Source organism: Pseudophryne corroboree, chromosome 3 (genome assembly GCF_028390025.1).
Source record: "Pseudophryne corroboree isolate aPseCor3 chromosome 3, aPseCor3.hap2, whole genome shotgun sequence".
Taxonomy (NCBI): domain Eukaryota; kingdom Metazoa; phylum Chordata; class Amphibia; order Anura; family Myobatrachidae; genus Pseudophryne; species Pseudophryne corroboree.
The window spans coordinates 92516774-92581145 of NC_086446.1; the positions used below are offsets into that span (position 1 = coordinate 92516774).

General features: G+C 48.6%; 2 protein-coding genes across 5 annotated transcripts; both read right to left on the reverse strand.

Annotated features, from left to right (window-relative positions):
• Positions 1-8965: 8965 nt before the first annotated feature.
• Positions 8966-28835, reverse strand: LOC135054844 (oocyte zinc finger protein XlCOF7.1-like). 2 transcript variants are annotated; one of them, XM_063958240.1, is made up of 5 exons: positions 28555-28834; positions 26150-26307; positions 25534-25725; positions 24904-24976; positions 8966-12420 (listed from the first exon to the last, which is right to left on the reverse strand). In XM_063958240.1, the coding sequence occupies exons 2-5, from the start codon at positions 26222-26224 to the stop codon at positions 11240-11242; spliced, it is 1521 nt and encodes a 506-aa protein (XP_063814310.1). In that variant the 5' UTR covers positions 26225-26307; positions 28555-28834; the 3' UTR covers positions 8966-11239. The 2 variants fall into 2 exon arrangements, with proteins under 2 accessions (XP_063814310.1, XP_063814311.1); XM_063958241.1 differs by lacking the exon at positions 26150-26307 and having other exon boundaries at positions 28555-28835.
• A 21096-nt stretch (positions 28836-49931) lies between these two features.
• Positions 49932-58325, reverse strand: LOC135054850 (oocyte zinc finger protein XlCOF7.1-like). Of its 3 annotated transcripts, none has more exons than XM_063958251.1 (5): positions 58025-58325; positions 56615-56783; positions 56283-56474; positions 55355-55478; positions 49932-52573 (listed from the first exon to the last, which is right to left on the reverse strand). In XM_063958251.1, the coding sequence occupies exons 2-5, from the start codon at positions 56690-56692 to the stop codon at positions 50820-50822; spliced, it is 2148 nt and encodes a 715-aa protein (XP_063814321.1). In that variant the 5' UTR covers positions 56693-56783; positions 58025-58325; the 3' UTR covers positions 49932-50819. The 3 variants fall into 3 exon arrangements, with proteins under 3 accessions (XP_063814321.1, XP_063814322.1, XP_063814323.1); XM_063958252.1 differs by lacking the exon at positions 58025-58325 and adding an exon at positions 57915-58010; XM_063958253.1 differs by lacking the exon at positions 49932-52573 and adding an exon at positions 52614-53086.
• Positions 58326-64372: the final 6047 nt, after the last annotated feature.

Consider the following 64372-nt stretch of genomic DNA (forward strand, 5'->3'; position numbering starts at 1 on the left):
CGAGGCTGTCCCCCCCATCCAAGGGCTGCGGATGGGGGGCTGATAGCCTTTTTGTCAAAAAATGAATATTGTTTTTAGTAGCAGTACTACAAGTCCCAGCAAGCCTCCCCCGCAAGCTGGTACTTGGAGAACCACAAGTACCAGCATGCGGAGGAAAACCGGGCCCGCTGGTACCTGTAGTACTACTACTAAAAAAATACCCCAATAAAAACAGAAGACACACACCTTGAAAGTAAAAGTTTAATACATACATCCACACCTCCATACACACATACCTATGTTCACACGAGGGTCGGTCCTCTTCTCCATGTAGAATCCATGGGGTACCTGTTGGAAAAATTATACTCACATAATCCAGTGTAGATCGGTCCTCTTCTTTTCTATTTGTAATCCACGTACTTTGCAAAATAAAAAAACGGAAACACGACCACGCACTGAAAGGGGCCCCATGTTTTCACATGGGACCCCTTTCCCTGACTGCCAGGAACCCCCCCTGACTTCTGTCTAAGAGGGTTCCATCAGCCAATCAGGGAGCGCCACGTTGTGGCACCCTCCTGATTGGCTGTGTGCTCCTGTAGTGTATGTCAGACAGCACACGACAGTGTTACAATGTAGCGCCTATGCGCTCCATTGTAACCAATGGTGGGAACTTTGTGGTCAGCGGTTGACCGAAAGTAACCTCACCGCTGACCACAAAGTTCCCACCATTGGTTACAATGGAGCGCATAGGCAACACTGCCGTGTGCTGTCTGACATACACTACAGGAGCACACAGCCAATCAGGAGGGTGCCACAACGTGGCGCTCCCTGATTGGCTGATGGAACCCTCTTAGACAGAAGTCAGGGGGGTTCCTGGCAGTCGGGGAAAGGGGTCCCATGTGAAAACATGGGGCCCCTTTCAGTGCGTGGTCGTGTATCCGTTTTTTTATTTTGCAAAGTACGTGGATTACAAATAGAAAAGAAGAGGACCGATCTACACTGGATTATGTGAGTATAATTTTTCCAACAGGTACCCCATGGATTCTACATGGAGAAGAGGACCGACCCTCGTGTGAACATAGGTAAGTATGTGTGTATGGAGGTGTGGATGTATGTATTAAACTTTTACTTTCAAGGTGTGTGTCTTCTGTTTTTATTGGGGTATTTTTTTTAGTAGTAGTACTACAGGTACCAGCGGACCTGGTTTTCCTCCGCATGCTGGTACTTGTGGTTCTCCAAGGACCAGCTTGCGGGGGAGGCTTGCTGGGACTTGTAGTACTGCTACTAAAAACAATATTCATTTTTTGACAAAAAGGCTATCAGCCCCCCATCCGCAGCCCTTGGATGGGGGGGAGGACAACCTCGGGCTTCACCCCTGGCCCTTGGGTGGCTGGAGGGGGGGACCCCTTGATTGAAGGGGTCCCCACTCCTCCAGGGTACCCCGGCCAGGGGTGACTAGTTGGGTATGTAATGCCAGGGCCGCAGGGACCAATATAAAAGTGTCCCCCGGCTGTGGCATTATGTATCTGGCTAGTGGAGCCCAGTGCTGGTTTCAGAAATACGGGGGACCCCTACGCTTTTTGTCCCCCGTATTTTTGGAACCAGGACCAGGCGCAGAGCCCGGTGCGGGTTGTTTAAATATGGGGGAACCCCTGTCACTTTTTTCTCCATATTTTTTCAACCAGGGCCGGCTCAAAGAGCCCGAGGCTGGTTTTGCTTAGGAGGGGGGACCCCACGCATTTTTTTTTGGAAAAATTAACACTTTCCCACCCCTTCCCACTGAAAAACATGCACGGATCTCATGGATCCGTGCATGCCTATCCGAACACGGTAAAAAAAAAGCAGGTCTGGTTTTTTTTAGCACTTTTTCACGATTTGTATTTTATCACGGCAGTGTTTGGCTATTGTCGGCAGTGTTTGTGATTTGCACTTTTTAGTAAATTACCGATTTCTACCAAATTCCAGGCGTATTTGACCGATGGTGTATTGATTCGTAATTTTTTCCTAGGACTTCCAAAAAAATACGAATGCCCTCATAACTGCCGTGATTTGAGTTTAGTAAATTCCCGAGATGACACTTTGAAGAAAAAACACCATCTCGGTCAAAATCGGGACCTTAGTAAATATACCCCACTGTTTCCATTAATGTGTAATTGGGTGCACATTTATGTACATTTTGTAGCAGCATTTTAGATTTATTGCGCACTGTTTTCTGGAGTTCTTTCTGTTCTCATTGTTCCCTCCATCGATGGCAAGGCATAACCAATTTTTTATTTTTATTTTTTTTACGTTAACTCCGAACACCCATGAAGATCCACCCCATGATCTGATTGGCCCACAGCCAGTCAGTGAAAGAATAGGGATGACCATCAGTTGTGGAGACCATCGAAGGTTATCCACAGCATAGTTGGCAGCCATCAATGCTTACTTGTCACATCACCATCGATGGTAACCATCTATGGCAACCACACCGATGGCCATCCCTAGGTCTGTGCCAGGGGATGAAGCATATGTGTGTGGAGAGGGTGTGTCTCAGAAAAGCATGGATTCATTTCAATACAATGTTGCTGCTTATTGGGTCTGATTCAGATGTGGCTGGAGGTGCCATCACTGCTGCTTCCTTGGATAACGCCGTTGGGAACGCAGCAGGAGGTGTCTATTACAAGCAGACTCCTCCTGCTGCAGTAGTGATCTGACCTGCGTCCTGGGACACATATCGGATCTCTTGCTCACCCATTGGGCAGCTTGTGGCACCAATGAGGACGCACAAGCCGCCCGTCGCCGCAGAGGCCAGAAAATCTCTGTACAACCACGGAGATCCTCGGCCTCTTCCCTCCCCCTAAACAGCGGCGACACACTTCCGATTGGAGAAAAGGAGGAGGCCTTCGCCGCCCCCTCCCACAAACGGCATCAGACGGTCAATCACTGACTGTCTGATGCCAGACTGCGTGCTACGTTGCAGGACCGGTTTGCGCATCCCGTTGCACCTCCAACCACATTGTGCGATTGTGTCACGATTTTAATTAAGACTCAACACCACTGTGCATGAAAACACCACTGATATCAAATACAATTCATGCTATTTTATGCACAATCTAGCCTCACTGCTTCCAATATAAAATAAGAATTTACTCACCGGTAATTCTATTTCTCGTAGTCCGTAGTGGATGCTGGGAACTCCGTAAGGACCATGGGGAATAGACGGGCTCCGCAGGAGACTGGGCACTCTAAAAGAAAGATTAGGTACTATCTGGTGTGCACTGGCTCCTCCCTCTATGCCCCTCCTCCAGACCTTAGTTAAGGAAACTGTGCCCGGAAGAGCTGACACAACAAGGAAAGGATTTGGAATCCAGGGTAAGACTCATACCAGCCACACCAATCACACCGTACAACTTGTGATAACCATACCCAGTTAACAGTATGAACAACAACTGAGCCTCAGTAAGAGATGGCTCATAACAATAACCCTTTAGTTAAGCAATAACTATATACATGTATTGCAGAGAGTCCGCACTTGGGACGGGCGCCCAGCATCCACTACGGACTACGAGAAATAGAATTACCGGTGAGTACATTCTTATTTTCTCTGACGTCCTAGTGGATGCTGGGAACTCCGTAAGGACCATGGGGATTATACCAAAGCTCCCAAACGGGCGGGAGAGTGCGGATGACTCTGCAGCACCGCATGAGCAAACTCAAGTTCCTCCTCAGCCGGGGTATCAAACTTGTAGAACTTAGCAAACTTGTTTGACCCCGACCAAGTAGCAGCTCGGCAAAGCTGTAAAGCCGAGACCCCTCGGGCAGCCGTCCAAGAAGAGCCCACCTTCCTTGTGGAATGGGCTTTCACCATTTTGGATGCGGCAATCCAGCCGCAGAGTGAACCAGCTGAATCGTGCTATAGATCCAGCGAACAATAGTCTGCTTCGAAGCAGGAGCGCCAACCTTGTTGGCTGCATACAGAATAAACAGCGAGTCAGACTTTCTGACTCCCGCCGTTCTGGAAACATAAATTTTCAAAGCCCGGACTACGTCCAGCAACTTGGAATCCTCCAAGTCCCTAGTAGCCGCAGGCACCACAATAGGCTGGTTCAAATGAAACGATGATACCACCCTAGGAAGAAATTGGGGACGAGTCCTCAATTCTGCCCTGTCCATATGGAAGATCAGATAAGGGTTTTTACATGACAAAACCGCCAATACTGACACACGCCTAGCCGAAGCTAAGGCCAATAGCATGACCACTTTCCACGTGAGATATTTTAGCTCCATGGTCTTAAGTGGCTCAAACCAGTGGGATTTCAGGAAATCCAACACAACGGTAAGATCCCAAGGTGCCACCGGTGGCACAAAAGGAGGCTGAATATGCAGCACCCCCGGAACAACGTCTGAACTTCAGGCAGTGAAGCCAGTTCATTTTTAGAGAAAATGTATAGGGCCGAAATCTTGACCTTTATGGATCCTAATTTTAGGCCCATAGTCACTCCTGACTGTAGGGAGTGCAGGAATCGACCCCGCTGGAATTCCTCTGTAGGGCCTTCCCGGCCTCACACCAAGCAACCTATTTTCGCCATATACAGTGAAAAAGTCTTGCTGTCACGTCTTTCCTAGCCTTTATCAGCGTAGGAATAACTGCATCCGGAATGCCCTTTTCCGCTAGGATCTGGCGTTCAACCGACATGCCGTCAAATGCAGCCGCGGTAAATTTTGGAACAGACAGGGCCCCTGTTGCAACATGTCCTGTCTGAGAGGCAGAAGCCCTGAGTCCTCAGAGCATTTCCTGCAGCTCCGGGTACCGAGTCCTTCTTGGCCAATTCGGAGCAACGAATATTGTTTTCACTCCTCCTTTTATTACAAATCTCAGCCCTTGGGTATGAGAGGAAGAGGAGGGAATACAGAGACCTACTGGAACACCCACGGTGTTACTAGTGCGACCACAGCTATCACCTGAGGGTCCCTTGACCCGGCGTAAAACCTTTTTTAGCTTTTTATTGAGGTGGGACGCCATCTAGTCCACCGTAGGCAGTTCCCATCAATTTGCAAACTGCGTGAAGACTTCCTGATGAAGTCCCCACTTTCCCGGGTGGAGGTCGTGCCTGCTGAGGAAGTCTGCTTCCCAGATGTCCACTCCCGGAACGAACACTGCTGACAGTGCGCTTACTTGATTCTCCGCCCAGCGAAGAATTCTGGTGGCTTCTACCCTCGCCACCCTGCTCCTTGTGCCGCCTTGGCGGTTTTCATGAACCCCTGCGGTCTGACTGGATCAGAACCGGTTGGTCGCGAAGCAGGATCTCCGCTTGACTTAGGGCGTTGTATATGGCCATTAGTTCCAGGATATTGATGTGAAGGCAAGTCCGTTGACTTGACCACAGACCTTGGAAATTTCTTCCCTGTGTAACTGCCCCCCACCCTCGGAGGCTTGCATCCGTGGTCACCAGGATCCAGTCCTGAATGCCGAATCTGCGGCCCTCGAGAAGGTGAGCACTCTGCAGCCACCACAGGAGAGACACCCTGGCCCTGGGGGATAGGGTGATTAACCGATGCATCTGAAAAGGTGATCCGGACCACTTGTCCAGTAAGTCCCATTGGAAGGTCCTCGCATGGAACCTGCCTAAGGGGATGGCCTCGTATGATGCCACCATCCTTCCCAGGACTCGAGTGCAGTGATGCACTGACATCTGTTTTGGTTTTAATAGATTCCTGACCAGTGTCATGAGCTCCTGAGCTCTCTCTATCGGGAGATAAACCCTTTTCTGGTCTGTGTCTAGGATCGTGCCTAGGAGAGGCAGATGAGTTGTAGGAACCAACTGCGACTTTGGAATATATAGAATCCAGCCGTGTTACCGTTACACTTCCAGAGAAAGTGATACGCTGTTCAGCAACTGCTCTCTTGATCTCGCTTTTATGAGGAGATCGTCCAAGTACGTGATAATAGTGACACCTTGCTTCCGCAGGAGCACAATCATATCCGCCATTACCATGGTGAATATTCTCGGGGCCGTGGAGAGACCAAACGGCAACATCTGAAATTGGTAATGACAATCCCGTACCGCAATTCTGAGGTACGCCTAATGAGGTGGATAAATGGGGACCTGAAGGTATGCATCCCTTATGTCCCGATTCACAATAAAGTCTCCCCCTTTTTAGGCTTGCACTGACCGCTCTTAGCGATTCCATCTTGAACTTGAACCTTCTCAGGTATATGTTCAGGGATTTTTAATTCAATATGGGTCTGACCGAACCGTCTGGTTTCGGGATTACAACATGGTCTAATAATAACACCCTCTTGTTGAAGGAGGGGACCCTTGACCACCACCTGTTAAAGATACAATTTGTGAATTGCAGTTAACACTGGCTCTCTCTCTTGGGGGGAAGCCCGCAGGGCCGTCGGTGAGGGGGCATCTTCTCACAGTCCAGCTTGTATCCCTGAGACACAATATCTATTGCCCAGGGATCGAACAGGGAGTGAACCCACTTGTAGCTGAACTTACGAAGGCGTGTCCTCACCGGGCCTAGCTCCGCCTGTGGAGCCCCAGCGACATTGGTGGATTTTTGTAGGGGCCGGGGAGGACTTCTGTTCCTGGGAACTAGCTGCCCGGCTCTGACAAGAAAGGACGCACCTCAGACTTTCTGGGTTCTTTATTCGATAGGCTGCATTTAATAATGTCGTGCTTTCTTAGGCTGTGCAGGAATATAAGGCAAACTAGCAGAATTACCAGCTATAGCTGTGGAGACCAGGCCCGAGAACACTTCTCCACACAATCCTCAGCCTTCCATATGCCTCCTAAGTCGGCATCATCTGTCCAATGCATATTCTACAGGACACGTCAAGCAGAGATCGACATAGCTTTGACTCTAGGACCCAGTATACTCATGTCTCTTTGGGCATGCTTTATAACAATATATCTATCACTTAAGACAGCATCTTTAATATATTTATATTGCATACTAGGGTCTCATCTCTGCTGATAAGGTACCTGTCCACGCTGCCACAGCGCTATAAACCCATGCCGACACAATCGCCGGTCTGGGTAGTATACTAGAATGTGCACGCTATCTGCAGGATCCCTGAGAATAGCAAGTGCTACCGTCTGTGCAAACAGGACACCCTAGGGGAAGATTCTCAACACATCCTGGCCCTAGTGGGGAAAGGATACAGCCTGAGAATTCTCTTGTGGGAAGCTGCCGTCTCTTGTCTGGAGATTCCCGCTCTTTTTTCTCATGAGAGGAGGGAAATTTACCTCAGCATTCTTCCCCTTAAACATGTGTACTCTCGTGTCAGGGACAGATGAGTCATCAGTGATATGCAAATCATCTTTTATTTCAATAATCATATATTGAATACCTTCTAGCCATCATGGCTGTAACTTTGCATTATCGTAGTCGACAGTGGAGTTAAACTCCATGTCTATACCAGTGTTTGTTATTATGGATAGTGAGCATTGAGAGACTCTGAAAGTCTCTATGACATAGGGACAGACCTGGGTAGATTTCCTGTCTGTTCCCTAACCATTTGTGCAATAAATTCACCTTAGCACTTACACATATCCAAACAGATGTCGGCGTTGTCGACGGAGACACCCTCTCACACACATATCCGCTCTATCACCTCCTTAGAGGAGCCTTTTACCTCAGACATGTCGACACACGCGTACCGACACACCACACACACAGGGAATGCTCTATTTGAGGACAGTTCCCCCACAAGGCCCTTTGGAGAGACAGAGAGAGAGTATGCCAGCACACACCCCAGCGCTATATAACCCAGGGATTACACTACAACTCAGTGTTTACCCAGTAGCTGCTGTATATACAAATTTTGCGCCTAAATTTATGTGCCCCCCCTCTCTTTTCACCCTTTGTGTACCAGGATACTGCCAGGGGGAGCCTGGGGAGCTTCCTTCCAGCGGAGCTGTGAAGAGAAAATGGCGCTGGTGTGCTGAGGAAGAAGGCCCGGCCCCCTCAGCGGCGGGCTTCTGTCCTGTTTCTGACTAAAAATGGCGGGGGTTTTACACATATACAGTCACAGACTGTATTATGTGTATATAATGCCAAAAGGTATTCTTATTGCTGCCCAGGGCGCCCCCCAGCGCCCTGCACCCTACAGTGACCGGAGTGTGTGGTGTGCAGTGGGAGCAATGGCGCACAGCTGCAGTGCTGTGCGCTACCTTAATGAAGACCGGAGTCTTCTGCCGCCGATTTCATCTCCTTCTTCTGTTTTCTGGCTCTGCAAGGGGGACGGCAGCGCGGCTCCGGGAACGGAGGATCGAGGTCAGGCCCTGTGTTCGAACCCTCTGGAGCTAATGGTGTCCAGTAGCCTAAGAAGCACAAGCTAGCTGCACGCATGTAGGTTTGCTTCTCTCCCCTCAGTCCCACGTAGCAGTGAGTCTGTTGCCAGCAGATCTCACTGAAAATAAAAAACCTAACAAATACTTTCTTTCTAGCAAGCTCAGGAGAGCCCACTAGGAGCACCCAGCTCTGGCCGGGCACAGATTCTAACTGAGGTCTGGAGGAGGGGCATAGAGGGAGGAGCCAGTGCACACCAGATAGTACCTAATCTTTCTTTTAGAGTGCCCAGTCTCCTGCGGAGCCCATCTATTCCCCATGGTCCTTATGGAGTTCCCAGCATCCACTAGGACGTCAGAGAAATGTACAGTACAGTACTTCATTAGGCTAGCTGCAGTAAGCCACCAATGTGACCATATACTATAAACACATTGTATAGCTATCATTGTCACTCAGTAATTGCTTTTAGAGTTTTCAGTACAAATAACTCATACACTACAATTCCTATCTTCACTAACTACAACTCACAACATAAACCATGTACTCTCACATTGGGGCAGATGTATTAAGCCTGAAGAAGGGATAAAGAAGTGATAAAGCGGTGATAAGTGTAAGGTGATAACGCACCAGTCAATCAGCTCCAATATGTAAACAGTTATGAGCTGATTGACTGGTGCGTTATCACCTTGCACTTATCACCGCTTTTTCACTTCTTTCTTTTTTTTAAGAATTTGTTTATTAGTGGATCAGAACACAATACAGGAATATAACTGTCAAAATCTAAAGAAGCAAAGGCAAGTGCATAAAATTGGAAAAGACAATCTAGACAGCATTTTAAATATGATCCTTTTCAAGAATTTAAGTAGAAAGGAAAAAAGAGAGAAGGAAAGAAAAGAGAGAAGAAAAAGAAAGAGTGTAGAAGTTATAGCGAAGTAGTAGTTGAGAGGGGCATAGGCAAAGACCAATAGAAGAGGAACAAAAAAGGGGAAAAGATAGGAAGTATGGATCCTCGGTGAAAGCGCTTTATCATTTCTTTATGCCTTCTCCAGGCTTAATACATCTGCCCCAATTATCTCACTAATGCAACTGAATATTTGTACTGTAAATCTTATCATATGCAATGTATAATGTCTACATAGGTAACAATCACAATTATACTGGTTATCAGCATATATAACACCACTGCCTTGCATATCGCTTCTGCAAAACAACACACCAAGCACCCAAACAGCACCCACTGCAGCCGAGTAACTCCTTTGTAGCCTAACACTCTGTGCAGTATCTCACATAGATCAGGATCTATTATACTCCCCATTTAACTATGAACAGTAATGGGCCCTACACACTTGCCGAAGTGTGTGAGCGATATATGAACTATCTCGTTCAGTACTGAACGATAAATCGTTCATATCGCTCAGTGTGTATGCACCAAAGGTGAACGATGCGCTGCCCCGCGGTCGTTCTTCGTTGGTTTTCCCTCATTAAGCATAGAAAGCCAATTTGAACGATGGTCGTTAATCGTTGAAAATGAACATCGTCCAAATTGGAAATATCGCCAAGTGTGTAGGGCCCATAAAGCCCAAAATTTGGGATTACCACAGGTGTACGTGCTCCTGATACCCGTGAAATCCAATTTAAATTAAAAAAATGGTCATGAGATTTTGCAGAGGAGGATGCTGGCAAGGGGGAAGTGGCTGCTGGGAAATGTAGTTCTCCATGCTGCTGATGTGCCCCACTCATCCTACCCCTGGTTTACAATTTACCAAAAATGCAGATTTTCCAGCGATTTTGTCCACTGGATTTAAAGAATTGCCATGTGGGAATTGAGTTTTCAAAACTAGGTTCTGGATCAAAGGGGCCTATTTACTAAGCCTTGGATGGAGATAAAAGTGGACGGAGATAAAGTACCACCCAATCAGCTCCCAACTGCCATTTTTCAAACCCAGCCTGTGACATGGCAGTTGGGAGCCGATTGGCTGGTACTTTGGGGGTCATTCCGAGTAGATCGCTAGCTGCTTTTGGTCGCAGCGCGGCGATCAGGCAAAAATTCTGCATTTCTGCGCATGCGTATGGCCCGCAGTGCGCATGCGTGAAGTACTTTCACACAAAACTATGCAGTTTTACACAAGGTCTAGCGGTGCTTTTCAGTCGCACTGCTGATCGTTGAGTGATTGACCGGAAAGAGGCGTTTCTGGGAGGTAACTGGCCGTTTTCCGGGAGTGTGCTAAAAAACGCAGGCGTGCCAGATTAAAACACAGGCGTGCGTGGAGAAACGGGGGAGTGGCTGGCCAAATGCAGGGCGTGTTTGTGACGTCAAAGCAGGAACTAAACTGTCTGAAGTGATCGCAAGGTAGGAGTAGGTTTGGAGCTACTCAGAAACGGCATGAAAATATTTGACAGCAAAACTGCTAACCCTTCGGACGCACTTCTGCTAAGCTAAGATACACTCCCAGAGGGCGGCGGCTTAGCGTTTGCACTGCTGCTAAAAGCAGCTAGCGAGCGATCAACTCGGAATTAGGGCCATTATCTCCATCCACGGCTTAGTAAACTGACCATTTGCCATAGTCACATCTGTGACTTTATGCTAATGCTAGTAATAGCCCTTCTCCTGGTGTACAGCCACGCGTCTCACTGTGCAAGAACTGGGACACCCAATTTGTGCGTCTTTAGACGCTACCATCAGTTGCACCATTGAAACTTGCACTGTATAGCCTCCTATGTGAGCGATTGAGCAATCACTTGAGCAACGTACCCAAAACACAGCCATCTTTGTGCCTCCACATAGCCACCTCCCAGTATGCTAACACCATGGGACGTATGCACAGATGAAGAAACATCGACCACTTGCGTGAATATCGGCATAGCTCCCACGACTAATAACCAGGCCCTTCGTGTTCATTGATGGATAATTGAAACACTGGATAAAAACCATAAAGTCCATTTTCTGTGTGAACTCTACAAGGTTTTTCAACGCGGGTTACAAGATTATTTCCTTCATTCCAGAGTGACAGCCGAACCTCTGTCTCTTGTGCTCTCTCTTATGTCTAATAAACTCAGAGCTTCTGCCGAAACATTTGCCACATTCGTAGCAGGCGTATTGTTTATCCGGTTTATGTACTTTCTGATGTTTGACCAGATCGGAGCTACTGACGAACCGTTTCCAACAACTAGAGCAAGGGTAGGGTTTTTCCCCTGTGTGGATTCTCTCATGTATCACAAAATCGTGTTTCCTGATGAAGCACTTACCGCACTCGGCGCAGGAAAATGGTTTGTCCCCTGTGTGAATCCGCCTATGGGAAATAAGTTCCGCGTTGCCAATGAAACTTTTACCGCACTCAGGGCAGGAATACGGTTTAACTCCAGTGTGAATTCTCTTATGTTTCACAAGGTTGGCATTCCGTGTAAAACATTTCCCACATTCCGAGCAGGAAAACCGTTTCTCCACCATGTGACTCCTCTGATGACTACAGAGAGCTAAATTATTACTAAAACATTTTCCGCATTCAGAACAAGCATGTAATTTATCTTTAGAGTGAATTATTTGATGAATAACCAGCTCTGGGTTCTGTTGAAAGCATGTACCATGATCAGAATATTGATTGTCTCCTAATGGATATATTTGGTCTTGTATGAGGTGCTCCTCACGGTCATTAGATATCGGTGGTGTCTGTCCTGTGGGGGTATAAATGTAGGAAAGATTCCCTCCATCATTTGATTCTTCCTTAATATGAGTAGCTGTATACTGTGTATGATCTGTGGGTGTATACATGTCAGTGTGTGTGATGTCTCCTTCGTCACATGACACTGATCCCCCCTTACTATCAGTAGATGTATACTGTGTATGACCCGTGGGTGTAGACATGTCAGTGTGAGGGAGATTTCCTCTGTCACATGACATTGCTTCCTCCTTAATAGGAGTAGCCATATGTTGTGTATGATCTGTGGCTGTAGACGTATCATTAACAGTGAGGTTTCCTCCATCGCAGGAAGCTGGCTTTTCAGTAACATACTGCAGACTGTTTATCATGCTTTGGTCATCTGCTGATGGATATTTTGCAGTCCCGATATGTACACCAATACTGTGATCCTCCGTCACGCTATCCAGTGAAGGTATAGGAGTATTGGATCCACCGGATATTGTAGTACATTCTGTGAAATCTGGTGAAGAGAAAAATAAGATTTTACTTACCGATAAATCTATTTCTCATAGTCCGTAGTGGATGCTGGGGACTCCGTCAGGACCATGGGGAATAGCGGCTCCGCAGGAGACAGGGCACAAAAGCAAGCTTTTAGGATCACATGGTGTGTACTGGCTCCTCCCCCTATGACCCTCCTCCAAGCCTCAGTTAGGTACTGTGCCCGGACGAGCGTACACAATAAGGAAGGATCTTGAATCCCGGGTAAGACTCATACCAGCCACACCAATCACACCGTACAACTTGTGATTTGAACCCAGTTAACAGTATGATAACAATGAAGTAGCCTCTAAAAAAGATGGCTCACAACAGTAATAACCCGATTTTTTTGTAACAATAACTATGTACAAGTAATGCAGACAATCCGCACTTGGGATGGGCGCCCAGCATCCACTACGGACTATGAGAAATAGATTTATCGGTAAGTAAAATCTTATTTTCTCTAACGTCCTAGTGGATGCTGGGGACTCCGTCAGGACCATGGGGATTATACCAAAGCTCCCAAACGGGCGGGAGAGTGCAGATGACTCTGCAGCACCGAATGAGAGAACTCCAGGTCCTCCTCAGCCAGGGTATCAAATTTGTAGAATTTAGCAAACGTGTTTGCCCCTGACCAAGTAGCTGCTCGGCAAAGTTGTAAAGCCGAGACCCCTCGGGCAGCCGCCCAAGATGAGCCCACCTTCCTTGTGGAATGGGCATTTACATATTTTGGCTGTGGCAGGCCTGCCACAGAATGTGCAAGCTGAATTGTACTACAAATCCAACGAGCAATAGTCTGCTTAGAAGCAGGAGCACCCAGCTTTTTGGGTGCCTACAATATAAACAGCAAGTCAGACTTTCTGACTCCAGCCGTCCTGGAATTATATATATATATATATATATATATATATATATATATATATATATATATATATATATATATATATATATATTTTCAGGGCCCTGACAACGTCTAGCAACTTGGAGTCCTCCAAGTCCCTAGTAGCCGCAGGCACCACAATAGGTTGTTTCAGGTGAAACGCTGACACCACCTTAGGAAGAAACTGGGGACGAGTCCGCAGTTCTGCCCTGTCCGAATGGAAAATCAAATATGGGCTTTTGTAAGACAAAGCCGCCAATTTTGACAATCGCCTGGCCGAGGCCAGGGCCAACAGCATGGTCACTTTCCATGTGAGATATTTCAAATCCACAGATTTGAGTGGTTCAAACCAATATGATTTGAGGAATCCCAACACTACGTTGAGATCCCACGGTGCCACTGGAGGCACACAAGGGCTGTATATGCAATACTCCCTTGACAAACGTCTGGACTTCAGGAACTGAAGCCAATTCTTTTTGGAAGAAAATCTATAGGGCCGAAACTTGAACCTTAATGGACCCCAATTTGAGGCTCATAGACACTCCTGTTTGCAGGAAGTGCAGAAATCGACCTAGTTGAAATTTTTTCGTGGGGCCTTCCTGGCCTCACCCACGCAACATATTTTTACCACATGTGGTGATAACGTTGTGCGGTCACCTCCTTCCTGGCTTTGACCAGGGTAGGTATGACCTCTTCCGGAATGCCTTTTCCCTTAGGATCCGGCGTTCAAACCGCCATGCCGTCAAACGCAGTCGCGGTAAGTCTTGGAACAGACAAGGTCCCTGCTGGAGCAGGTCCTTTCTTAAAGGCCGATGCCACGGTTCCTCTTGGAACAGACATGGTACTTGCTGAAAGCAAATCCCTTCTTAGCTCCCGAGGCCATTAGTCCTCTGTGAGCATCTCTTGAAGTTCCGGTTACCAAGTCCCTCTTGGCCAATCCGGAGCCACGAGTATAGTTCTTACTCCTCTATGTCTTTTAATTCTCAATACCTTGGTTATGAGAAGCAGAGGAGGGAACACATACACCGACTGTTACACCCACGGTGTTACCAGGACGTCCACAGCTATCGCCTGAAGGTCTCGTGACCTGGCGCAATACCTGTCCCATTTTTTGTTCGGGCGGGACGCCATCATGTCCACCTTTGGTCTTTCCCAACGGTTCCCAATCATGCGGAAAACTTCCCGATGAAGTTCCCACTCTCCCGGGTGGAGGTCGTGCCTGCTGAGGAAGTCTGCTTCCCAGTCGTCCACTCCCGGAATGAACACTGCTGACAGTGCTATCACATGATTTTCCGCCTAGCGAAAAATCCTTGCAGTTTTGCCACTGCCCTCCTGCTTCTTGTGCCGCCCTTTCGGTTTACGTGGGCGACTGCCGTGATGTTATCCCACTGGATCAATACCGGCTGACCTTGAAGCAGAGGTCTTGCTAAGCTTAGAGCATTATAAATTTGCTCTTAGCTCCAGTATATTTATGTGGAGAGAATTCTCCAGACTTGATCACACTCCTTGTGTGACTGCTCCCCAGCCTCTCAGGCTGGCCTCCGTGGTCACGAGCATCCAATCCTGAATGCCGAATCTGCGGCCCTCTAGAAGATGAGCACTCTGTAATCACCACAGGAGAGACACCCTTGTCCTTGGATATAGGGTTATCCGCTGATGCATCTGAAGATGCGATCCGGACCATTTGTCCAGCAGATCCCACTGAAGAGTTCTTGCGTGAAATCTGCCGAATGGAAGCGCTTCGTAATAAGCCACCATTTTTTACCAGGACTCTTGTGCAATGATGCACTGACACTTTTCCTGGTTTTAGGAGGATCCCGATTAGCTCGGATAACTCCCTGGCTTTCTCCTCTGGGAGAAACACCTTTTCCTGGACTGTGTCCAAAATCATCCCTAGGACCAGCAGACGTGTCGTCGGAACAACTGCGGTTTTGGAATATTTAGAATCCACCCGTGCTGTCGTAGAACTACTTGAGATAGTGCTACTCCGACCTCCAACTGTTCTCTGGACCTTGTTCTTATCAGGAGGTCGTCCATTTTCTTTGAAGACGAATCCTCCTTTCGGTCATTACCTTGGTAAGGACCCCGGGGTGCCTTGGACAATCCAACGGCATCGTCTTGAAACTGATAGTGACAGTTCTGTACCACGAACTTGAGGTACCCTTGGTGAGAAAAGGCAAATTTTGGGACATGGAGGTAAGCATCCCTGATGTCCCGGGACACCATATAGTCCCCTTGTTCTTTGCTATCACTGCTCTGAGTGACTCTATCTGGATTTGAACCCTTGTAAGTGTTCAAATTTTTTAGATTTAGAATAGGTCTCACCTAGCCTTCAGTACCACCATATAGTGTGGAGTAATACCCCTTTCCTTGTTGTCGGAGGGGTAATTTTATTATCACCTGCTGGGAATACAGCTTGTGAATTGTTTTCAATACTGCCTCCCTGTCGGAGGGAGACATTGGTACAGCAGACTACAGGAACCTGCGAGGGGGGAAACCTCTCGACATTCCAATCTGTACCCCTTGGATACTACTTGTAGGATCCAGGGGTCCTGTACGGTCCCAGCGTCATGCTGAGAACTTGGTAGAAGCGGTGGAGGGCTTCTGTTCCTGGGAATGGGCTGCCTGCTGCAGTCTTCTTCCCTTTCCTCTATCCCTGGGCAGATATGACTCTTATAGGGACGAAAGGACTGAGGCTGAAAAGACGGTGTCTTTTTCTGCAGAGATGTGACTTAGGGTAAAAAACGGTGGATTTTCCAGCAGTTGCCCTGGCCACCAGGTCCCATGGACCGACCCCAAATAACTCCTCCCCTTTATACGGCAATACATCTTTGTGCCGTTTGGAATCTGCATCACCTGACCACTGTCGTGTCCATAAACATCTTCTTGCAGATATGGACATCGCATTTACTCTTGATGCCAGAGTGCAAATATCCCTCTGCGCATCTCGCATATATAGAAATGCATCCTTTAAATGCTCTATAGTCAATAAAATACTGTCCCTGTCAAAGGTATCAATATTTTTAATCAGGGAATCCGACCAAGCCACCTCAGCTCTGCACATCCAGGCTGAGGCGATCGCTGGTCGCAGTATAACACCAGCATGTGTGTGTATACTTTTTAGGATATTTTTCAGCTTCCTATCAGCTGGCTCCTTAAGTACGGCCCTATCCGTAGATGGTACCGCCACTTGTTCTGATAAGCGTGTGAGCGCCTTATCCACCCTGAGGGGTGTTTCCCACCGCGCCTTAACTTCTGGCGGGAAAGGGTATACCGCCAATAATTTTCTATCGGGGGAAACCCACGCATCATCACACACTTCATTTAATTTATCTGATTCAGGAAAAACTACAGGTAGTTTTTTCACCTCACACATAATACCCTTTTTTGTGGTACTTGGAGTATCAGAAATATGTAACACCTCCTTCATTGCCCTTAACGTGTGGCCCTAAAAGAAAATACGTTTGTTTCTTCACCGTCGACACTGAAATCAGTGTCCGTGTCTGGGTCTGTGTCGACCGACTGAGGTAAATGGGCATTTTACAGCCCCTGACGGTGTTTGAGACGCCTGGACAGATACTAATTTGTTCGCCGGCCCTCTCATGTCGTCAACCGGCTTGCAGCGTGTTGACATTGTCACGTAATTTCCATAAATAAGCCATCCATTCCGGTGTCGACTCCCTAGAGAGTGACATCACCATTACAGGCAATTTGCTCCGCCTCCTCACCAATATTTTCCTCATACATGTCGACACACACGTACCGACATACAGCACACACATAGGGAATGCTCTGATAGAGGACAGGACCCACTAGCCCTTTGGGGAGACAGAGGGAGAGTTTGCCAGCACACACCAAAAGCGCTATAAATGTATATAAACAACCCTAGAAGGTGTTGTTTACTATATATGCGCTCTTAATATATAAATATCGCCAATTTATGCCCCCCTTCTCTTTGTTACCCTGTTTCTGTAGTGCAGTGCAGGGGAGAGTCCTGGGAGCCTTCCTCACCAGCGTAGCTGAGCAGGAAAATGGCGCTGAGTGCTGAGGAGAATAAGCTCCGCCCCTTTTCCGGCGGGCTTCTTCTCCCGGTTTTTAATAAACTGGTCTGGGTTAAAATACATACATATAGCCTTAATGGCTATATGTGATGTATTTATTTTGCCACTAAAGGTAATTATATTGCTGCCCAGGGCGCCCCCAGCAGCGCCCTGCACCCTCCGTGACTGAGTCAGTGAGCCGTGTGACAACAATGGCGCACAGCTGCAGTGCTGTGCGCTACCTTCATGAAGACTGTGGAGTCTTCTGCCGCCTGTTTTCCGGACCTCCGTTCTGCCGTCTCTTCAGCGTCTGTAAGGGGGATCGGCGGCGCGGCTCCGGGACGAACCCCAGGCTGACCTGTGTTCCGACTCCCTCTGGAGCTAAGTGTCCAGTAGCCTAAGACTCCAATCCATCCTGCACGCAGGTGAGTTGGAAATCTCTCCCCTAAGTCCCTCGATGCAGTGATCCTGTTGCCAGCAGGAATCACTGAGATTGAAACCTAAAAAAAAACTTTTCTAAACAGCTCTTTAGGAGAGCCACCTAGATTGCACCCTCTCGGACGGGCACAAAAACCTAACTGAGGCTTGGAGGAGGGTCATAGGGGGAGGAGCCAGTACACACCATGTGATCCTAAAAGCTTGCTTTTGTGCCCTGTCTCCTGCGGAGCCGCTATTCCCCATGGTCCTGACGGAGTCCCCAGCATCCACTAGGACGTTAGAGAAAACACATTGCAGTTAGATTATATCAGCACCAGAATAATAAAGCGGAGGAAAGGCTCCTGCAAGAGACGTTCCTTCACAATGCAGGTTTTTTTTGTCTCTGGATCTAGAGGCTGCCTGCAATATACATGTCTTTGTCTAGAGGGGTATACGTTCAAGATGCCAGCAGTCAGAATCCTGACCAGGTCAACATCCCGATGCTGGAATCTCGGCAGCCGGGATACCGAAGGTAAGTTGGGGTTGGCGGGGATGTGTGTGTGTGTGTGTGTGTGTGTGTTATTGTGGTGGCCGGGGGTTGCTGTGAGGTGGGCAGTGAAAGGGGCAGTGGGTGCTGTGAGAGGGTCAGTGAGTGCTCTCAGTTGGACAGTGAGTGTTGTTAGGGAGGCAGTGAGGGGGGCAGTGTCTGCTGCGGGGGGCAGTGGGTGCTCTCAGTGGATTGTGAGTGTTAGGGAGGAAGTGAGGGGGTCAGTGAGCGCTGTGAGGTGGACAGCGAGTGTTGTTAGGGAGGTAGTGAGGGGGTTAGTGTGTGCCGTGAGAGGATCAGTGTGTGCTGTGGGGGGCAGTGAGCGCTGTGAGGTGGACAGTGAGTGTTAGGGAGGTAGTGAGGGGGGCAATGTGTGCTGTGAGAGGGTCAGTGAGCGCTCTGAAGTGGATAGTGAGTGTTGTAAGGAAGCCAGTGAGGGGATCAGTTTGTGTGCTGTGGGGGTCAGTGAGTGCTGTGAGGGGGTCAGTGAGTGCTCTGATGTGGCTAGTGAGTGTTATTATGGAGGTAGTGAGGGGGTCAGTGAGCGCTGTGAGGTGGACAATGAGTATTGTTAGGGAGGTAGTGAGGGGGGCAGTGTGTACTGTGGGGGGCAGTGAGTACTGTGAGGGGGACAGTGAGTGTTGTTAGGGAGGTAGTGAGGGGAGCAGTGGGTGCTGTGGGGGGCACTGAGTGCTGTGAGAGGGTCAGTGAGTGCTCTGAGGTGGATAGTGAGTGTTGGTACGTAGGTAGTGAGGGGGACACTGTGTACTATGGGGGGATAGTGAGTGCTGTGAGAGGGTCAGTGAGTGCTCTGAGGTGGATAGTGAGTGTTGTTAGGGAAGTAGTGAGGGGGGCAATGTGTGCTGTGGGTGGCAGTGAGTGCTCTGAGGTGGATAGTGAGTGTTGTTAGGGAGGTAGTGAGGGGGTCAGTGTGTACTGTGGGGGGCAGTGAGTACTGTGAGGGGGATAGTGAGTGTTGTTAGGGAAGTAGTGAGGGGGGCAATGTGTACTGTGGGTGGCAGTGAGTGCTCTGAGGTGGATAGTGAGTGTTGTTAGGGAGGTAGTGAGGGGGTCAGTGTGTACTGTGGGGGGGGCAGTGAGTACTGTGAGAGGGATAGTGAGTGTTGTTAGGGAGGTAGTGAGGGGGTCAGCGTGTACTGTGGGGGCAGTGAGTGCTCTGAGGTGGATAGTGAGTGTTGTTAGGGAGGTAGTGAGGGGGTCAGTGTGTACTGTGGGGGGCAGTGAGTACTGTGAGGGGGATAGTGAGTGTTGTTAGGGAGGTAGTGAGGGGGTCAGTGTGTACTGTGGGGGGCAGTGAGTGCTCTGAGGTGGATAGTGAGTGTTGTTAGGGAGGTAGTCAGTGTGTACTGTGGGGGGCAGTGAGTGCTCTGAGGTGGATAGTGAGTGTTGTTAGGGAGGTAGTCAGTGTGTACTGTGGGGGGCAGTGAGTACTGTGAGGGGGATAGTGAGTGTTGTTAGGGAGGTAGTGAGGGAGGCAGTGGGTGCTGTAGGGGGCACTGAGTGCTGTGAGAGGGTCAGTGAGTGCTCTGAGGTGGATAGTGAGTGTTGGTACGTAGGTAGTGAGGGGGACACTGTGTACTATGGGGGGATAGTGAGTGCTGTGAGGGGGTCAGTGAGTGCTGTGAGGTGGCTAAGGAGTGTTGTTAAGGAGGTAGTGAGGGGGTCAGTGTGTACTGTGGGGGGCAGTGAGTACTGTGAGGGGGACAGTGAGTGTTGTTAGGGAGGTAGTGAGGGGGTCAGTAAGTGCTGTGGGGGGCACTGAGTGCTGTGAGAGGGTCAGTGAGTGCTCTGAGGTGGATAGTGAGTGTTGGTACGTAGGTAGTGAGGGGGACATTGTGTACTATGGGGGGATAGTGAGTGCTGTGAGGGGGTCAGTGAGTGCTCTGAGGTGGATAAGGAGTGTTGTTAGGGAAGTAGTGAGGGGGGCAATGTGTGCTGTGGGTGGCAGTGAGTGCTGTGAGAGGGTCAGTGAGTGCTCTGAGGTGGATAGTGAGTGTTGTTAGGGAGGTAGTGAGGGGGTCAGTGTGTACTGTGGGGGACAGTGAGTACTGTGAGAGGGATAGTGAGTGTTGTTAGGGAGGTAGTGAGGGGGTCAGTGTGTACTGTGGGGGCAGTGAGTACTGTGAGGGGGATAGTGAGTGTTGTTAGGGAGGTAGTGAGGGGGTCAGTGTATACTGTGGGGGCAGTGAGTACTGTGAGGGGGATAGTGAGTGTTGTTAGGGAGGTAGTGAGGGGGTCAGCGTGTACTGTGGGGGTCAGTGAGTACTGTGAGGTGTATAAGGAGTGTTGTTAGGGAAGTAGTGAGGGGGTCAGTGTGTACTGTGGGGGACAGTGAGTACTGTGAGGGGGATAGTAAGTGTTGTTAGGGAGGTAGTGAGGGGGTCAGTGTGTACTGTGGGGGACAGTGAGTACTGTGAGGGGGATAGTGAGTGTTGTTAGGGAGGTAGTGAGGGGGTCAGTGTGTACTGTGGGGGCAGTGAGTACTGTGAGGGGGATAGTGAGTGTTGTTAGGGAGGTAGTGAGGGGGTCAGTGTGTACTGTGGGGGGCAGTGAGTACTGTGAGGGGGATAGTGAGTGTTGTTAGGGAGGTATTGAGGGGGTCAGTGTGTACTGTGGGGGCAGTGAGTACTGTGAGGGGGATAGTGAGTGTTGTTAGGGAGGTAGTGAGGGGGTCAGTGTGTACTGTGGGGGACAGTGAGTACTGTGAGGGGGATAGTGAGTGTTGTTAGGGAGGTAGTGAGGGGGTCAGTGTGTACTGTGGGGGACAGTGAGTACTGTGAGGGGGATAGTGAGTGTTGTTAGGGAGGTAGTGAGGGGGTCAGTGTGTACTGTGGGGGGGCAGTGAGTGTTGTTAGGGAGGTAGTGAGGGGGTCAGTGTGTACTGTGGGGGGGCAGTGAGTACTGTGAGGGGGATAGTGAGTGTTGTTAGGGAGGTAGTGAGGGGGTCAGCGTGTACTGTGGGGGTCAGTGAGTGCTGTGAGGTGTATAAGGAGTATTGTTAGGGAGGTAGTGAGGGGGTCAGCGTGTACTGTGGGGGGCAGTGAGTACTGTGAGGGGGATAGTGAGTGTTGTTAGGGAGGTAGTGAGGGGGTCAGCGTGTACTGTGGGGGTCAGTGAGTGCTGTGAGGTGTATAAGGAGTGTTGTTAGGGAAGTAGTGAGGGGGCAATGAGTGCTGTGGGTGGCAGTGAGTACTGTGAGGGGGATAGTGAGTGTTGTTAGGGAGGTAGTGAGGGGGTCAGCGTGTACTGTGGGGGTCAGTGAGTGCTGTGAGGTGTATAAGGAGTGTTGTTAGGGAGGTAGTGAGGGGGATAGTGAGTGCTGTGAGGGGGTCAGTGAGTGCTGTGAGGTGGATAAGGAGTGTTGTTAAGGAGGTAGTGAGGGGGTCAGTGTGTACTGTGGGGGGCAGTGAGTACTGTGAGGGGGATAGTGAGTGTTGTTAGGGAGGTAGTGAGGGGGTCAGTGTGTACTGTGGGGGACAGTGAGTACTGTGAGGGGGATAGTGAGTGTTGTTAGGGAGGTAGTGAGGGGGTCAGTGTGTACTGTGGGGGGGGCAGTGAGTGTTGTTAGGGAGGTAGTGAGGGGGTCAGTGTGTACTGTGGGGGGGCAGTGAGTACTGTGAGGGGGATAGTGAGTGTTGTTAGGGAGGTAGTGTGGGGGTCAGCGTGTACTGTGGGGGTCAGTGAGTGCTGTGAGGTGTATAAGGAGTATTGTTAGGGAGGTAGTGAGGGGGTCAGCGTGTACTGTGGGGGGCAGTGAGTACTGTGAGGGGGATAGTGAGTGTTGTTAGGGAGGTAGTGAGGGGGTCAGCGTGTACTGTGGGGGTCAGTGAGTGCTGTGAGGTGTATAAGGAGTGTTGTTAGGGAAGTAGTGAGGGGGCAATGAGTGCTGTGGGTGGCAGTGAGTACTGTGAGGGGGATAGTGAGTGTTGTTAGGGAGGTAGTGAGGGGGTCAGCGTGTACTGTGGGGGTCAGTGAGTGCTGTGAGGTGTATAAGGAGTGTTGTTAGGGAGGTAGTGAGGGGGTCAGTGTGTACTGTGGGGGGCAGTGAGTACTGTGAGGGGGACAGTGAGTGTTGTTAGGGAGGTAGTGAGGGGGTCAGTAAGTGCTGTGGGGGGCACTGAGTGCTGTGAGAGGGTCAGTGAGTGCTCTGAGGTGGATAGTGAGTGTTGGTACGTAGGTAGTGAGGGGGACATTGTGTACTATGGGGGGATAGTGAGTGCTGTGAGGGGGTCAGTGAGTGCTCTGAGGTGGATAAGGAGTGTTGTTAGGGAAGTAGTGAGGGGGGCAATGTGTGCTGTGGGTGGCAGTGAGTGCTGTGAGAGGGTCAGTGAGTGCTCTGAGGTGGATAGTGAGTGTTGTTAGGGAGGTAGTGAGGGGGTCAGTGTGTACTGTGGGGGACAGTGAGTACTGTGAGGGGGATAGTGAGTGTTGTTAGGGAAGTAGTGAGGGGGTCAGTGTGTACTGTGGGGGACAGTGAGTACTGTGAGGGGGATAGTGAGTGTTGTTAGGGAGGTAGTGAGGGGGTCAGTGTGTACTGTGGGGGCAGTGAGTACTGTGAGGGGGATAGTGAGTGTTGTTAGGGAGGTAGTGAGGGGGTCAGTGTGTACTGTGGGGGCAGTGAGTACTGTGAGGGGGATAGTGAGTGTTGTTAGGGAGGTAGTGAGGGGGTCAGCGTGTACTGTGGGGGTCAGTGAGTGCTGTGAGGTGTATAAGGAGTGTTGTTAGGGAAGTAGTGAGGGGGTCAGTGTGTACTGTGGGGGACAGTGAGTACTGTGAGGGGGATAGTAAGTGTTGTTAGGGAGGTAGTGAGGGGGTCAGTGTGTACTGTGGGGGACAGTGAGTACTGTGAGGGGGATAGTGAGTGTTGTTAGGGAGGTAGTGAGGGGGTCAGTGTGTACGGTGGGGGCAGTGAGTACTGTGAGGGGGATAGTGAGTGTTGTTAGGGAGGTAGTGAGGGGGTCAGTGTGTACTGTGGGGGGCAGTGAGTACTGTGAGGGGGATAGTGAGTGTTGTTAGGGAGGTATTGAGGGGGTCAGTGTGTACTGTGGGGGCAGTGAGTACTGTGAGGGGGATAGTGAGTGTTGTTAGGGAGGTAGTGAGGGGGTCAGTGTGTACTGTGGGGGACAGTGAGTACTGTGAGGGGGATAGTGAGTGTTGTTAGGGAGGTAGTGAGGGGGTCAGTGTGTACTGTGGGGGACAGTGAGTACTGTGAGGGGGATAGTGAGTGTTGTTAGGGAGGTAGTGAGGGGGTCAGTGTGTACTGTGGGGGGGCAGTGAGTGTTGTTAGGGAGGTAGTGAGGGGGTCAGTGTGTACTGTGGGGGGGCAGTGAGTACTGTGAGGGGGATAGTGAGTGTTGTTAGGGAGGTAGTGAGGGGGTCAGCGTGTACTGTGGGGGTCAGTGAGTGCTGTGAGGTGTATAAGGAGTGTTGTTAGGGAGGTAGTGAGGGGGTCAGTGTGTACTGTGGGGGGGCAGTGAGTACTGTGAGGGGGATAGTGAGTGTTGTTAGGGAGGTAGTGAGGGGGTCAGCGTGTACTGTGGGGGTCAGTGAGTGCTGTGAGGTGTATAAGGAGTATTGTTAGGGAGGTAGTGAGGGGGTCAGCGTGTACTGTGGGGGGCAGTGAGTACTGTGAGGGGGATAGTGAGTGTTGTTAGGGAGGTAGTGAGGGGGTCAGCGTGTACTGTGGGGGTCAGTGAGTGCTGTGAGGTGTATAAGGAGTGTTGTTAGGGAAGTAGTGAGGGGGCAATGAGTGCTGTGGGTGGCAGTGAGTACTGTGAGGGGGATAGTGAGTGTTGTTAGGGAGGTAGTGAGGGGGTCAGCGTGTACTGTGGGGGTCAGAGAGTGCTGTGAGGTGTATAAGGAGTGTTGTTAGGGAGGTAGTGAGGGGGTCAGTGTGTACTGTGGGGGGCAGTGAGTACTGTGAGGGGGATAGTGAGTGTTGTTAGGGAGGTAGTGAGGGGGTCAGCGTGTACTGTGGGGGTCAGTGAGTGCTGTGAGGTGTATAAGGAGTGTTGTTAGGGAAGTAGTGAGGGGGCAATGAGTGCTGTGGGTGGCAGTGAGTACTGTGAGGGGGATAGTGAGTGTTGTTAGGGAGGTAATGAGGGGGTCAGTGTGTACTGTGGGGGGCAGTGAGTACTGTGAGGTGGATAGTGAGTGTTAGGGAGGTAGTGAGGGGGTCAGTGTGTACTGTGGGGGACAGTGAGTACTGTGAGGGGGATAGTGAGTGTTGTTAGGGAGGTAGTGAGGGGGTCAGTGTGTACTGTGGGGGACAGTGAGTACTGTGAGGGGGATAGTGAGTGTTGTTAGGGAGGTAGTGAGGGGGTCAGTAAGTGCTGTTAGGGTACAGTAAGGGGGTCAATGTTTTATGTAAGGATATCCATTTACAGTGAGTAAAAGAGATAAACAGCTCTCACCAATGCAATACACATCCAATTTACAGGGCTAAACCCTTGTTTAAGAACATGTCACAAACTGTGGAAAGACAGCACAGTACAGTTCTCCTCTGGCCATACTATAATAAACCATTTACACAAACTGTATCATAGTTAAAACCTCTCTTACCCAGGGATGTGGTGGGCTGGCGACTCTCCATATTCATGTGCAGATCCTTGTGTCTTTTCAAATATTGCCAGACCTATAGTTGGAAACAAAGGGGCAAATGTATTAAAAGTCGTTACGGGTGGGAAGCGGTATCAACACATGTTATGTACACTAATACCACTCTCCCCCCCCCCCCCCCCCCACCCCCACCCCATGTATTAATGCAATAGTGTGTGCCCCTGTCATTATCACCCGATGTGCAAGGCAATGTAAGAACGGTCAGCTGCACTGAACGTCCGGCACCTATCGATTTCGACAGCTGCAGGTGTCCATGCCCAAAGTTGTCCCTGGCTGTGGCGGGTGCAGGATCCGGGGTGCGTATGCGGGATAATAGCAGGATCCCGCGCATGTACAGTGGAGCCGGCAGGGAGACACAGCGCATCAGCACTAAGACGATGCGCTGTGTGCTCAGATGGGAATCGCCGGGGGGATCTTGTCAATCTACATTCCTGCTTCGTCACGGTAACGAGGCAAAGCAGGAAAGGCTATGGCGACTCAATCCGTCACAATACATCTGCCCCAAAGAATAATAGTTATCACTCAGACACCTCCCCTGGTGTTACTGTATAATGGCCCTTTCCCAGTAGTCACCTCTCCAGTCAGCAGATGAACAATCTTGTTGCTGAGTTCTAGAATCTTGTGATCATTTCTGTTCTCATTTATCAAAGAATGAGGTGGAGGTTCCATTACGCTGATCTGGGTTCGACTCAGTCCCACTGACACACCAGGACTGCTGCTGGCTCTCACATGCTCATCAGATGTTTTCTTCACTACTGTATAATCCTGTGAATTGATAAAGACATCTATAGGATATAGTATATCTAGTCATATTCTACAGGTCAACCTTAAAGATATGATGCCACTATGACATTTCCACCATTCCCCAATTTTCCACTCAGACCCTTCACAGAATGACTCAATTCTCCAGTCAGGTCTCTGTTTTATTAATGAGAGAGAGGTCAGTACAACATTCCCAGAACATCTCACCTCCCTAGTCAGGTCCCTGGGTTAGTAATAGAGATAACAGTGATGTCACTATGACACTCCCCAGACTCCTTCACCTCCCCAGTCAGGCCCCTGTGTTAGTACTAGAGATAAGAGTGATGTCACTGTGACACTCCCAGACTCCCTCACCTCCTCAGTCAGGTACCAGTGTTAATAATAATGATACGAGTGATGTCACTGTGACACTCCCAGACTCCCTCACCTCTCCATTCAGCAGACAAATGAACTCCAGGGTGAGATTTAATATCCTCTCTGTCATATGTCGGTCATCATCCATTCTCAGACAGAATCTCTAGAGTTATTTCTACCTTACAGAGGGATTTCACCTTCACCAGGCCCACAGGTCAATCTAGAAATAGACTAATAGTAGCAATTAAGTTTAGTAAAAAAAAATCCTGTCCATAACAAACTAACAAAGATTCATATCCTACGAGGCACTTCTAGGAAAGTATTTGTAGTTTGTTAATAGATAGATAGATAGATATTGATTCAATTGCAGCGCGTGCCCCCTGCTGGGCGTCTGTGCGTCTATCAGAGCTATACAATTGTTGCTCCGATCAAAAGCCCATTAGCCGACAGCTCCAGGTTTAGCCACACAAAATGGTAAACTCGTCTAAAGTTCTCATAAGGGCATCTTAAAGTCTGGGTTTGGGCTCTTTGGGTGCCCAGACTACAGACTTTTCACACATTTTTTCTCACACCTCCAGGGTGCGAGATAAATTATGTGTGTCGCGGCTAATAGGCGCCTGATCGGAGCCACAATTGAAAAGCTCCAATAGACGACCATTCGTTTAGACTACTGATTCCCAAACTCAGTCCTCAAGGACCCCCAACAGTTGACGTTTTCCAGGTCTCCTCACAGAATCCCAATTGAAATAATTAGCTCCACCTGTGGATCTTTTAAACTGTGTCAGTGAGGAATGAGCACACCTGTGCACCTGCAGGGTGACCTGGAAAATGTGTCATTGAGGAATGAGTACACCTGTGCACCTGCTGGGTGACCTGGGAAATGTGTGAGTGAGTACCGAGTACACCTGTGCACCTGCTGGGTTACCTGGGAAATGTTTCAGTGAGGAATGAGCACACCTGTGTACCTGTTGGGTAACCTGGGAAATGTGTCCGTGAGGAATGAGTACACCTGTGCACCTGCTGGGTGACCTGGAAAACATGAACTGTTGGGGGGGCGGTCCTAGAGGACTGAGTTTGGGAACCACTGGTTTAGACAGCCAGCAGGGGACATGCGCCAAAATCGAACAGCCACCTTAGTGTTCATTTCTAAAGTGTTCCCAGACAGACTGAGAGGTGGCCGGGGTGTAACCAATACCTTATCACTATCTCTAACCAGCTGCCTGCCCCTGGCTATTATGCTGGAAAGAGGACTCGCTTCCCTAAGAGGTTCTTTAGAACACTCAGGTAACGCAGACAGAAACCATACAGTATGTATTTTATGTAACAGAGTTACACTCCGAATGTCTAAATCACACATTTATAAATGCCAGATGAGATACCTTGACTAAGGCCCCAGGTACCAAAGGCTAAGGTAGGGGGGCCCCAGGTACCAAAAGCTAATGTAGGGAGCCCCATGTACCAAAGGCTAACGTAGGGGGGCCCTAACAAGGTCTTAGGTCCAAGAATAGAAGCACGGATCTTCACAGTAATACAATACACAGCAGAGTAACTGACAGAGGGGTCTATTCATGAAGCAGTGAAAAGTGTGGAGAAGTTGCCCAATGGCAACCAATCAGCTGCTATGTACAATTTTAAAGAGTGGACTTTATAAATGTTACCTCAACACTGATTGGTTGCCATGGGCAACTTGTCCACTGGCTCACTTATCCACTCTTTTCACTGCTTTGTGAATAGACCCCAGAGTATCACCTCGGTCACTCCAGAACCTGATAATCCCCTGCTTGTCATCCATTTCCCAACCTGTTATTTTCATTTATGAGAGACCCTGCGATTTATGGGCAATATAGCTGCTAGATTTACACTAGCAACTAGTCTTAAGGCAAAAAGCAACCTGGCGGCTATCTCGCCAAAATCGCACCGGTGCCTGCGCATTATCGCGAGACATCAGTGCGTGTTCAGCAGGTCACAAAAATGCCAAACGGGATCACTGGAAACAGCAAAAATGACACTATTATTTGTCGATAACCAGGTGTCTGTCCGAAAAATTGTGACACCTCTGCTCATTTCCAGGCCACCTTTGCCCCTACATTAGTCTATATAACCCTTCCCACCCTACTGCTTGTGCTGATTGGTCCTCTTCCCTTTTCCTATTATATTTACTTGTCTCCCTCCATCTCTTGCCTTCATTCATTGCAGAACATTCTCTTATGGCCAAATTGCTGAGCAGATCATTCTGTTTTACAGATTTCGGTGTAAGCTATTGTTAAGCTGCTCTCCACGCAGACTTTTTTGTTACAGTATCTTTAATACACATTTGCAGAGAATTCATAAAACATACTGATACATAATGACACTGATACTATGTGGAATAAAAAAAACAACATAAGAGAAACACGTGCAGCATTTTAAAGCAAATGTATCAAGATATAAGTTATATATATATATATATATATATATATATATTAGTAGTAATGATACCTCTGTCCTCTGTCCTTCCCAGTTACATGGGCAGTAGCGATGTCTCCTCTCATGCGGTTTCTGAAGCCCACCTGAATGAGCCGGATGTTGATATCCGGAAAAGTAAATGTGACAAGATCAATTGTTACTACTTCTGGCGAACCAGGGAACCACCAAGGGCTTCGCTTGCGCTCATGTGAATGGAACTGCAGACGAATGATCCCAGGGAGATAATAGCTAGAACTCTATCCGGACTGTGGAACGCACAACGCGGAAGTTTGGTGGGACGCACAAAGCGGAAGTATGGTGGAACGCCCAACAGGGAAGTGAGTTTTCCTGTAATTAGTGCACTTAGTAGACAATAAGATGATTTATTTCCCCATTGACAGTGATGTCATGTAAATGATGTTGCCATAGCTTGGACACTTTATACAGGAGCTGATTCTGAATAAACATTATACAGAGGGATAGTAGATGCTGGATTTAAAGACAGGGGATCTGGGATCAATCAAATAATGGGTGTATTTGATACATTAGAATTGTGACGTTATCTGTGTATCGTCTTTTAGTTTTATGTTTTTTTAAATAAAAAAACTATAAACTATATGGTGGATGCCATTTGCTGAGGTGTCTTTTGCTTTAATAAAATCAAATTGATATCTGATCTGAATGTTTTCTTTAGCTGGTTAACTTATTTTATGAATTACTAGCTGAATACCCGTGTTTCTCTACGGGATGAGGATGGTAAATTAGAATTATAGTTGTTCATTAATTTACGTTGTTTGGAGATCTAGTATAAATATAGGCATATCTTGTTTCCCTGGGATGGCGGTCATTAGGTCGACATGAGTTAGGTCGACATACATTGGGTCGACCACGTTTGGACGACATGCATTATGTCGACATGATCACTATGTTGACATGGTAATTATGTTGACATGTACTAGGTCGACATGGAAAATGTTCAACATGAGATTTTCACAATTTTTTTCCATTTTTTTAACCTTTTTCATACTTAACGATCCACGTGGACTACAATGACCCACTTTTCTGTAGTGGCCGGACCCCTTTTTGGTCCCCCAAGGTATCCTGCTCTTCCCACTATACAGCTCTCAGTCTGTGGCTTCCTGCTGCCTCCATACCCCTCCTCACATGTCAGTGCCCCAGTGAAATTATTGATTTATTTAGTTTCTTATATAACGCAGCACATTATGCATCTCCTGATATACTCTGTGCTGCTGGGGGACCCTGCTACTTCCACTGTATAACTCTCAGTGTGTGGGTTCATGCAGTAGCGGATCTTGCCACGGGCAAGCAGGACTTTTGCTCGGGCCGCCGCCTTCCGGAGGGTGCCGGTGCCATCCAGAGGGCGCCGCATCATGGCAAGATCCGCCACTGTGCCCGCCCCCCCCCCCCCCCCTCCCAGCTGGTCCCCCGCTGTGAGGGAACCAGACGCTACGCGTCTAGTTTCCCTTTGTGGAGAGAACCTTTGCTGTGCTGTGCGCGATGACGTCATCACGCGCCGCACAGCATTGTGGCACAGACGCTAGGGGTCATAATTGACTTCTAGTGTCTATGCATCCGAGGAGAGGAGAGGAGCGGCGCCGGCGGAGGTCTGGAATCAGGAGCGGGATGTAAGTCTACTTTTTTTCCCCTTTTTTTTCAGCAGCGCTACAAATGGGGGCGTAACTGACCACGCCCCCATATTAAGCCATGCCCCTAACGTGGTTTTTTTTTGCCCGGGGCGCCACAAGGGCAAGAACCGGCCCTGGGTTCATGCTACCCACATTCCCCTCCGTACATCATCTCACTACCAACTTTACATGCAGCCCTATCGTCACTGACATATCATGCATGTCTTGATATAGTCCGTGCTGCTAGCCCACCCCTAGGGGTGCCAGTGGTGTGTTACCCCCACAGTTTTTGTTCCCAGAGTGTAAGTCATATGTGTACCAAGTTTGGTGTAAATTGTTCCAGGCATACCAGAGTTATGCTGTCTGCTGAAATACTCTGTGCTGCTGCCTCACCGCTAGGGGTGTATTACCTCCACAGTGTTTGTTCCCAGATTGTAAATCATATGTGTACCAAGTTTGGTGTAAATTGCTCCAGGCATTCCAGATTTATGCTCTATGCTGTAATGCTCTATGCTACTGCCTCACCACTAGGGGTGCTAGCATGGGCGTAGCTACCATAGGTGCAGGGAGTGCAGCTGCTATGGGGCCCAGAGCTGAGAGGGGCCACCTTCCCTGTCACAGTTACATGTTTTATATACAGGGCGTAGATGCAGGTAGTGCAGCTGCTATGGGGCTCAGAGCTGAGAGGGGCCACCTTCCCTGTCACAGTTACATGTGTTATATACAAGGGCGTAGCTACCATAGGTGCAGGGAGTGCAGCTGCTATGGGGCCCAGAGCTGAGAGGGGCCACCTTCCCTGTCACAGTTACATGTGTTATATACAGGGCGTAGCTACCATAGGTGCAGGGAGTGCAGCTGCTATGCGGCCCAGAGCTGAGAGGGGCCCACCTTTCCTGTCACAGTTACATGTGTTATATACAGGGCGTAGCTACCATAGGTGCAGGGAGTGCAGCTGCTATGGGGCTCAGAGCTGAGAGGGGCCCACCTTCCCTGTCACAGTTACATGTGTTATATACAGGGCGTAGCTACCATAGGTGCAGGGAGTGCAGCTGCTATGGGGCCCAGAGCTGAGAGGGGCCCACCTTGCCTGTCACTGTTACATGTGTTGTATACATTTCCACCTTTGGGTGGTACATAGGGGCACTTTCAAACCTTTGCCTTTCAGCCTACAATACAGATGGAGCCTCGCTCATCTAGCCTTCTCTGCTGCACCTAGGTGCACCAAGGCTTATTAGCATAAACCTTTCATCTATTGTTCTCAGCTGCAATACATTACAGAGAGAACAATACAGCAGGGGATTAAATCATTACAGCAGGGGATTAAGTCCGACAGCACTGGCTCACTTAATCCTATGAAAGGGATAGATGAGCAGGGCTTCATCTGTATATCTAGTTACACCCCTGGACCTGCTCATTGTACTGTGGTATAAAATGAACTGGAGTGCATTATAATGTTACAGTAATATGTATAATGTTACACACAGTAATATGAACTGGGCCACTGTAATGTGGCATAATATGGACTGGGGACACTATCTAGTAATGTGCATTAAGGCTGGGGTACTGTATTGCATAATGTGCGCTGGCAGCCCTACAATGTGACATACTCAGGGCCGGTTCAAGGGCGCAGAGCGCCCCGGGCAGGAAAGGGGCGTGGCCTAATACAGGGGGCGTGGTGAGTCACGCCCCCTGTACATTGAAAGCGCCGCTTGAATGCTGAGCGGTGCGCGATGACGTCATCGCGCACCGCACAGCAAAAGGTCCTCTCCACGAAGAGAAACTAGACGCTATGCGTCTAGTTCCCTTCGTGGAGAGGACCTTTGCTGTGCGGTGCGCGATGACGTCATCGCGCACCGCTCAGCAGTTACTCTCCACGAAGGGAAACTAGACGCATAGCGTCTAGTTCCCTTTACAGGAGGCGCCGGGGACGGCAGCGGGCAGCGGAGGCGGACGGGGGACACAGCGGGCAGCAGTGGCGGATCTTGCCACGGTGCGGCGCCCTCCGGATGGCGCCAGCGCCCTCCGGAAGGCGGCGCCCCGGGCAAAAGTCCTGCTTGCCCGTGGCAAGAACCGCCACTGGACATACTATGGTATATAAAAGAAACTAGGGCACTATTATGGGGCTTACAATGAAGAATTGCTGGAGAGAACTATCTCTCTAGAAGCATTGGGATAGGGACCATTCAAAATGTTGCTATGGGGCCCTCAAAGTTCTGGCTACGCCCCTGGGTGCTAGGGGTGTATTACCCCCACAGTTTTTGTTCCCAGATTGTAAATCATTTGTGTACTAAGTTTGGTGTAAACTGGGCCAGGCATTCCGGAGTTATGCTGCCTCCTGACATACCCTGTGCTGCTGTCCCACCCCTAGGGCATAGTTGCCTACCCTCCCTCATTCTGCATGAGTCTCCCTGAAATAGTAGCAATCTCCCTGACTCCCTCAATAGACCAGCAATCTCCCTGATTGCATCTTAACCCATTATATAGCTGTTACATTCTTGGGGGGGGGGGGGAATAAATCAGATATATACATTCAAATGGGGATCATCGGTGCCATTTTCCTGCATTGGGAATAAGAAACAATGATCCCTATGGCTACATGCATTTTAAATAAGGTTTCTCGTGGTCACTTACAGTATATGGAACCTCTTCAATACACAAACAAATCCTGCAAAATATCAGTGTATTTTCTTCAACAAGTAGATCTTACTAACTTTGGGGCTCATTTACATTTGGATGTAAGTCATTTTCATGACACGCCTCTCCGATGTAGCAGTACACGTCCGCGCTGATAGGTGTCACTGTCACAATCTCCCTGAAATGCTTTTTCAAAAGTAGGCAAGTATGCCCTAGGGGTGCTGGGGGTGTCTTACCCCCACAATGTTTGTTCCCAGATTGTAAATCATATGTGTACCAAGTTTGGTGTAAATTGGCATTCCGGAGTTATGCTGGAACATACATATACACATACATACATACATACATACATACTGTACATACACACACCCATTTTTTTGCGATTTCCATGGATGGACAGTGACATTTGTAAAACCAGTTCTTAGCAAGCACCTGGGACCTAAGGAGAAGTTACCTATCAAGTTTCAAAATTGTAGGCCTTGAGATTTCGTCATGAGTCAATCAGTCATTCTCCTTTTTTGCCTTTTCTATATATAGATGTGGAATCCTGGAGTTCAGTCTTCCATCTGAAACCTCACTATACATGGGCCTAATTCAGACCTGAGCCTTTGAGAGAGATAAAGTACCAACCAATCAGCTCCTAACTGTCATGTCACAGGCTGTGTTTGAAAAATGACACTTGGAGGAGCTGGTTGGTTGGTACTTTATCTCTTTCCAATGCTTAGCACTGCTGCCCCCCAAGTGTCTTAAACCATTTGCTAGAATAAAAGAGGGGAATGTGTACAACAATTCGAGCTTCAAGCAAATGTCATGCAGATTCCTCTCTGAAATTAATTCTGCCTCGCTTTATGCTAACTTGGCAGTTATCCATTGCAAACATCACCTCTCTTTCTCTGACGTCCTAGTGGATGCTGGGTACTCCGTAAGGACCATGGGGTATAGACGGGCTCCGCAGGAGACTGGGCACTCTTAAAAGAAAGATTAGGTACTATATCTGGTGTGCACTGGCTCCTCCCTCTATGCCCCTCCTCCAGACCTCAGTTAGTATCTGTGCCCGGCCTGAGCTGGATGCACACTAGGGGCTCTCCTGAGCTTCCTAGAAAAGAAAGTATTTGTTAGGTTTTTTATTTTCAGTGAGATCTGCTGGCAACAGACTCACTGCTACGTGGGACTGCGGGGAAAGAAGCGAACCTACCTGCTTGCAGCTAGCTTGGGCTTCTAATGCTACTGAACACCATTAGCTCCAGAGGGATCGAACACAGGCCCAGTCCTCGGTCGTCCGGTCCCGGAGCCGCGCCGCCGTCCCCCTTGCAGAGCCAGAAGAACGAAGAGAAGTTGAAAATCGGCGGCTGAAGACTCCGGTCTTCATTAAGGTAGCGCACAGCACTGCAGCTGTGCGCCATTGCTCCCTTAGCACACCACACACTCCGGTCACTGATGGGTGCAGGGCGCTAGGGGGGGGCGCCCTGGGCAGCAATTAGATTACCTTACTTGGCGAAAAGCACATAATACAGTCTGATAAACTGTGTATGTGCATTAACCCCCGCCATTAAAGTACATAAAAGGACAGAAGCCCGCCGCTGAGGGGGCCGGGCCTTCTTCCTCAGCACACCGGCGCCATTTTCTCTTCACAGCTCAGCTGGAAGGAAGCTCCCCAGGCTCTCCCCTGCAGGATCCTGGTACACAAAGGGTAAAAAAGAGAGGGGGGGCACATAAATTTAGGCGCAAAACTGTGTATATAAGCTGCTATAGGGGAAAAATCACTCAGTATAGTGTACATCCCTGTATTATATAGCGCTGTGGTGTGTGCTGGCATACTCTCTCTCTATCTCTCCAAAGGGCCTGGTGGGGGAACTGTCTTCAAATAGAGCATCCCCTGTGTGTGTGGTGTGTCGGTACGCGTGTGTCGACATGTCTGAGGTAAAAGCATACTTGCCTACCTGACCCTCTCCATGAGGGAGAAAATGCTCTGTTCCTGGACTTTCCTGGTAATGTATGATTGCCATCACCTGTGGTGAAACACCTTTCTTATCAATTAATAAGCTCACCACAGGTGATGGCAATCATACATTACCAGGAAAGTCCAGGAACAGAGCATTTTCTCCCTCATGGAGAGGGTCAGGTAGGCAAGTATGGGTAAAAGGCTCCTCTAAGGAGGTGATAGAGCGGATATGTGTGTGGGAGGGTGTCTCCGTCGACAACGCCGACACCTGTTTGGATATGTGTAAGTGCTGAGGTAAAATTATTGCACAAAAGGTTAGGGAACAGAAAGGAAATCTACCCTGGTCTGTCCCTATGTCACAGAGTCCTTCAGAGTCTCTCTATGTTCACTATCCAAAATAACAAAGTATCGACACGGAGTTTAACTCCACTGTCGACTACGATAATGCAAAGTTACAGCCAAGAGGGCTAAAAGATATTCAATATATGATTATTGGAATAAAAGATGATTTGCATATCACTGATGACTCATCTGTCCCTGACACGAGAGTACACATGTTAAGGGGAAGAATGCTGAGGTAAATTTCCCTCCTCTCATGAGGAAAAAGAGCGGGAATCTCCAGACAAGAGACGGCAGCTTCCCACAAGAGAATTCTCAGGCTGTATCCTTTCCCCACTAGGGCCAGGATGTGTTGAGAATCTTCCCCTTGGGTGTCCTGTTTGCACTAGCTATTCTCAGGGATCCTGCAGATAGTGTGCACATTCTAGTATACTACCCAGACCGGCGATTGTGCCGGCATGGGTTTATAGCGCTGTGGCAGCGTGGACAGGTACCTTATCAGCAGAGATTGAGACCCTAGTATGCATATAAATATTTTAAGATGCTGTCTTAAGTGATAGATATATAATTATAAAGCATGCCCAGAGGGACATGAGTATACTGGGTCCTAGAGACAAAAGCTATGTCGATTTCTGCTTGACGTGTCCTGTAGAATATACATTGGACAGATGATGCCGACTTAAGAGGCATTTGGAAGGCTGAGGATTGTGTGGAGAAAGGTTCTCGGGCCTGGTCTCCACAGCTATAGCTGGTAATTCTGATATTTTGCCTTATATTCCTGCACAGCCTAGGAAAGCACGACATTATTAAATGCAGCTTTTCGAATAAAGAAACAAGAAAGTCTGAGGTGCGTCCTTTCTTGTCAGAGCCGGGGGCAGAGGAAAGAAGCTGTACAACACAGCTAGTCCCCAGGAACAGAAGTCCTCCCCGGCCTCTACAAAAATCCACCGCATGTCGCTGGGGCTCCACAGGCGGAGCTAGGCCCGGTGGGGACACGCCTTCGTAAGTTCAGCCACAAGTGGGTTCACTCCCTGTTAGATCCCTGAGCAATAGAAATTGTATCGCAGGGATACAGGCTGGACTGTGAGAAGATGCCCCCTCACCGAGGACCCGGCGGGCTTCCCCCGAAGAGAGGGAGCCAGTGTTAACTGCAATTCGTAAATTGTATCTTCAACAGGTGGTGGTCAAGGGTCCCCTCCTTCAACAAGAGGGTGTTATTATTCGACCATGTTATAATCCCGAAACCAGACGGTTCGGTTAGACCCATATTGTATTAAAATCCCTGAACATATACCTGAAAAGGTTCAGGTTCAAGATGTTATCGCTAAGAGCGGTCATTGCAAGCCTGAAATTAATCGGGACAGAAGGGATGCATACCTTCGGGTCCCCATTTATTCACCTCATCAGGCGTACCTCAGAATTGCGGTACGGGATTGTCATTACCAATTTCACCAAGGTAATGGCGGATATGATGGTGCTCATGCGGAAGCAAGGTGTCACTATTATCACATACTTGGATGATCTCCTCATAAAAGCGAGATCAAGAGAGCAGTTGCTGGACAGCGTATCACCTTCTCTGGAAGTGAAACGGCAACACGACTGGATTCTATATATTCCGAAGTCGCAGTTGGTTCCTACAGCTCATCTGCCTCGCCTAGGCATGATCCTAGACACAGACCAGAAGAGGGTTTATCTCCCGATACAGAGAGCTCAGGAGCTCATGACACTGGTCAGGAATCCATTGAAAACCAAAACAGGTGTCAGTGCATCACTGCACTCGAGTCCTGGGAAGGATGATGGCATCATACGAGGCCATCCCCTTCGGCTGGTTCCATGCAAGGACAATGGAACTTACTGGACAAGTGGTCCGGATCACATCTTCAGATGCATCGGTTAATCACCCTATCCCCCAGGGCCAGGGTGTCTCTCCTGTGGTGGCTGCGGAGTGCTCACCTTCTCGAGGGCCGCAGATTCGGCATTCAGGACTGGGTCCTGGTGACCACGGATGCAAGCCTCCGAGGGTGGGGGGCAGTTACACAGGGAAGAAAATTCCAAGGTTTGTGGTCAAGCCAACAGACTTGCCTTCACATCAATATCCTGGAACTAAGGGCCATATACAACGCCCTAAGTCAAGCCGAGTTCCTGCTTCGCGACCAACCGGTTCTGATCCAGTCAGACCGCAGGGGCTCATGTAAACCGCCAGGGCGGCACAAGGAGCAGGGTGGCGAGGGTAGAAGCCACCAGAATTCTTCGCTGGGCGGAGAATCAAGTAAGCGCACTGTCAGCAGTGTTCATTCCGGGAGTGGACACGACCTCCACCCGGGAAAGTGGTGACTTTATCAGGAAGTCTTCACGCAGTTTTGCAAATTGATGGAAACTGCCTCAGGTGGACTACATGGCGTCCCACCTCAATAAAAAGATAAAAAAGGTTTTACGCTGGGTCAAGGGACTCTCAGGCGATAGCTGTGGTCGCACTAGTAACACCGTGGGTGTTCCAGTCGGTCTATATATTCCCTCCTCTTCCTCTCAGACCCAAGGGCTGAGAATTGTAATAAACGGAGGAGTGTGAACAATATTCTTTGCTCCGGATTGGCCAAGAAGGACTCGGTACCCGGAACTGCAAGAAATGCTCTCAGAGGACCCATGGCCTCTGCCTCTCAGTCAGGACATGTTGCAACAGGGACCCTGTCGGATCCAAGACTTACCGCGGCTGCGTTGGACGGCATGGCGGTTGAACGCCGGATCCTAGCGGAAAAGGGCATTCCGGATGCAGTTATTCCTACGCTGATAAAGGCTAGGAAAGACGTGACAGCAAGACTTTTTCACTGTATATGGCGAAAATAGGTTGCTTGGTGTGTGGCCGGGAAGGCCCTATAGAGGAATTCCAGGGGGGTCGATTCCTGCACTTCCTACAGTCAGGAGTGACTATGGGCCTGAAATTAGGATCCATAGAGGCCAAGATTTCGGCCCTATCCCTTTTTCTCTCAAAAAGAACTGGCTTCACTGCCTGAAGTTCGGACGTTGTTACAGGGGTGCTGCATATTCAGCCCCTTTTGTGCCTCCAGTGGCACCTTGGGATCTTAACGTGTGTTGGATTCCTAAAATCCCACTGGTTTGAGCCACTTAAGACCGTGGAGCTAAAATATCTCACGTGGAAAGTGGTCATGCTTTTGGCCTTAGCTTGGACTAGGCGTGTGTCAGAATTGGCGGCTTTGTCATGTAAAAGCCCATATCTGATCTTCCATATGGAAAGGGCAGAATGGAGGACTCGTCCCCAATTTCTCCCTAAGGTGGTATCATCGTTTCATTTGAACCAACCTATTGTGGTGCCTGCGGCTACTAGGGACTTGGAGGATTCCAAGTTGCTGGACGTAGTCCGGGCCCTGAAACTTTATGTTTCCAGGACGGCTAGAGTCAGAAAAACTGACTCGCTATTTATCCTGCATGCACCCAACAAGCTGGGTGCTCCTGCTTCAAAGCAGACTATTGCTCGCTGGATCTGTAGCACGATTCAGCTTGCACATTCTGCGGCTGGACTGCCGCATCCTAAATTAGTAAAAGCCCATTCCACGAGGAAGGTGGGCTCTTCTCGGGCGGCTGCCCGAGGGGTCTCGGCTTTACAACTTTGCCGAGCTGCTACTTGGTCGGGTTCAAACACTTTTGCAAAATTCTACAAGTTTGATACCCTGGCTGAGGAGGACTTTGAGTTTGCTCATTCGGTGCTGCAGAGTCATCCGCACTCTCCCGCCCGTTTGGGAGCTTTGGTATAATCCCCATGGTCCTTACGGAGTACCCAGCATCCACTAGGACGTCAGAGAAAATAAGAATTTACTCACCGGTAATTCTATTTCTCGTAGTCCGTAGTGGATGCTGGGAGCCCGTCCCAAGTGCGGACTCTCTGCAATACATGTATATAGTTATTGCTTAACTAAAGGGTTATTGTATCTGTTGAGAGAGGCTCAGTTATTGTTCATACTGTTAACTGGGTATAGTTATCACAAGTTGTACGGTGTGATTGGTGTGGCTGGTATGAGTCTTACCCTGGATTCCAAATCCTTTCCTAGTAATGTCAGCTCTTCCGGGCACAGTTTCCCTAACTGAGGTCTGGAGGAGGGGCATAGAGGGAGGAGCCAGTGCACACCAGATATAGTACCTAATCTTTCTTTTAAGAGTGCCCAGTCTCCTGCGGAGCCCGTCTATACCCCATGGTCCTTACGGAGTACCCAGCATCCACTACGGACTACGAGAAATAGAATTACCGGTGAGTAAATTCTTATTTTCTCATGGTACACGTAATGGGTAGGGACCAGGGGCGTTTCTACAGAGGAGGTGGCCCGTGTGCACCTCCGGGTGGCCCCCCTCCTCTGTACGGCGCTGTAGACTCCAGCATTGTGCCGGAGTCTACTGCGCATGCGCGAGCCTCCGGAAACATGGCGCCCTCCATGATCCGGAGACCAATTTGGCTACTACGCATGCGCGGCTGCCATTTTGCCTGCGATTTCCGCCGCTGGACTCCGGAATGGTAAGTATTAAAATGGTTGCAGTGTGTGCGGTGTGGGCCCCCCTGGACCCAGGGGCCCGTGTGCAGCGCACACATTGCACCCATTATAGAAACGCCAATGGTAGGGACCTATAGAGATGGGTGACAGGCCACGCTTTGATGAGACACAAGTAGGGTTGCTACGTCATCCCTTTAATTCTGGACACATATTAATTACACAGGTTCTGTGACTGATTAAAACCAGGTGAAATGGAGTCTTGAAGTCAGCCAGCCACAGGACCTGTGTAATTAATATGTGTCCAGAATTAAAGGGATGAGGTGGCAACCCTAGACACAAGTGCAGGGCTGGATTAAGCGCCTTGGGGGTGTCCGGGGCACTAAAGACAGGTGGGCGCTAGCGGAAGTGGTGGTGGTGGGGGGTGGGGGTGGTATATTAGATTGTGCATACCTCCCAACGTGACCCATTACAGGAGGGACAAAATGCTCTGTTCCTGGACTTCCCTCTTAATTTAGGATTGGCCTCACCTGCTTTAAACAGGTTAATTGATTAAAAAAGGTGTTTCAACACAGGTGAGGGCAATTTTAAATTGAGAGGGAAGTCCTGGAGCAGAGCATTCTGTCCCTCCAGGAGAGGGTCATGTTGGGAGGTATGAAATTCTATGTTTCTATTATTTGCCCTCTAGAAATCCAAGTAACTTAAGCCATAAACAGGACTAAATCAAGCAGGTCTGATATGGCTTTTTCCCTTCTTTGCACATTGAGGCGCACTTGTGTTTTTTATGTAGGTTCCTACTCACAGCTGAAAGTGGGTGAGTACCTTGATTTGCAGTAGTTGGACTAACCATTTGCATTGTGTGGTGCAGTGTGTAAACAATTACATTTCAGCTTTCAGAAACTGCTCGCACAATGGGCCTAATTCAGGTTTGATCGCAGTGTGCGTTTCAACCGGAATTATTGAGAAAAAATAAGATTTTACTCACCGGTAAATCTATTTCTCGTAGTCCGTAGTGGATGCTGGGGACTCCGTAAGGACCATGGGGAATAGCGGCTCCGCAGGAGACTGGGCACAGCTAAGAAAGATTTAGGACTACCTGGTGTGCACTGGCTCCTCCCACTATGACCCTCCTCCAGACTTCAGTAAGGATACTGTGCCCGGAAGAGCTGACACAATAAGGAAGGATTTTGAATCGCGGGTAAGACTCATACCAGCCACACCAATCACACCGTATAACTCGTGATAATATACCCAGTTAACAGTATGAACACAACAGAGCCTCTCAAAAGATGGCTCAACAATAACCCTTGTAGTTAACAATAACTATATACAAGTATTGCAGACAGTCCGCACTTGGGACGGGCGCCCAGCATCCACTACGGACTACGAGAAATAGATTTACCGGTGAGTAAAATCTTATTTTCTCTGACGTCCTAGTGGATGCTGGGGACTCCGTAAGGACCATGGGGATTATACCAAAGCTCCCAAACGGGCGGAAGAGTGCGGATGACTCTGCAGCACCGAATGAGAGAACTCAAGGTCCTCCTCAGCCAGGGTATCAAATTTGTAGAATTTTGCAAACGTGTTTGCCCCTGACCAAGTAGCAGCTCGGCAAAGTTGTAAAGCCGAGACCCCTCGGGCAGCCGCCCAAGAAGAGCCCACTTTCCTCGTGGAATGGGCTTTTACAGATTTAGGCTGCGGCAGGCCAGCCACAGAATGCGCAAGCTGAATTGTGCTACAAATCCAGCGAGCAATAGTCTGCTTTGAAGCAGGAGCACCCATCTTGTTTGGTGCATACAGGATAAATAGCGAGTCAGTCTTCCTGACTCCAGCCGTCCTGGAAACATAAATTTTCAAGGCCCTGACTACGTCCAGTAACTTGGAGTCCTCCAAGTCCCTAGTAGCCGCAGGCACCACGATAGGTTGGTTCAAGTGAAAAGCTGATACCACCTTAGGAAGAAACTGGGGACGAGTCCTCAATTCTGCCCTATCCATATGGAAAATCAAATAGGGGCTTTTACATGACAAAGCCGCCAATTCTGACACCCGCCTTGCCGAAGCCAAGGCCAAAAGCATGACCACTTTCCATGTGAGATATTTTAAATCCACGGTTTTGAGTGGCTCAAACCAATGTGACTTTAGGAAACCCAACACCACGTTGAGGTCCCACGGTGCCACTGGAGGCACAAAAGGAGGCTGAATATGCAGCACTCCCTTGACAAATGTCTGAACTTCAGGCAGTGAAGCCAGTTCTTTTTGGAAGAAAATCGACAGAGCCGAAATCTGGACCTTAATGGAACCCAGTTTTAGGCCCATAGTCACCCCTGACTGTAGGAAGTGCAGAAATCGACCTAGCTGGAATTCCTCCGTTGGGGCCTTCCTGGCCTCACACCACCCAACATATTTTCGCCATATGCGGTGATAATGTACGGTTACATCTTTTCTAGCTTTAATAAGCGTAGGAATGACTTCCTCCGGAATACCCTTTTCTTTTAGGATCCGGTGTTCAACCGCCATGCCGTCAAACGCAGCCGCGGTAAGTCTTGGAACAGACAGGGCCCCTGCAGCAGCAGGTCCTGTCTGAGCGGCAGAGGCCATGGGTCCTCTGAGATTAATTCTTGAAGTTCCGGGTACCAAGACCTTCTTGGCCAATCTGGAACAATGAGAATAGTTCTTACTCCTCTTTTCTTTATTATCCTCAGTACCTTGGGTATGAGAGGAAGAGGAGGGAACACATAAACCGACCGGTACACCCACGGTGTCACTAGAGCGTCCACAGCTATCGCCTGAGGGTCTCTTGACCTGGCGCAATATTTCTCTAGCTTTTTGTTCAAGTGGGACGCCATCATGTCCACCTGTGGCTTTTCCCAACGGTTTACAATCAGTTGGAAGACTTCTGGATGAAGTCCCCACTCTCCCGGGTGGAGGTCGTGCCTGCTAAGGAAGTCTGCTTCCCAGTTGTCCACTCCCGGAATGAACACTGCTGATAGTGCTAACACGTGATTTTCCGCCCATCGGAGAATCCTTGTGGCTTCTGCCATCGCCGTCCTGCTTCTTGTGCCGCCCTGTCGATTTACATGGGCGACTGCCGTGATGTGGTCTGACTGGATCAGAACCGGCTGGTTTTGAAGCAGGGGCTTTGCTTGACTTAGGGCATTGTAAATGGCCCTCAGTTCCAGAACATTTATGTGTAGGGAAGTCTCCTGACTTGACCAAAGCCCTTGGAAGTTTCTTCCCCGTGTGACTGCACCCCAGCCCCGAAGGCTGGCATCCGTGGTCACCAGGACCCAGTCCTGTATGCCGAATCTGCGGCCCTCTCTGAGATGAGCACTCTGCAGCCACCACAGCAGAGACACCCTGGTCCTTGGAGACAGGGTTATCAACCGATGCATTTGAAGATGCGATCCGGACCATTGGTCCAACAGGTCCCACTGAAAGGTTCTGGCATGGAACCTGCCGAATGGAATCGCTTCGTAGGAAGCTACCATCTTTCCCAGGACTCGCGTGCAATGATGCACCGACACCTGTTTTGGTTTCAGGAGGCCTCTCACTAGAGACGACAGCTCCTTGGCTTTCTCCTCTGGGAGAAACACTTTTTTCTGGACTGTGTCCAGAATCATCCCCAGGAACAGTAGACGTGTCGCCGGAACCAGCTGAGACTTTGGAATATTCAGAATCCAACCGTGCTGGTGTAGCACCTCCTGAGATAATGCTACGCCGACCAACAACTGCTCTCTGGACCTCGCCCTTATCAGGAGATCGTCCAAGTATGGGATAATTAAAACTCCCTTTTTCCGAAGGAGTATCATCATTTCGGCCATTACCTTGGTAAATTTACTGTTGTTCTAATTGTAAAGCGCAACGGAATATGCTGCGCTATATAAGAAACTGTTAATAAATAAATAAATACCCTCGGTGCCGTGGACAGGCCGAACGGCAACGTCTGGAATTGGTAATGACAATCCTGTACCACAAATCTGAGGTACTCCTGGTGAGGATGGTAAATGGGGACATGCAGGTAAGCATCCTTGATGTCCAGAGATACCATGTAATCTCCCTCTTCCAGGCTTGCAATAACCGCCCTAAGCGATTCCATCTTGAACTTGAATTTTCTTAAATATGTGTTCAAGGATTTCAAATTTAAAATGGGTCTCACCGAACCGTCCGGTTTCGGTACCACAAACATTGTGGAATAGTAACCCCGTCCTTGTTGAAGTAGAGGCACCTTGACTATCACCTGCTGGGAATACAGCTTGTGAATTGCCTCTAACACAGCCTCCCTTTCTGAAGGAGTCGTTGGTAAGGCAGATTTGAGGAAACGGCGGGGGGGGGGGATGTCTCGAATTCCAGCCTGTACCCCTGAGATACCACTTGAAGGATCCAGGGATCTACCTGTGAGCGAGCCCACTGATTGCTGAAGTTTTTGAGACGGCCCCCCACCGTACCTGGCTCCGCCTGCTGAGCCCCAGCGTCATGCGGCGGACTTAGCAGAAGAAGCGGGGGAGGACTTTTGTTCCTGGAAAGTGGCTGTATGCTGCAGCTTTTTTCCCCTACCTCTGCCTCTGGGCAGAAAGGACGCGCCTCTACCCCGTCTGCTCTTTTGGGGGCGAAAGGACTGCACCTGATAATACGGTGCTCTCTTTGGTTGTGAGGGGACATGTGGCAAAAATGCTGACTTCCCAGCTGTTGCTGTGGACACTAAGTCTGAAAGACCATCCCCGAACAACTCCTCACCCTTATAAGGCAAAACTTCCATGTGCCTTTTAGAATCTGCATCACCTGTCCACTGCCGGGTCCATAACCCTCTCCTGGCACAAATGGACAGTGCACTTATTTTTGATGCCAGCCGGCAAATATCCCTCTGTGCATCTCTTATGTAAAAGACAGCGTCTTTAATATGCTCTACGTTTAGCAATATAGTGTCCCTGTCTAGGGTGTCAATGTTTTCTGACAGGGAGTCTGACCATGCAGCTGCTTTGTCAGCAGGTTCCTTTAGGGCGGCCGTTTCCTGGGACGGCAGTGCCACCTTTTTTGATAAGCGCGTAAGTGCTTTATCCACCCTAGGGGGTGTTTCCCAACGTGACCTATCCTCTGGCGGGAAAGGGTACGCCATTAGTAATTTTTTTTAAATTACCAATTTTTTATCGGGGGAAGCCCACGCTAGTTCACACACTTCATTCAATTCTTCAGAAGGGGGAAAAACTACTGGTAGTTTTTTCTCCCCAAACATAATACCCTTTTTTGTGGTACCTGGGGTCACCTCAGAAATGTGTAAAACATTTTTCATTGCCTCAATCATATAACGAGTGGCCCTATTGGACATTACATTAGTCTCTTCGTCGTCGACACTGGTATCAGTATCCGTGTCGACATCTGCGTCTGCCATCTGAGGTAGCAGGCGTTTTAGAGCCCCTGATGACTTTTGAGACGTCTGGGCAGGCACGGGCTGAGAAGCCGGCTGCCCCGCATTTGGCATGTCGTCAAATTTTTTATGTAAGGAGTCGACGCTTTCGCGTAATTCCTTCCACAAGTCCATCCACTCCGGTGTCTGCCCCGCAGGGGGTGACAACACATTTATAGGCACCTGCTCCTCCTCCACATAAGTCTCCTCATCAAACATGTCGACACAGCCGTACCGACACACCGCACACACACAGGGAATGCTCTGACAGAAGACAGGACCCCACAAAGCCCTTTGGGGAGACAGAGAGAGAGAGTATGCCAGCACACACCAGAGCGCTATATAAATCAGGGATTAACTAAATTATATCCCCTTATAGCTGCTATATGTATATTGCGCCTAAATTTAGTGCCCCCCCTCTCTTTTTTACCCTTTTCTGTAGTGTAGACTGCAGGGGAGAGCCAGGGAGCTTCCTTCCAGCGGAGCTGTGAGGGAGAAATGGCGCCAGTGTGCTGAGGGAGATAGCTCCGCCCCTTTTTCGGCTGACTTTTCTCCCGCTTTTTTATGGATTCTGGCAGGGGTATTTATCACATATATAGCCTCTGGGGCTATATATTGTGATATATTTGCCAGCCAAGGTGTATTTATTGCTTCTCAGGGCGCCCCTACCCCCCAGCGCCCTGCACCCTCAGTGACCGGAGTGTGAAGTGTGTATGAGGAGCAATGGCGCACAGCTGCAGTGCTGTACGCTACCTTGGTGAAGACTGATGTCTTCTGCCGCCGATTTTCCAGATTCTTCTTGCTTCTGGCTCTGTAAGGGGGCCGGCGGCGCGGCTCCGGGACCGAACACCAATGGCCGGTTCCATGCGGTCGATCCCTCTGGAGCTAATGGTGTCCAGTAGCCTAAGAAGCGCAAGCTACCACCAGTTAGGTAGGTTCGCTTCTTCTCCCCTTAGTCCCTCGCTGCAGTGAGTCTGTTGCCAGCAGATCTCACTGTAAAATAAAAAACCTAAAATATACTTTCTCTCTAGGAGCTCAGGAGAGCCCCTAGTGTGCATCCAGCTCAGCCGGGCACAGGATTCTAACTGAAGTCTGGAGGAGGGTCATAGTGGGAGGAGCCAGTGCACACCAGGTAGTCCTAAATCTTTCTTAGCTGTGCCCAGTCTCCTGCGGAGCCGCTATTCCCCATGGTCCTTACGGAGTCCCCAGCATCCACTAGGACGTCAGAGAAATATGTGGGCGCATGCGCATTTTCGGAGGGGGAGTGGTGTGCAGAAAATGCGATCGCCTCTGCCTGTCAATCAGGCAGAGGCGGTGGCAGGGCGGGGGGCAACGCTTTTCTAGGGAGGAGACGGAGTGTTGCGGGGGTGGAGCCGGACGAACAGGAGCAGTGCATCGCGAACGGGGGCATGATCAGGGTAGCTGTATGACATCACGCCCAACCGCTGCGATCAAGAACATGGCGGCGGGACTTCTGCGGGCACAGCTAAGCTGCGCCGGCAGGAAACAACCTTAATTTCTGCTAACAAGCAGAAATTGCGATGCGTTCGCAATTTCTGCTTGATGAACTGGGGGAGGCGGCAGTCAGCATGCTGGGCGACCTCCAGCATGCAATCCTTACTGAATTAGGCCCTATATGTTAATATCTTTAATTGTTCAGTCATTTTATTAGATAACAGCACAGGTCGTTCGCAGGTGCACACTTTGTAAAGATACCCTACTGTATAGAACATTTAGCTTTGTGTCAAAATATACTCTATTTGCACCCATAAACTACAAATAATTTACATACAAATACATAAAAAGTACAGTATGTGCAATTATACTACAAAAACACTTCTGATATTAATGTTTTTGTTTTATAGTGAACAAGTCATACTTGCCTACCCTCCCAGAACGGCCAGGAGGCTCCCGAAAATCGTGAGGAACTCCTGGCCCCCCGGAAAGGAGTTCAAGTCTCCCGGAGCCTACCCACACCAACCTGCCAGCCCTCCTAGCCACCCATACACCCCGCAGCCGCATTGTAGAGCAGGGGGCGGGACTGCGATGACACTATTGCATGTTCACGCCCCTACTCCGCCCACATAACATAATGCCACGCCCCCTGTAGTGTCATCCTGGCTGCCCTCTCCCGGAGTCAGGAAGTCGCCAAGTGTGGAACAAGTTCTGTGCTGGAAAACCAATCATTACCTGCTCAGGTCTGTGTCACTCTGGCTGCTAGCACATATTGGCTTGAGCCGATTGTACGTTCTAAGAGGCAGTAAGATGCGCCACTAACACTATGGAATATAATTTTCTCCAAATGACCCTCTTGTGATATGGATGGCCTTGGGGTTACTAGAGGTATTTATTGTAGATATATGCTGAGTGTCAGCGTGTCATGGTTCAACTGTGGTTTATTTCAGCTTTCAACAGAAAGTGGCCTGTAAGTCAGGCATGTCCAAAACTGCGGCCCTCCAGCTGTTGAGAAACTACACATCCCAGCATGCCCTGACACAGCTTTAGCATTCTCTGACAGCAAATCTGTGTCAGGGCATGCTGGGATATGTAGTTTCACAACAGCTGGAGGGCCGCAGTTTGGACATGCCTGCTGTAAGTCATATCACGTGAGACCAGTAACACCAGTTACCAGGCTACTGCCTTCTTCACCCATGGAAGGCTCCTTGTCCTAAATTGCAGTTCTGGGGTCAGGCATCCGAATCCAACTATGGTCCGGTTTGTGTGGAGTTTGTGTTTCTTCCCACAGTCCAAAAACATAAGGCAGTGGTATTCAAATGCGACCCCCCCCACCCCTACCCAGCTTCTGTAGAACTATACATCCCAGCATGCCCTTATATAGCAAAACTATGCCGGGATGTTTAGTTCCATGACAGCTGGAGGGCAGCATGTTGCATACCCCTGACATAAGGTGTTAGCTTACAATGGGTTGTGTTAACCGGTACTGACGCAGCTACAGCAACGAATCAGCATCCAACAAAATAGAACAGACACAGAAGCTGAGGTCAGAGCAGGCAAATAACAGGCATGATCAAGGTCAGTACACCAAGGAACAACAAACAGTGTACACTCCCAGTTCTGGGGTTAGGCTTTCCAGTCAGGGCCCCGTATGTGTAGAGGTGGAGGTGGAGGACGGAGGGAGCTTTGTAAGACAATGTGTCTCAGACTCGGTCCACAAGGCACCCTAACGGTCCAGGTTTTAAGGATACCCATGCTTGTACAGATTGTATAATCAAACTGAGGCATTAAGTCACCTGTGCTTAAGCATGGATATCCTTAAAACCTGGACTGTTAAGTTTGGGAACCACTGCTGTAAACTAAAATGGGGCAGGGTCCGATGTGTATTATTACATATCCTCTGCATAGTGCTGCTTACAGACTGACACTGTATAAATAAACAATAATAATTACATAGTTATTATAAAACTAGATCTGCTGAGACCTCTGCCTGGGGATCCAGATGTGGGCTCCCGGTTTCCCTTCCGATCAGAAGCTCACCATGCACCAGTTACCTGCGTGTGACACTATTAGGAGCGTTCATGCATACAAAGCAACCAGCGTGCTCAGAAATGAATGTGCATAAGGTGTTTGCTCGGCCAATAGCAGTCCTGATTCACTGTGACATCTACCCCCCTTCCCCCAGATTGGCCGCCCTGCACACATCACTCCAAGGATTGGTCTGATCATCAAGGTCCTCAATCACTTTTATGGCAGTGCTGAGCACTAGGGCAATGGAACAAACCTGAAAGGAGGCCTCATACTGATGCCAATGGTTTGCTGTACAGGTGGGGGAGCTTGTGAGTGGTGCTGGATGGTGGGAGCTTGTTAACTCAGGGGTATTCAACAGGCGGCCTTCCAGCTGCAGTGATACTACACATCCCAGCATGCCCTGGCACAGTTGTCCTATTGAGACATGCTAAACCGGTTGATTCTATATCGGAGTGGGAGAAGGGACCTTTTGACGTATCTAGGGGAGGAGCTACGGCCGAACAGGGTACCCGAAAAGTACCCTTGCGGGCTCGCTTCGCTCGCCACACTTTGGTGGCTTCGCTCGCCACCTGATTACTAAAGGTAATAGTTGGTGGCGTGGATAGTAGAGGAACTATCCCGCTAGCCTAGCTCCTCCCCCTGATGGAAAAGGTCCCTTAGCCCACTTGGATCTAGCTTCAATCATGCTAAAACTGTGGCAGGACGTGTAATTCCACAGCAGCTGGAGGGCCGCATGTAGAACACCCATGTGTTAGCTGAATGGGCTGTGTACACCTTGGTATATATACTGCAAGGGCTTCCTCTTTTATATAGAACAGTGGGTCTGAAGCAGAGGTGGACGCTGATGTAGATGTATATTGGTATGCAGCAGCTGTGCGAAAATATTCATATGAAGCAGGAGGCGTCTTGTGCAATAATACGCCCACTGACGGCTTCTCTGATCTGCTGCTGCGTCTGCAGCTGCATCATCGGATCAACTTCCATTCTGTGCAACGCTCCCCGTCTTCGCCACTGAACAGCAGTAGCATGTCAATCTAGCTGCTGCTTACATCGCACTGCGTCTGACGCAGCTGTATCGAGACGCATGCGCAGTCCCCAAAATATCGCACACGTGTAAAAACTGGAACAGCGGCCACCTCTGAATCAGCGCCAGAGACCGTGGCTAGGTTGTCGTCAGATCGCTAGTTTCAGCGGGAGTCACGTGCTGGACTATGGCGATCAGATACTGGGGATTACTGTATCACACCTCCTGTAAAGACCCAGGATGTCCCGGCACACAGCAAGTGATAGAATCAGAGTCTGTTCTTTTATTAACAAAACCAAAGTTATTTATTTCTGTTCAGTGCGTGCACAGCAGCAATACATTTCATCACTTATGCGAGTAACCTGGGGGTAGATTTAATAAAGCTTAGGAATGGCTATCAGTGCTTTGAAACCATCGATGGTCTATGACCATTGGAAAGTGCCCCCCCCCCCCCCCCACGTCATCAATTGAAAAAACAATGGTGGCACTAGTCAGATAGAGCAGTGCTCAACAGCAGTGTCTGTTTTTATCTAGGAGTGCAGCCCCCCCAGGTAAAATTTGCCACCCAGCTGTCAGTGAAGCCAGATGCAGTCCGTTAGACTGCACTGTCTTCACTGTGACTGGCACTGACTTCCTATTGGAACTCCTACCCGTCAGTCACAGACACACAGGGCAGTCCCATTGGCAGGAGTTTCCTCCCTCCGGGACTGCCAGACTGGGTTGCAATTAACAGAGAGCTGGCTACCTATAGTAAGCCACTCTCTGCCTCGTCAGTCCAAGCCAGCTTCTGCGGACTGCAGCCAATGCAGTCCATAGAAGCCAGGGATTTGTGCAAGCGCAGTATCATCGCCGCTACTGCACCTGCACCTGGCATCTCTGAACTTCATAGTACAGGTGCCGGGACCCAGGTAGCGGCAGGGACCAGGCAACGGGGACAAGGCGGTGGAGACCCGGCAGCATGGCCAGCGGCAACCCTCATCCGCCACCCAGGTAGGAGCCACTGCTGCTCAGTAGTGCTTGATGGCTAAACCAGTGATGGTTTCCTTCTGATGGTTCTAAAACAATTGGCAATCGATTCCACAGCATTTGATGTCAACACTGCTAAAGCAGACAAGTGAAGGTGTTTACCTTAGCAACCAATCAGATTCTGTCTATCATTTTCTATAATGCAATATAGAAATGACAGCTAAAATCTGATTGGTTGCTATGGGCAACATCTCCACTTTTCATCATTGGAAGCGTTAGTAAATCTACTCCCTGATATCTGTTAATAACCAAAATATGTCTAAACGATTTCCCAAATTTAGTGCCACATATGTTCTATCCCATGTCAGCTATCCCGAGAGTTACGGCTAAAACTTCCCTGCCATCCGAATGCGGCGTTTGGCTTCTCTACGGCGTGAACCCTATGATGTCTTTTTAGATCGGACTTATTAATGAAGCACTTGCCACATTCAGTGCAACAGAACGGCTTCTCGCCTGTGTGGATTCTTCCGTGTCTAATCAAATGTGAGTTGCTGACAAAGCACTTTCCGCAGACAGAGCAAGAGAAGGGCTTTTCTCCCGTGTGAGTCCTTGTGTGCAGAGAGAGATTGGACTTACAGGTAAAGCACTTCCCGCACTCAGAGCAAGTATACGGCCGGCAGCCTCTGTGGGTTCTCCTGCTGCTGCTTAGGACTGGGTTAGAGAGAGAACGTTTCCCAAAGTCGGACCAAGAATACGGATCTTCTCCTGTGGGTATCCCCTGCAGTTCCACCTGCCCTGATTCGTTAATAAAATAGTCACTATGTTCGGGGCTAGTATATGGTCTCTCCTCAAGATGAATTTTGAAATGTCTTTTGAGATCAGAGTTGGTGATAAAGGATTTCCCACAAACAGCGCAAGCATGTGGTTTATCCCCTGTGTGAATCTTACAGTGTCTAATAAGGTGCGAGTTACTGATGAAACACTTCCCGCATTCAGAGCAAGAGTAGGGCTTCTCGCTGGTGTGAGTCCTCTGGTGCAGAGCAAGGTTGGAGTTGGTGACAAAAGACTTCCCGCATTCCGAGCAGGAATAAGGCCTCTCTCCCGTGTGAGTCCTCTGGTGTGGGGCAAGATTCGAGTAGGTTGTAAAACATTTCCCGCATACAGAACAGGAAAACGGCTTCTCCCCCGTGTGAGTCCTTTTGTGTATAAGAAGCTCAGAGTTCCGTCTAAAACACTTTCCACACTCATAACATAAAAACGGTTTCTCTCCTGCCTGATGCATATTGTTACTGGGCTCCTCAGAATAGACAGATGTATACTGTGCCTGCTCTGTGATTGATTCCTCCATAATATGGGTAGCTGTATACTGTGTATGATCTGTGGGAGCATAATTATCAGTGTGTGTGAGAATTCCTCCATCACACGAGACTGGTTCCTCCTTAATATGAGTAGATGTATACGGTGTATGACCTGTGGGTGTATACATGTCAGTGTGTGTGAGGTCTCCTCCATCACATGAGACTGGTTCCTCCTTAATATGAGTTGCTGTATACTGTGTATGATCTGTGGTTATATACATGTCAGTGTGTGTGAGGTCCCGTACCTCACATGAGACTGGTTCCTCCATAATATGAGTAGATGTATACTGTGTATGATCTGTGGGAGTACATAGGTCAGTGTGTGTGAGGTCTCCTCCATCACATGAGACTGGTTCCTCCTTAATATGAGTTGATGTATACTGTGTAGGATATGTGGGTGTATAATTATCAGTGTGTATGAGGTCTCCTCCGTCACATGAGGCTGGTTCCTTCATAATGTGAGTAGATGTATACTGTGTAACATATGTGGGAGTATATAGGTCAGTGTGTGTGAGGTCTCCTCCATCACAGGAGACTGAATCATCCTTAATATGAGTAGCTGTATACTGTGTATGACATGTGGGTGTATAATTGCCTTCACATACAATTGGTTCCTCAATTAAATCCCCAAGACAGTCAATCTTTTGTTCATCTGTTGCGGTCTCAATATTTATAACAGCACCATGACCCTCAGTTAGAAATTCTCTTGGAGAAATAGGCGTCTGGGATACACTGGATATTTTCCTAGCCTCTGTAAAATCTGTTGGGGAGACATACATTGTGATTAGAATATATAAACACTGGTATAGAGAGTAGAAAAGGCACCTGGGAGTGACATTTCTGAGATATATTTACTAAGAGGGAATATTTACTTAGCCACCACTTGGTAAATACACCCCAGAATATTGATGATGTTGCATTACAGAGGTATTTTAAGTTCATTGATGACAAATCACAAATGTGTATATTGCAAACCAGGGGTAGGATCCCCTGTTGTTATCCTCTTCCCCATTATTTAATTTATAAAGGGGGAATGTTCCCCTTATCCTGGTGAGTGCAGGGAACAACGGCTCCTCGGGTCCTCCCGCTTTAGGTAAGGTATCTGTCCAGCCGCGCAGTAGTGCTTTTCCTTCCTCCGGGGACCCCCTTTTCCACGTTTTCGGCTCTCTTTTAATGATCCTCAGTCACTTTGGGACCTCCTCTGCCCCCTCGGCTTCTCACTACCACTGGCTACTGGGTCCTCAGTGACAGGCCGCCCTCTGGTCACTCTGCCCTACAACATGGGTACGGGTGATAATGATGGTGTCTGTGCTTTCTGTCTACGGGGGGAAGGGGGGGGTCAGTAACTGTGCTCTTTTTCTTTGGTTCTGTAACCAATTATTTGGAAACCCTCATTTCAAAATCCTGCGTTTGCCACTGATTTCCATACAGAAAATGCAGGTGCACACTCTAAGTACTAAACACTGCTAATCGGACCAATTCTAATAAACTTAACTGCAATATAACAAATTAAAATTGAGGTGCTTAGCATAATTTTGGCCAAAGATATGGACTCACCAGCCGTGACCAGGTGACCTCGCCTGGTGAGTTCTAACATTTCTAAGATTCAAGTCCAGAGCATTGGACTCCCCAGGCAAGCACAAGCCAACTGCCCCAAAGCATCACACTAGTGAGAGGTTTAAGTGCTAAAAGTTGTTACATTAGTAAGAAGCAGCAGCTATGTGTTGAGAGTGTTGCATAGGTGACAGCCAATAATTAGGGTGTTAAAAAGTGCTACGTTGGTAAATGACAATTTAGGTGCTAAAAAAGTTCTAGATTAAGTGTTAGAGGGCGATAGAAGTGACAATTTAGCATAGCCCTGTCCTCTCCTGCACTTTGTGTTCCTCGGTAGCCATAGGCTGCATAGATGTGGCTATGAAGGAGAGATGCTGCCCGGCCGCCCTGATGTGCCTAAATCACATTCAGTGTGCATAGTGTCAAAGTCGAAAAATATTGTAATGCATATGCCTTGTACTAACTCCATGCACATGCCCGCTGCTCGTGCACTCAGTCCTCCGTACGTGCACATATCCCCAATTTGCGTAGGATCGCTCCGGCGATCATGCGCGTGATATGGGTATTTACGGCGGAGTTTGTAAGCGCGTAGCGTGTTATTAGAACATTACATATTTAACCCATATAGCGTACATTTTAGATATAGTTCCCCTAGACCATGTCAGCGAGTATTAATAGTTTAAACAGTTCCTGGACAGAGAGATTCGCCTTTGCATGATAGGAAAGGTCAGATAAAGGTTGGAAGGTGATGTCTAGTATCCAGCTGTAGGGTATTTTGAGGGTAACATTCTGGTGTTAGTTAGAGAAAGATCGCTTGTTCCTGCGTATAGTTATGTACAAAAGTAGAATATGAACATTAACTGTATTTACTGTATTTTATGTATGTGGCGGGAATCCAGAGGATACCACCCACAAGAGCAGTTGGGGAAAGACATCGCCCACCCTTTCAAATCCACCTATGACCTTTGCTGTAATGTAGAGACACATCCCTGTGTCCAATGGACAATGAGATTACAGTGACCATTGTATTGTGTATGCATGTTGTGTATAAAAAGACCATTGTTGCCTGGCCGATCAGAAGACTCTAAACGCTATCTGTATGACCAGCGGAGGACCGACTCGGGTTGCGCTTGCGAACATTCTCACGTATGTATATTCTCTGTAGCCATTATTCTGTTTAGATTTACTTGTTAGCCTGTAGTGTATGATTTGTATTGTTTTTACCTTTTGGAATTAATCCACGGAGGCCTTAGAACCCTGTGGTTGCAACTACAAATCAGTGTTGTGTTTTCACTTTCCTGCCTGGGCTTTAAAGTAGATTTATCTGTATAAGGTGTATAAATGTTGATAAGGTGTACGCACTGCGGGTACTTTGTACCGCCAGCGCTACTTAAGGTTTAAAGGTATAACATCATTGCAGTACTTTGCTGTTAAAGGTTTAAGGTGTAAGCACATGATTACATTGTATCATTAACAAGGTTTAAAGGTTAACCATCGTGTGTGCGCTCGCTGTGTGTATTCCGTACACTCAGCGCAGCGTGTGTACGCCAAGTGCGTACCACGTGCAGGACTCTGTACGTAAATAGCGTACAAAGTGCGTAGCACGTGCTTTTAGTTTAGCGGCCATAGCGGCTCAACGGTAAAAGTGTATTTAGAGGTATAGCTTTGCGGTCTAAGATAATACCGACATTATCAATAGAAAGGACCTTCAGTCTGTATCTCAGTCATCGGTTGGTGGGAATATAAAACAGCACACTTCTGATTGGATGGGATGACATGTGATGGGGAAGGGGGTATGGCCAACCACTGTCCCCATGTATGTATTCACAAAGAAGCCAAATCAGTTACCTGCAAACTGCCATCTAACCGTCTTACAGCGGCTTCGCAGAAATCAGACAACTGTTACTGCGCTCATTAGTTAAATCTGCCTTATAGTGATGACAACATCTACATATACAAACAGAACTGCGATTAACACTCCTCTTACCCAGCGATCTGAGGGGCTGTTGATTCTCCATAAAGACATCCTTGTACAGATCCTTGTGTCCCTCTACATACTCCCACTCCTCCATGGAGAGATAGACAGTGACATCCTGACACCTTATAGGAACCTGACACACACAATGACACAGTCATCACCCAGACACCTCCCCTGGTGTTACTGTATAATGCCCCATTCCCAGCAGTCACATCTCCAGTCATCACCCAGACACCTCCCCTGGTGTTACTGTATAATGTCCCATTCTCAGCAGTCACCTCTCCAGTCATCACCCAGACACCTTCCCTGGTGTTACTGTATAATGCCCCATTCCCAGCAGTCACCTCTCCAGTCATCACCCAGAAACCTCCCCTGGTGTTACTGTATAATGCCCCATTCCCAGCAGTCACCTCTCCAGTCATCACCCAGACACCTCCCCTGGTGTTACTGTATAATGCCCCATTCCCAGCAGCCACCTCTCCAGTCATCACCCAGACACTCCCCTGGTGTTACTGTATAATGTCCCATTCCCAGCAGTCACCTCTCCAGTCATTACCCAGACACCTCCCCTGGTGTTACTGTATAATGTCCCATTCCCAGCAGTCACCTCTCCAGTCATTACCCAGACACCTCCCCTGGTGTTACTGTATAATGTCCTATTCCCAGCAGTCACCTCTCCAGTCATCACCCAGACACCTCCCCTGGTGTTACTGTATAATGTACCATTCCCAGCAGTCACCTCTCCAGTCATCACCCAGACACCTCCCCTGGTGTTACTGTATAATGCCCCATTCCCAGCAGTCACCTCTCCAGTCATCACCCAGACACCTCCCCTGGTGTTACTGTATAATGTCCTATTCCCAGCAGTCACCTCTCCAGTCATCACCCAGACACCTCCCCTGGTGTTACTGTATAATGCCCCATTCCCAGCAGTCACCTCTCCAGTCATCAGCTGAATGATCTTGTTGGTGAGTTCCAGGATCTTCTGCTCATTGTCTCTCTCATGTATCAGTGAGTGAGGTGGAGGCTTCGGGATGGGGTTCTGGGTCCTGACCCGTCCTCCTGACAAACAGGGGCATATACTGGGTGTCATAGGATCAATAGAGGTCTTCTTCACTACTGTGTAATCCTGTTTTATGGGAGACACAATAAAACAAAGTTCAACAACCAGTAAAATGTATTTCAGAATGTTCTGTATGGATCCCAGAATTCCTTCCTGTTTCATTACTAGAGTGATGAGATAACGGTTACATTCGGTGACCCCCTCACCTCTCTGGTCAGCAGGTAGATGATCTCCAGGGTGAGATTTAATAACCTCTCAGTCATGTGACTCCAGTCCTTGTCCATCCTCAGCAGCTTGCTGGTCAGCTCATGAATACAAGACTCTATACACGTGCTTATCCTTCACAGGGCGTCATGGAAAATCACTAGACTGTTCCTGGAATTTAGGAAAAAGCAATATATAAGCATCATTACATATATATGGTAACATGCTCGTAATCTAGCAGACTCTGATCTCTTGCAGGACACACATTTCTCTCTTTATGATCACACCTCTGATTTAAAGTCTTCAGATAATTAAAGGCTTTTTTTTTTTTTAAATCACTCCTCACCTGTTCCTGCGCCACGGAGTTTAGCATTTTGGGACTTACATATAGTGGTTTGTTTCCATCGTGGGGCCTAATTCAGACTGTAACGCGGCAGCGCTCGAAGTCTGAAGGCCGGTGAAGTGTGCGCACGTGCAGTAGCTGCACTGCACACAGTGAGATGCGACGGCATGTCACTTGTGCAATCACATCTGCCTGATTGACAGACAGAGGTGGTCACCAGTCGGGAGGGAGTGTTGCGGCGGTGTTGAGGGGGTGCGGTCCGGACAACGCGAGCGTGTCCAGATCACCTGCGAAGCGGGCAGCGGCGACCCTAAACATGGCGGGTAGCAGACTGCCTTCACAGCTAGGCTGTGCAGGCAGAGGGTTACTCGACAGATGCATGTCAGCAGGGAAGGGGGTGCTGACTTTCCCTGTGCTGGCCATTTTTATCACGTATCTACGATCAGGTCTGAATCACCCCCAAGGTCTCCAGGCTTTCATACACTAGATTCCAATTTGTTGCTACTTAACTATTTAGCAAAAAAAAAAAAAAAAACAACAACTTTGCAAATTGCTTTCAGGACAATGCTGCGCATAATATGTACTCTGTCAGTACGTGAAATATGCGTGGTCTGCTATCAAGGTTATCTCAGCTGTATGTATGGATACATTTTACATTTGACCAATGTCAGTTCCGTGTTGGAGCTCTATATAGCAGATCCATTGTTAGCTACCATACCAATATCTCAGACCAGCACAGAACCAATATATCCGTCCTCCCCATTTATTATACTATCCTAGAACCCCCCCACGGCCACCACCAACTCTTGACTGCCTGATACAAAACAAATGTATGCTTTACTTGCCCCCCTTCCCCATTATATGACCAGAGTCCCCCCCACCTCTTACCGTACTCTGATTATATAACACAAAACGAGTGTAAACAATAACCTGCCCATTATACACTGAAGCCACCATACCTCTGAACACATTGCAAAAACAGCATTATTCCAGTCTACCTCCCTTTTGTATCATGTGCATTCAGTATCAGCTCCTACTGCACAATGTGCCCTGTATTATCATTGTTTACCGGCAATGGGGAAATATATCAGCTCCTTCTTCCCAGCAGGATGGTAGAGGCTAGATCCAAGTGGCCTAAGGGACCTTTGCCGTCAGGGGGAGGAGCCACGACACAAGGGGGAGGAGCTACGCCAGCGGTACAGTTGGTCTAGTATCCACACCACCAACTATTACCTTTAGTAATTAGGTGGCGAGCGAAGCGGAGCGGAGCGAGCCACCGTGCCCGAAGCGTGGCAAGCGAAGCGAGCCCGCGAGGGTACTTTTCGGGTACCTTGTTCGGCCGCATCTCCTCCCCCTGGTGACGGGTCTCCTCCCCTAGGTACGTCAGAAGGTCCCTTCTCCCACTCCAATATAGAACCAACCAGAACAGGATGCTGTATCTCACTTCCGGATTGTGCGTTCCACACTAGACTTCCGCATTGTGCGTTCCACCAGACTTCCGCATTGTGCGTTCCATCACACTTCCGCATTGTGCGTTCCATCACACTTCCGTGTTGTAGCTCATCGCTAGCCGGATTGAGCTCTTTATTCTTTCACCGGCGTTCTACAGTTCCATTCACACTTGTGAATGTGATACAGTGGTTCTGGTAGTTGCGATTAAAGTGTCACTAAAGGCAGTGACACTAGTACTACAACATCCAGAATGCATTGCTGCATTATTGTTTGCCACTATCCATTTGTCTGTTCTGTAGTAGTACTGTAGCAGTATTGAGTGCAGGCTGTATTCCCATGGCAGTTAGTATTTGTGTGTTATATCAGTATATAGGTTAGAACATATATCACATTATAGACAGCTTTTTGTAGTGCCATAGTACAGAGCACAGTACATTAGTTTTATTCAATGTGTTCAATAGGCTACACGGTACTTAAAATAATACACAAATAGAAAATAGTGTGTTTATACAGTCAACATGATGGGATATGTTTGAGCAGTTATATGATTTTCTTCCTGGAGCTAGGTCACCCTTAAGGCACTTGCCTAGGGTGACCTAGCTCCAGAAGGGGCACCTAGGGTTACCACCCGTCCGGGATTTTCTAGACGTCCGGAAATCCTTCAGACTGTCCATGGTCCGGACAGGCATAGAAATGTGTCCCGCTGGGTTTGGGCATCGGATCCCAACACCGACGGATGAGGTGTTACAGCTTTTCAACTTTGGCACCAAACAGGAGCGGTGCGTTGAGCCAATTGTGGCTCGCTGTGTAATTGGTCCGCCCACTCACTGTCAGCATTTATTAACCAGTGAGATTGTCATAAAGTCAGTGCGATGGTTGAGGGGGAGCATAGCAGAGCTCCCGAAGAGCACGGAAGACACCACAAAGAGGCGACCCATAGGGAAAAAGTCTGGAATATGCGGCAGAAAAAAGACAGAACACGACAGGACGCCTATGCCTGGCTCAAGGGGGCTCTTGCAATGGAGCTTATATTGCCCCTCTTGCTGTTCAGGTGAAGTGCAGGGGGACTCACGTAGCTGGCGGGGTCTAAACAGCGGTGAGAGGCAAGAGAGGATCAGGCACTTAGCTGATGAGCCTTGCTAACACCTGCGTGGAAGTGACAGCGCAGAGGATATCCTTCTGTGCTCGCCAAGGTCGGCAGAGAGGGTAAGATCCCAGTGGGACACCCTTTCTTCATTACTACCCTAGACCACCAGTGTGTCAGACAATAGGCCTATGGCACGCAGTTGGGCAGGAAGCTTGCGAGCATGCTATGCCCGTGATTTAAATGGCCACTGGGCTCTTGGGTGATTAGATCAGGCACTAGGCCCATGAGCATAATTAGGTTTGGCCGCTAGGCCCATTGGCAGAGCCGGCCCTAACCAATATGATGCCCTAGGCAAGATTTTGGCTGGTGCCCCCTAGCACCACCGCTGGTTCCGCCTCTGACCTTGCACCTCTTTCCCAGCACCATCACCCCTCACCCATAGCAGTCTTTACTTTGGTGTTTGTACCCCCTATATTTTAAATAGGAACAGTTCGCACATTTGGTGCTCAGCCCAAAGAGGGGTGTGTTTTTGCTGGCAAGGGGCATGGCCACACAATAGTAACCCCAATTCCAATTACACCACACAGTAGTGCAACTTTATTCACATTTGATCATGCGATAGTGTCCATGATTCATATTACATCCCACAGTAGTATCACTTTACCTTATAAACGTTACTCCTCACAGTAGAGCCCCTTATTCACATTACATCACACTGAATTGCTCCTTATTCACATTAGACCACACCCTATTGCTCTTTATTCACATTAGATGTCACAGTAGTGCCCTTTCTATACGCAGCGCAACCCCATAGTAGAGCACCTTATACACATAATGCCACAGAGTAATGCCCCTTACACATATGAGACACATTATTAAAGTCCTTATAAACATAATGCTCCTTACACATTATGACAACCTTTATTAATGCCCTTATACACATAATGACACACATAATGCCCCCTACACATTTGCTGCACATTATTAGTGCCCCTATACACATAATGACACACATACAGTAGTACCCTGTTACACATATGCCGCACATTATTAATGCCCTTATACACATAATGACACACATAGTGCCCCTTACACATATGTTGCACATTATTAATGCATTTTTACATGACACACATAATGCTCCTTACACATATTCTGAACACTACTGCACAACAAACCCACTCACATGTACACAGCACTCACACTGCCACTAACACTGTGACCTCTGCCTCTGCTTGGATACAGATGTGTCCTCATAAATCTTGCCTTAATGCTAAAGTTGGGTACCTTTTTTTATGAAAATGCAGCTTATTTGCATTGCTATGTGGCTAGGATGCACAAGCAGCTTCTGCTGATTAAAATGGTATGTAGCATGCCTATATACTGTGAGACTGCGCTGCATCTGCATATGAAATGCTACACACAGAATATAGGCATGCTGCATATCATTTTAATCAGCAGAAGCTGCTGATGCCCCTAGGCATATCAAATGCCCTAGGCAATTGCCTAGTTTGCCTATGCCTATGGCCGGCTCTGCCCATTGGGACTGCATAGGTGTGTGGAGAGTAAGATGCAACGCTGCTATGAGGTGGCATCTGTTTCAGTGGGAGAGTGGGGTGTGTGTGCTCTAAGTAAAATCTGGCCTAGGGAACCAAATTGGTACGGAGACGGCCCTGCTCCCCAGTATGCCATAGGGAACCACATATAGGGATCCTTATTGCATTTTAAATGATGGACAAACCTTCATGGGATCAGCTGTGTCTCTGTGGGTCAGGAGATGGACCGCCTGGGACAATGGCCCTCATTTCGAGTTGTTCGCTCGCTAGCTGCTTTTAGCAGCTTTGCACACGCTAAGCCGCCGCCTACTGGGAGTGAATCTTAGCTTTGCAGAATTGCGAACGAAAGATTAGCAGAATTGCGAATAGACATTTCTTAGCAGTTTCTGAGTAGCTCCACACTTACTCTGCCACTGCGATCAGTTCAGTCAGTTTCGTTCCTGGTTTGACGTCACAAACACACCCAGCGTTCGCCTAGACACTCCCCCGTTTCTCCAGCCACTCCCGCGTTTTTCCCTGAAACGCCTGCGTTTTTACGCACACTCCCATAAAACGGCCAGTTTCCGCCCAGAAACACCCACTTCCTGTCTATCACACTCCGATCACCAGAACGAAGAAATTTCTTCGTTAAGCCGTGAGTAAAATACCAAACTTTTTTGCAAATTTACTTGGCGCAAGCGCACTGCGAACATTGCGCATGCGCAGTTTGCGACTAATCGCTCCGTTGCGAAAAACACTAACGAGCGAACAACTCGGAATGAGGGCCAATGAGCGTTCCCATTTGAGCTCTGAATTTTTCAGTAATGCTTAATGATTATTGAAACAGCCCGTACACACTTAGGGCTACACGATTGTGATTAGTATTATTAAACATGAAACTATACACATTCACACTGACCATATACATTATTGCTGTGTCTTACCCTTGGACTAATTAGGGATGACCATCGACCATCAATGATTCAAAATCATCCATTGTCTATGGCCGATACTGAATACTTTTGCCATCGATGGAGAGACCCAAATGGTTTCCTCGTCATCGATGGTATATAGAAGCATCAGATTTGTTTTGGTTTTCTTTTTCCTACGAGTGCCGGGACACAGAACATTGCTCTACCCCCTGACACTCCTGAAGCTCCACCTCCAGATTGTGTTTGGCCCACGGGCTAATCAGTGAAAGAACAGGGATGTCCATTGGAGGGTAAAACCATTGATGTTATACCATAGCACCAAGACAACGGTTAAGTCAGTCACTCTGTAGGGGAGGGGAAAAGTGCCTGAGGAAAGCCCGACCACTGCCACAGCTGCTTTACTTATGTTGAGTCTCCCAAATGTGAGCTCCAGCTGGTCGCTAAGGTTGGAGAACATATGTCAAGTGAGGCGGAGAGGAGGAGTCATAAATCCTGCAATGCATCACATGATTGGTGAGCTCTAGGATAAACTGGCCAGTTTCTGGTTTTAGAAGGAGCCAATCAGAGAACCCTTGCATCCCATCTTAGGGTATAAATAATAGGAGTGACTATTTGTAGCAAAGCAAACTAACAAAGTATTTCTCAGGCACAGTTTGCAAGCGCTAGGCACAGGTAGCAGCGGTCATCATGTCAGAATGTGGCAAACAAGGAGGCAAGTCTCGGGCAGAGGCTAATATCCACTCATCCCGCACCAGACTTCAGTTTCCAGTTGGCTGGAACATATCAAGGCCAGAGCTTTTGTGTATCTAGCCGTGGTGCTCAAGTAGCTGACAGCTGATATTCTGGAGCTGGCCAAAACCGCTGCCCATGATAACAAGAAGACTTGCTCCACCACCCCACCACCTCCAGCTGGCCATGTGCAACAAGAGAATGCTTGACAGAGTGAAGGTCGCCTAGGGAGATGTCCTGCCCAATATCCAGTGCTGCTGCGCATAAAGATCGGGAGCCACACCACGGGCAAGAGCAAGTGAGCAGCAGCTGGAGAATTTGCCCACAAACACAAAGGGTTCTTATGAAATAAAAACAATAAATAAAAAGCAGAGACAACGTATAAGCAGAGCTCCAGTGCAGTCGATGACGGTATTGCGCTGATAATACAAGTTGAGATTAGCCAAGTAACGGAATTACTAATGGCCTTATACAAGTAGTATACTCTACCTCTGAAAACATGTTGTAGTGGAATCTTCTTTTATAGTGATTGAACCTCATGCTCATTGGCTGCAACAAATAACGCCTCCTCCATTTTATTGGCCCAGCTGCTATGCAACAAAAGCTGTGCTTACAGAAGGAACAAGTTGCAGGAGCCTTCCTCATTACCGGTCTTTGTAAAGTTTCTATGGTTGAACACCGATTGGCACCTCTAGTCGCTACTAGAGATGGACATTGGGACGCGATGTTTGAAACCATCAATGTTTTTAATTTGATGTGTTTTTACCATTCGATGGCGGATTTCTGATGTTTGCCATCATCGAATGGTAAACATTTGATGGTATTCCGATGTTTATTCCGGTTCCCGCAACCCGTTCCCGCTCCCAGTCTCAACCCCGACCGACCACGCTGTAGATGTTTTGTGCATGCACAAACAGGTTTCTTGCACATGCATAAATCATGATTTTTTTTTTCTTATATAGAATACTTTAGATGCGATGGTTAGTTACCACTGCATCAAAAGATTCAATGGCGGATGCCCAGCCATCATTTGATGGTGGGCTTTCGATGTCCATCCCTAAACTGAACCTAGGGATGTCAGGTAAGCACAATTTACTTAGATTAATAATTTTTGCTGAGTTTCTCATTAAGATACGTTTGACCTAGGCTGCTATGCAACTTCCTGCAGTATCACAAGGAGCAATGGCATACTGCTAGCATTACTGAGGGTCACAGACAAGTAGAGAAATATTACTTAACTCATGTTATCTATCCTGCCTATTGTGGCACCTATCGACCTAATGCCGATCCACTTAGCGACCTCCCTATCCATCTAGCCCTGTAGATATTCATCTATCATTTTTATAGACCACAAGAAAATGATTGCAGTGTTGGCACCAAGCGCTCTGTATCGGCTATTAATAGCTCTTCCTCGAGGGCATTTACATCACTAGCCAGTTGGCTCTGTAGTGTTTGTTAAATTCTATCAAGATGCAAAGGGAAGCTGCGCTGACCAATCAGGTCTGCGGCAAATGACACGTGATTGGTCACATGATATTAATCCCATCTAGTGCACTGCCTGCACACAGATAGCTAGGGATGGACATCGGAAGCCCACCAGCAAATAATGGCTGGTCTTCCACCATTGAAACGTTTGGTACAATGATAACTAACCATCACATCAAAAGTATTCGATGGTGAAA

Bases quoted from the DNA above. Each gene is read 5' to 3' on its own strand.
- LOC135054844 (XM_063958240.1), bottom strand. From the start codon at position 26,224: ATGGATGATGACCGACATATGACAGAGAGGATATTAAATCTCACCCTG. The intron at 25,726-26,149 runs GTGAGGGAGTCT...ATCAATTCACAG, and splicing joins TTTGTCTGCTGAATGGAGAG to GATTATACAGTAGTGAAGAA. The intron at 24,977-25,533 runs GTGACTACTGGG...TTCCAACTATAG, and splicing joins TTCATCTGCTGACTGGAGAG to GTCTGGCAATATTTGAAAAG.
- LOC135054850 (XM_063958251.1), bottom strand. From the start codon at position 56,692: ATGGACAAGGACTGGAGTCACATGACTGAGAGGTTATTAAATCTCACC. The intron at 55,479-56,282 runs GTGACTGCTGGG...TGTGTGTGTCAG, and splicing joins TTCAGCTGATGACTGGAGAG to GTTCCTATAAGGTGTCAGGA. The intron at 52,574-55,354 runs GTAAGAGGAGTG...TCTCCCCAACAG, and splicing joins ACAGCCCCTCAGATCGCTGG to ATTTTACAGAGGCTAGGAAA.